The sequence below is a fragment of the Chanodichthys erythropterus genome, chromosome 13 (assembly GCF_024489055.1).
Source record: "Chanodichthys erythropterus isolate Z2021 chromosome 13, ASM2448905v1, whole genome shotgun sequence".
In the NCBI taxonomy this organism is placed as follows: Eukaryota; Metazoa; Chordata; class Actinopteri; order Cypriniformes; family Xenocyprididae; genus Chanodichthys; species Chanodichthys erythropterus.
The window spans coordinates 42140576-42201523 of NC_090233.1; the positions used below are offsets into that span (position 1 = coordinate 42140576).

The window sequence follows — 60948 nt, forward strand, 5'->3', positions numbered from 1 at the left end:
TATTAAGAAGTATATTCCTCGCTAAACGCTATATATATATATATATATATATATATATATATATATATATATATATATATATATATATATATATATATATATATATATATATATATACACACACCCAGTGCTCAGCATAAATGATTACACCCCCTTTGAAAAGTAACATTTTAAACAATATCTCAATGAACACAAAAACAATTTCCAAAATGTTGACAAGAATAAGTTTAATATAACATCTGTTTAACTTGAAAGTTATAACATGAAAGTAAGGTTAATAATATAACTTACTGTAGATTACACATTTTTCATTTTTGCTCAAATTAGGGTGATGCAAAAATGAGTACACCCCACAACAAAAATACTCCCATCTAGTACTTTGTATGGCCTCCATGATTTTTAAGGACAGCACCAAGTCTTCTAGGCATGTAATGAACAAGTTGGCAACATTTTGCAACATCTATCTTTTTCCATTCTTCAAGAATGACCGCTTTTAGAGACTGGATGCTGGATGGAAAGTGATGCTCAACTTGTCTCTTCAGATTTCCCCAAAGGTGTTCGATTGGGTTCAGATCAGGAGCCACTGATTCACTTTCACCCTGTTCTTCTTCAGAAATCCAACAGTGGCCTTAGGTGCGTTTAGGATCATTGTCATGTTGGAAAAGTGCATGACGACCAAGGGCACGGAGTGATGGTAGCATCTTCTCTTTCAGTATAGAGCAGTACATTTGTGAATTCATGATGCCATCAATGAAATGCAGCTCCCCGACACCAGCAGCACTCATGCAGCCCCACATAAGGACACTGCCACCACCATGTTTCACTGTAGGCACCATGCATTTTTCTTTGTATTTCTCACCTTTGCAACGCCATACAGTTTTGAAGCCATCAGTTCCAAAAACATTTATCTTGGTCTCATCACTCCGGAGTATAGAGTCCCAGGAGTCTTCATCAGCAAATTCCAGGCACGCTTTATTTTGTGCCTGGGCTTTAGGAGAGGCTTCTTTTGTGGATGGCACCCAGCAAGCAATTTTATGTCTGAAAGACATCTAATAGCCGTCAAAACACAGCCCTGACGTCTAGGCTAAAACAAGGCAAAATTTGGGCTGTCAGTGAAAATCTAAAAGAAGTTTAACCATAACCCAAGAGTAGACTAGTCATCAATTAGACCGCTATTGAACGACTACATATTTATGTCTAATAGACAGTGAATATGGGTCTAGGCTAAAACAAGGCTGAATTTAGGCTGTCAGTGAAAATTTAATAGATGTCTAACCATAATCCAAGAATAGACATCAAATATACAGCTAATCAATGACTACATATACATGTTATAGACAACAAAATAATGTCTAAAGGATTCTTTTCACTTAAATATAACAGGTTCTCATAATTTGACAATCCATTCAAACAAATTAAATATAAAGGTTTTATTTAGAAAAAGAACTCAAGATAATACTAAAATCCTTCAGGTGTTATTTAGCAAACTCCATGCAGGCTTTCATGTGTCTTGCATTGAGGAGAGGCTTCCGTCGGGCCACTCTGCCATAAAACCCCGACTAGTGGAGGGCTGCAGGTTGACTTTCTACAACTTTCTCCCATCTCCTGACTGCATCTCTGGAGCTCAGCCACAGTGATCTTTGGGTTCTTCTTTACCTCTCTCACCAAGGCTCTTCTCCCCCGATAGCTCAGTTTGGCCGGACGGCCAGCTCTAGGAAGGGTTCTGGTCGTCCTAAACGTCTTCCATTTAAGGATTATGGAGGCCACTGTGCTCTTTGGAACCTTAAGTGCAGCAGAATTTTTTTTGTAACCTTGGCCAGATCTGTACCTTGCCACAATTCTGTCTCTGAGCTCTTCAGGCAGTTCCTTTGACCTCATGATTCTCATTTGCTCTGACATGCACTGTGAGCTGTAAGGTCTTATATAGACAGGTGTGTGGCTTTCCTAATCAAGTCCAAATCAGTATAATCAAACACAGATGGACTCAAATGAAGGTGTAGAACCATCTCAAGGATGATCAGAAGAAATGGACAGCACCTGAGTTAAATATATGAGTGTCACAGCAAAGGGTCTGAATACTTAGGACCATGTGATATTTCAGTTTTTCTTTTTTATTACATCTGCAAAAATGTCAACAATTCTGTGTTTTTCTGTCAATATGGGGTGCTGTGTGTACATTAATGAGGAAAAAAATTAACTTAAATGATTTTAGCAAATGGCTGCAATATAACAAAGAGTGAAAAATTTAAGGGGGTCTGAAAACTTTCCATACCCACTGTATATAGACGAGACTGAGTCAAGACCGAGTCCAGAGAGGTTCAAGTCCAAGTCAAGACCAAGTCCAAATGAGACAGTCAAGACAGAGACAGAAAAAAACATGTTAATTTATGTGATGCGAGAGACCGCATACATATCTTCTATTCTAAGATAATCATTTTGCATTATTATTTGTAATGATCAAAAAGCATGTGCAGAGTAGCAACAATGTAGGATCAAATAAGGCCATTTTGTTTACTTTAGGTCTATCAATTTCACTAAAGTCACATAAAGCTGAAGTGCAACTTCACATTTTCAGTCTTTTTTATTATAGTGTAACAATCACATTTTGGGCTACCAATGTAAAATGTAAAAAAAAATAAATAAATAAATAAATAACAAGCAACACAGGTGTCACTAAAAAAAAAGACATGTTCCCATTCTTGAACTTATTACTTGTCCTAAAGAATCCACAGTAGGCCTACAAAGTAACTAAAACAATAAACCAGTGGAGTTTTTTGCAATGACGATGACTTGCAATAAATAAACAAAAAAATTAAGTGTGCATATTAGCTGCCTGCTTGTTTTTAAATTCACTTCAGCAGTGGTTCCCAAACATTTTAGAGTCGCGTACCCCCTGAGGCATTTAACATTCTTCTACCATACTTCTAAGTGCTCTTCCACTTAGACTGCTGCAGTCACACCTTTTCCATTAAAGGACAATATTTTCTCCCTTAAACTGATTGTGCATTAAAGTGCTTTTTTACCTTTATAAATACCTTTATAAAATAAATAATGTTTTAAATTAAAAATGTCCGAAAGAGAAATAAGCAATGATGTTAAAGGTGCAATATGTAAGAATTTTGCAGTAAAATATATAAAAACCACTATCCAGTGTTATATATTTTGTTCACTTGAGTACTTACAACATCTCAAATGTTTGCAACTATTTGTAAATTGTGAGAAAATTGCCATTTTAACCAAGGCTCCGGGACGTGTGAGGAGTCGCCTGTCAATTGCGTCATACACATTAACCCTCGGTTTCCGGTTTTATTTTGTAGAAACCATGGAAACACCAAAGATGCTTTAATATTTTACATGTTTTAATAGACAATGGAACAACTGTTTGATATATTTAGATACAGAAAACTAATTAATGTTGTATAGCTCTACATGTTTAGTCTTATTGTTTAAATAAAATTTTCTTGATTTTTTGCGAGTACCATGTTTTACCATGCCTCAGAGAAAAACACTATTTTCTTACATAGCATAATCAGATGCAGCTTTATTTTTAGTAACAGTAATACAGAATTTTCTCCATCATACAATACGTTTAAAATGAACTGCATGCCATTTATCAACATAAGCCATCCAGCATTTAATATGATATTCTAAAATCGATCTAACTTACTGCAATGTGTCTCAAACAAGTGTCTCACAGCAGCAGCCGAGCGAATGCATAAAGTAACGTTATAACATTTTCAATACACTCAAATGTATCTAATATGATAAACAAAGCTGTGTTACCTCATAGTTATGACCGGAAAAGCGGAAGCGATGCCGGCGACTGGGGCATAATAAAAGTTCTGCTGCTCACGGCGTGTGTTGCGCAATCGCTCCAGTGGCCTCGTTCTGCTCCCACAACACTCGGTCCTGCTCTGCTTCATACTACAGTAACGTTAAAGGTGCTCTAAGTGATGTCACGCGTTTTTAGGCCAAAAAATTTTTTGTCACATACAGCAAACATCTCCTCACTATCCGCTAGCTGCCTGTCCCCTGAACACACTGTAAAAAACGCGGTCTCTGTAGTCGCCACAAGCTCCAAAAATGGCAATAAAAACAAACTGGTGCAGCCTGGACCACGAATCATAATAAACATGCTCCAGCCAATAACCGACAAGAATGATTTTAAATGTGCGTTCATGACTGTTTCAGGAAGCTCGGAGGGGAGGAGGAGGTGGAGGAGGTGGGAGGGTCTAGCTAGCCTCAGTTTTGTTTGACAACACTTCGAACGTCAACAGGAAGTTACTCCACCCAGGATCGCTTAGAGAACCTTTAATTATCGCATCCATGAACATGATTTGTTCCCGGTCCTATCCCAGTTCCTTTCCACCGACCGTTGAGATGAAGACCACGATCCCACACTTAAACTTGGCATCATCAAGCTATGCCTTTGTTTTGAATAGGCCTCTAGCGACCTCTAGCGAACAGAAAATATAACATAATGCACCTTTAAAACGAGTGATACTTTTAAATATTAAACTAAAACCACCAGTTGGTGGCGGTAAGTCACTGCCTTAATGAATGAGTCATCGAGTCGTTCATTCAGTAATGATGCAAGTGGCGGTATTATTGAAAGGGTAATTGAATCATTGACTCTCATGGTTTTTGTCACAGCCACAGATTCGTTCACAAAACATTGATATGAGTCGCAGTTCTGCTGTGGCTTTCATTGGAACTAGAGACGCGCCGATTGCAATTTTCTTGGCTGATTCTGATTTCTGATTTTTTGATGGTGTGACCTGCCGATACCTATTTTGCCGATTCTAAGAACTATAATTGACAGCATATACAAACAAAAATACTTTTCTTCAATGCAAAGTTTTATTTTCATACAAAAAAAGAAGTAAAGCTCAGTAATAAAATAAGAAAAAAAAAATTGCAAACAACAGCACAAATAAATGCAATAGAATAGAGAGCTGTGAAACTAAGTTTTTCAGATTAGGTAGGTTTTTATTCAGATAAGAAATACTACAGAAATTAAAGTAATCAAATGTAAAATAACACATCCAGTGTAATTTTACATTGGTTACCTTAATTTCTATATTCTTTATTGTAAATATTAAATACAGATTTATTCTTACCATTAAATTTATAAAACGTATTCAGTCAAGAGCAAAAAGTGATTTTCTTTGTCTTTTGTTCTTTAAATAACATGACAGACAGCAGCAGGAATATTGGACTGCTGTCCCTTTAAGAGTTTATGAACGGACCAAATACTGTTACACAACATGCGTTCTCTTTCTTAGCTATTTAACAATCCAAAATTGACTGTGTTTATCTGAATAATCGCCAAGACGGGCATTTTGACATAATTTTGTATGTGACCTTTTAAGCACAGTAAGTCACTCATTTTGGTACTTGTGACTCTGTTTGACTTCTGTCTCTGTTTGAGACTGAGTGAGTGACTTGTTCGCTCCAATAATATACAGGTGCTGGTCATATCATTAGAATATCATCAAAAAGTTGATTTATTTCACTAATTCCATTCAAAAAGTGAAACTTGTATATTATATTCATTCATTACACAACAGACTGATATATTTCAAATGTTTATTTCTTTTAATTTTGATGATTATAACTGACAGGAAAATCCCAAATTCAGTATCTCAGAAAATTAGAATATTACTTAAGACTAATACAAACAAAGGATTTTTAGAAATCTTGGCTAACTGAAAAGTATGAACATGAAAAGTATGAGCATGTACAGCACTCAATTCTTAGTTGGGGCTCCTTTTGCCTGAATTACTGCAGCAATGCAGCATGGCATGGAGTCGATCAGTCTGTGACACTGCTCAGGTGTTATGAGAGCCCAGGTTGCTCTGATAGTGGCCTTCAGCTCTTCTGCATTGTTGGGTCTGGCATATCGCATCTTCCTCTTCACAATACCCCATAGATTTTCTATGGGGTTAAGGTCAGGTGAGTTTGCTGAACAGGGATACCGTGGTCCTTAAACCAGGTACTGGTAGCTTTGGCACTGTGTGCAGGTGCCAAGTCCTGTTGGAAAATGAAATCTGCATCTCCATAATGTTGGTCAGCAGCAGGAAGCATGAAGTGCTCTAAAACTTCCTGGTGTACGGCTGCGTTGACCTTGGACCTCAGAAAACACAGTGGAACAACACCAGCAGATGACATGGCACCCCAAACCATCACTGACTGTGGAAACTTTACACTGGACCTCAAGCAACGTGGATTGTGTGCCTCTGATCTCTTCCTCCAGACTCTGGGACCCTGATTTCCAAAGGAAATGCAAAATTTACTTTCATGCAGAGAACATAACTTTGGACCACTCAGCAGCAGTCCAGTCCTTTTTGTCTTTAGCCCAGGCGAGACGCTTCTGACGCTGCCTGTTGTCCAAGAGTGGCTTGACACAAGGAATGCGACAGCTGAAACCCATGTCTTGCATACGTCTGTGCGTAGTGGTTCTTGAAGCACTGACTCCAGCTGCAGTCCACTCTGTGTGAATCTCCCCCACATTTTTGAATGGGTTTTGTTTCACGAACCTCTCCAAGATGCGGTTATCCCTATTGCTTGAACACTTTTTTTCTACCACATCTTTTTCTTCCCTTCACCTCTATATTAATGTGTTTGGACACAGAGCTCTATGAACAGCCAGGCTCTTTTGCAATGACCTTTTGTGTCTTGCCCTCCTTGTGCAAGGTGTCAATGGTCGTCTTTTGGACAACTGTCAGCAGTCTTCCTCATGATTGTGTAGCCTATCATCAGGCCTTTGCAGGTGTTTTGAGTTAATTAGCTGATTAGAGTGTGGCAGCAGGTGTCTTCAATATTGAACCTTTTCACAATATTCTAATTTTCTGAGATACTGAATTTGGGATTTTCCTTAGTTGTCAGTTATAATCATCAAAATTAAAAGAAATAAACATTTGAAATATATCAGTCTGTGTGTAATGAATTAATATAATATACAAGTTTCACTTTTTGAATGGAATTAGTGAAATAAATCAACTTTTTGATGATATTCCGCGCGGGTGTGTTTCACTTCGTCAAAAATGCAAATCAAACTAGACAGTCAAGACAGAGACAGAAAAAAACACGTTAATTTATGTGATGCGAGAGACCGCATATCTTCTATTCTAAGATAATCATTTTGCATTATTATTTGTAATGATCAAAAAGCATGTGCAGAGTAGCAACAATGTAGGATCAAATAAGGCCATTTTGTTTACTTTAGGTATATCAATTTCACTAAAGTCACATAAAGCTGAAGTGCAACTTCACATTTTCAGTCTTTTTTATTATAGTGTAACAATCACATTTTGGGCTACCAATGTAAAATGTAAAAAAAATAAATAAATAACAAGCAACACAGGTGTCACTAAAAAAAAGACATGTTCCTATTCTTGGACTTATTACTTGTCCTAAAGAATCCATAGTAGGCCTACAAAGTAACTAAAACAATAAACCAGTGGAGTTTTTTGCAATGACGATGACTTGCAATAAATAAACAAAAAAATTAAGTGTGCATATTAGCTGCCTGCTTGTTTTTAAATTCACTTCAGCAGTGGTTCCCAAACATTTTAGAGTCGCGTACCCCCTGAGGCATTTAACATTCTTCTACCATACTTCTAAGTGCTCTTCCACTTAGACTGCTGCAGTCACACCTTTTCCATTAAAGGACAATATTTTCCCCCTTAAACTGATTGTGCATTAAAGTGCTTTTTTACCTTTATAAATACCTTTATAAAATAAATAATGTTTTAAATTAAAAATGTCCGAAAGAGAAATAAGCAATGATGTTAAAGGTGCAATATGTAAGAATTTTGCAGTAAAATATATAAAAACCACTATCCAGTGTTATATATTTTGTTCACTTGAGTACTTACAACATCTCAAATGTTTGCAACTATTTGTAAATTGTGAGAAAATTGCCATTTTAAACAAGGCTCCGGGACGTGTGAGGAGTCGCCTGTCAATTGCGTCATACCCACATTAACCCTCGGTTTCTGGTTTTATTTTGTAGAAACCATGGAAACACCAAAGATGCTTTAATATTTTACATGTTTTAATAGACAATGGAACAACTGTTTGATATATTTAGAGACAGAAAACTAATTAATGTTGTATAGCTCTACATGTTTAGTCTTATTGTTTAAATAAAATTTTATTGATTTTTTGCGAGTACCATGTTTTACCATGCCTCAGAGAAAAACACTATTTTCTTACATAGCATAATCAGATGCAGCTTTATTTTTAGTAACAAAAATTTGACGTCCATTTGACATCCACACACTGATATTCTTTCGACCACCAAAATAATGACACAAAAGCAATGCAATGAAAGAAAAATACAAAGTTCTGTCATGAAACTCTAAATGGGCAGGCTAATAGGTCCTTAACTCAACTGCTCGTAATCACATCATTATCTATAGGACACACATGATTGGTTCCTGCTGTATCAGTAGCCAGTGAGTTTGCATGCTCAGTCTTCAAATATATGAGTAGCATTTGCCTACACAGTGCAGCGTGCTTTCAGAAATCCTCCACCCCCAGCTCCACCTGTATAGATCTGCTACGGGTAGCAGAAAAACTACAGAACTACTACGGGTAATTGAAGACTTTTTTTGACATCACTGATCTCCAATTGATGTCGAAAAAAAATGTCAAAATGACGTCAAAATCTTGACATCCATTTGATGTCCACACACTGATGTCTAATCGATGTTGAAAAAAAAAATCAAATAGACATAAAAAATTTGACGTCTATTTGACATTCACATACTGATATTCTTTCGACCAACAAAATAACGACACAAAAGCAATACAATGAAAGAAAAATACAAAGTTCTGTCATGAAACTCTAAATGCAAAATAGTTTAAATAATGTATGCATTATATATGTTTGTATATAGGCCTATGTTAAAATTTAAGTAAATATAGTTTAGGTTTTAATTCGCATGCACTTTCACAATCTTTTGCCATTAAAATTATGAAAAAATTCAGTTGTACAATTAGATTACAATAAGATATTGTTATAATTGTTCTACTAAAATTAAATTCTTTCTGCTATTGCTCAGGGTTTTCACAGTAAGTCAAACTGTTATCCAGCTGGCCCTTGTGTTAAAACTCTCCTTCACAAAGTAGTTAACAAAAAAGTTGAGTCATCAAAAAGTTACTGCCTTCTTTCCCCAAGTCCCTCAAATGCCAAGACAGAATCAGATCAAAATCTCAGTCTCCAGAGGAGATTTACTAAAACAGCTGTAGTACGAGTTTTTTGGTTGTCATGCAAACACAGTCATGTTAATGATTTCAGTAACACTTTACAACAAGGATTCATTACAGTTAACATGAACTAACATTCAACAATACTTCTACAGTATTTATCAATCTCAGTTAATGTCAATCTCAGCATTTAAATTTTCAAGATTTAAAGTTGTATTTGTTAACATTAGTAATGCACTCTTAACTAACATGAAGATGAATATTTTGATTTACATTAACAAAGGTTACTGTAAAAATATATTGCTCATTCATAAGCATTATCTCATGTTAACAAATGAGACCTTATTATAAAGTGTCACTTTTTTTTTTTTTTTCCACGGGACATTGGCGGTTGCAGTGCTGCATTTTTTGAAGGAATGAACATCACAGGAAATAAGTCATCTCCATACACATGTACGCACTCACACACTGCAACATTTCCAGTAACACTTTGAAGGGGCAAAGCCAACACATATGCTTTAGCCCCAAAAGAGAGGGTGTCTGTGTAGACGGGTGGCTAACAGACCAGAAAGTCTCCTTGGTGTATGTTTTTGAGACACTGATTACAGCCCTGGTGCTTGTGTCATCAGATCTGTGACTGATGTGTTCGGTGGTGCCACAGTTTCATTCATGACAGCCAGAAACACTGAACACAATGTGGTAACATTCTCATGGCTGTAGTTGTGCAACTCCAAAAACTCTGTGTCATGGTTCCCCTTTAATAAAATTGAAGGTTTTTATACAAAATCAAAAACATTATTGTTATAATAAGCTCCATACCTGACCTTGCCATTGCATTCCTCTTCCATTAGATCATAGTCTTAAGCAGGGGTCTGAACATTTTCCCTTCATGCCATCAAGAAGTAAAATTTCACATAAAACTTATAAAACATTGGTAAATTCCTGAAAAGGTCAGTGGCATTGAAATGTGTTTTCATCTTTTGCGGTTAGCGCACATCTCACAATGTATGACGACCGCAGTATGTTCAGTTTTCTCTGTTAAACTTTCCTTTAAAGTCTTGATCTGTTTAATGTAATGTCTCAGAGGTAATGTGATCATAGATTGTTAACTGTTAACTGAGAAGAATACCTCATTGTTCTTAAGATTGTATTGTCCAGAATGAAATTCCTCAAAATTATTCTTTAATAAATGTGTTCAAGTTCAAAACCTGAAATCAGCAAAGCAAAGTCACAGACATTCCTGACAGGACCTTCATGTCTAAACTCTCTCATCTTATAACAAATGCCTCTACATTACTGGGTTGTGCCTACAAGGGATACAGGAAGTGAGGCAAAATTTCATAATAAAATAACAGTAAATTAATTTGCTACTTATCAGATTGTATTTTATTAACGACTACACCTACACCTACCCCCAACCCTAAACCTACCCTTACAATACTGCAAATACAGTTATTAAATTAAATAAATAAATATTCAAATGTCCAGTGGCCGTAGCTGTATCCCTTCCAGACTTTACCACGTCCTTAAGTCTAAATACAGGGTGAATGGCAATTGTTCTGAAAGCAAGAGAATCGAATTACTGGTATAATAGCTGGGTACACTTAGTCTTTCTTTGCGTGCAGTTATTCAGCTATATCTGTTACAGATAAATGAAGTATTTCTAGGAAGTCACTATAAATCAAACCAGTGAGACAATCAATTGTAATAAAGTTAAATAATAGCCTAGATGTATATACTCTGTGTACAAACTGTTGTCCGTTGAGCTACAGAGACTCTACAGACACTTTTTCCAGTTTTCGCAGTGTTTCACAGATGTTACATTGTGTTGCATGGAAAACTCTCGCAAAGGTCACAGTCTCTTATTGTCAAAATATGAACTAAACAATGTGCCTTTGTAATACGAGGAATTCTACAAATTTATTTCACTATTTGTCGCTTTCTGTGTTGGTAATGTCTTATGTAATAAAGTTTATGTTGGACTGCTTTTATTATTAGGTAATGACACAAGAGGTTATCTTGGCTTTGTTTATGTCCAATACAGATGTTCAACCTGACTGCACGTTAGCAGCTTGTGTCTGCGATCATATATGTACGTAAAATATGTTTTCTAAACTTACTCATCCACACAGACACCCCACCTGCTGTGAGCAATTTACATGTAACAACTAACTTCTCCTGTCAAAAAAGAAGGGGAAAAAAACATCCTGATTTGGCCTCAATTAGTGTGATGTATATAAATGGAAAATGTAATTAACACGCACAAGCATGCCAAATGTGGGAGTGCAGACTGTGACAACTAAAGCATGAGATCTTCATCTTCTGGTTTAATGAGTGCAGCACTAAATAATGGCTGTGTAAACAGCCTGGAACCCAGTGGAGGATGTTCCCTGAAGCCTCCTCACAAGAATGTGATAATATTGGAAAGAGTAGCAAGCATTGTTTGACTTCTTAATGTCCTTATGTCATGAGAAAGCAAACACATATTGCTTACAACACTGAAATCCAAACCTTTGAAGTAAACATGTTTTCCTCCCCCAACTGCAAATCTTTGCCTAAATACAGGGCCTAAAACTAACTTTTTTCCACACCAGCCAATGGCAGGCAGGTGACTTAAGAAAATGTACCAGCCATGAAACTGTTTTTGCAAAAACAGGCTGTAATGACACCACAATTTTAGATACCAGTGAAAATTCACACTTCTCTATTCCAATTTCAATCAGTAATAAAATAAGATACAATATATACAGATGCACAAATACAATATAACAAATATAAAAATGAAATAAACAGTGCCTTTTAGATTTTTCAGGTAGATCTGACTAGTTTTCAGCTACAGGAATTTTTATAAAGTAAATAAAATAACACTGCATATACTCTTCAATGTATAAATTAAACATCCTTATTAAAGTTACAAACATTATAGGATTTTTTTCTTTGTCCTTTGTTGTTTGATTAACATTAAAAACAGACAGCATAAGGAATAGTAGGCTGCTGTCACTTTAAGATGTAATGCACAGATCCAATATACTGATACTGTACACTTAAAAACTGTATACGTTCACTTAAGACATAACTGACTGTTTACTTGCAATTTTTTGACATAATTTTGTGTGAATTATGATGTAAAAAAGTTTTGTATTTTGTATTTACTTTCTGAAAGTATGCGTCGGATGTTTGTGCACTTTCCACACAGCGCATAAGTCTCAAAATAAGCTCCCTTTCACATATTCTATTGCTTGAATATTTAAATTGGCGAGGCTTAAACATTTGTGATGATGCAGTGCTGGCCCGTCAACTGTCACGAGCGTTATTCGTGCTTGTTCAAGTTCATGCATTGTTAGAATTCATAAAAAAGTTACTGGCCAACTAGCGAGCAACACCGTTTCATTTAATCGCCAACACCGATTTTTACTCGCATTTGGCACTTGGTGAGTAAATTACTTTATAGTTATTGAGCTAAAGATAGTCATAACTTACAGTGTGACATTGTGGTCAGTTTTAAAAATAGGTATGAAAATTGTAGGGATGAAGTAATGCACAGAAAGTCATTTCAGTGAAATCTGACAATGTACAGCTTCATATGATATGGGAAATATGCTGTATGTCTTGAACATAGGCAATATAAAAGGTAATGAATTCCCAGGAAGTCAGTCCTGATAATGCTAGCATTTAGTTAAGATAAAGCATTCAGGCAAGAAAACGCAGTATCAAAAGTCCAGGAAAGGTTGATGAAATGCTGAATGATTGAAAGGGATGGAGAAAAGCAAGGCTAACAGAAAACATATGATGAAAAAGAGTAATGACTATGAGAGGGCAGAGGTCAAGCTATAAGCCTGGACTCAAGGCATATATCTTTGGCGTGTTGAACTTTGACCTCTCTTTCAGGTCTAAACACATTGAAGCATGACTGTGTGTGTGCATTGCATGTGTTCAAGATGCATGTGTTCAAGCTGACAAAAATGGCAATTCTGTAATAGACAGGACTGGTGTTGAATGTCTGCGATGCATTTCACTTTTAATGAAACTTAAAAGACATTATACTGTAATAGAGCAGAGCAAGGTTTTCGATGTCAAGGTCCCCTTAAATATGATAATTTGCTGGCCAGGAACAAAAGTAGTTAAATAACAAAGAATTTTTTGGCATAAAAAAATAATTTTTCATAGACTGATTAAGGAAAATATTATGTGTATTATAACGACAGTATCTTTTTTTTACCCACTAATAAGGTGGGGTCACATTTACCATTGCTCTGTGAAATTTCACAGGTCGAAATCCAGACATTCTTGAGAGAATGTGATAATATTGGAAAGAAAAAAAACTTTTATTTCAGGTTTAAACATCTAAGAGTTGACCTACACTGGTTTCACACGTCATGCAGAAGTCACTTTCAAACCAAATTCACATGACCAGCTTGAAAATGACCAAGATTTGTGTGGGGAAATTTTGACCTTTTTTTTTTTGCATTTTTGACCTTTTTCTCCTGAACACACAGATCCCTATGACTTTTAAATGGAGAAAAAACAAAAAACAAAAAAAAACATTTTTTTTATTCATTATTTGTGATTCATTTTCATTAATTAAATTTTTTTCTAACAAAATTATATGCAGAGTTCTTTCTTTTAAAACAAAGGCTGTCAATAAAATGTTTATAAAGAGAAAAAAATGTGTGAAAATTCATTAAATATATTTAATTAATATCTCGGCTCAAAATGGTAATTTTGACATCCCTTTTTTCACTTTTTTTTTTAATATAGATATTCCCTTTCTTTCACTTCCAGTTTAAAAAAGAAATCCTAGGCCAAGATATAGAAAAAATATTTGTTGACTTGTAGATAACAGTTGGTGGCACAGTCAAAACACAGAGGAACCAAATGAGAGCTTCATCCTCCGTGTTGTGTACAGTCCAGTGCTAAGTGTATTCCTCTTAAACATTTAAGCACTTTATTATCTTAAACGATCTTTCATGTCACTCAAAGGAAATACCAAACATGCTGTCATGTCAAGCACAACAGCATAAGGGTTCAAATTTGGCAACATCGAAGGCAACGTGAGACTGGAAGCTACTGAGATCATGAAGGAATTCTGACATTTTGGCACACATTCCTTTTAGACCATGCGCCTCAGCTAGAATATTTTAAACTTACATGTGAAAGGGTTAAACACAGAGTTTTACACAGGCAGTGCGGGGGCCCTTCGCTAGCAGAGCTCTACAACATGAACTAATTAAACCATAAAGATAGATGATGTAATGTTTAAAGAGTCAGACGGAGGAAAATGTGGGTTCAGTTCACGTTCATGGCTCTGTGTGTGTGTGGGTGTGTAAGACAGAATGAGAATGGTATTCCTAAAGAGTAATACTGATCTGACATCAGCAAGGAGGAGAAGACTAAACTGTTCTTCTCATGTGGGTCATTGTCACAGTGAGGGTATTTTAACCTAGTTTTAAAAATTTGGAATCCTTTATCTCAGTGACACTAAAATAACACTAGTATGTAGAGAGAGAATGTAGTATCAAAGACTATAGAATAACACAAGACGTGTCACTCGTATTGTTTTGAATGGGAATAAGTAACGCGCAATATGGCGGAATAAGTCCCGCCTTCTAAAGCCAAGAGCCAATCGCCGACTGGTAAAGTCATCGCGTCACTTCAGCGGCCGTTAGAAACAGTCAGACGCGCGCCTCCGAAGAGAGGCGCATTTAGGTCTGCGCATGCGCATTAGTTTGATGTCATGATTCGAGCGTTTAGAAACTAAATTTATGAGTTGGTTGTTGTTAGATTTCATTGGTGATTTCAAATATCAAATTTAATCGTAAGGTTGACGAACAGTTTTGGAGAATCTGATGTTTCCCCATTCAAAGAGATAGCCTATGAGCTGCATGATGCCCAGGATGCTCGAGAGGCGTTTCAAAGATGGCCGCCGAGTGAAATGACTTGTCTTAAAGGGACTTTGATAGTATTAAACTGGGCATTGCAGCAAAAAAAGCCAAATTAAATGGATCCCACATCAAGTTCAGTTCCCATGAAATCAGCCCTGCTGGGGCAAGTGTCCCTCCAGAGATCAATGCACTGTAAACAGCTGGCTGCCAAGCGTCCCAAAGACTGCTCACAGGAAGCCTCTACAAAAAGAGACTGGCAGCTCAATAGCGTGTCAATGCAGGACCAGTGGACTTCCAACCAAACTCACACTCATTCATGGCCACGCTTCAAACATTAGGCACAAAATAGGAGGAAAGATCTAAAAATGTTATAGTCATATAGATTTTCTTTTTGTGCTCATGATTTCTCTGTCTTTGGGAATCCTAGAGAACAAAAACACAAATTAACTACTAAAACATTAAACTAACAGGGGTTTTCAAATTTAATTTTGCCAATCCTCAGCTGCATGGCCTTGGTAGAGGATCCATATAAAAATGTTGAGAAAAAAAATCAATGTTATTTGCAGTGTTTGCAGGGAGTAATGTATTACAAATAACTTGAGTTATGTAATCAGATTACTTTTTCAAGTAACTAATAGTAATGTATTACATTTTCAATTTACAACAAAATATCTAAGTTACTTTTTCAAATAAGTAACACAAGTTACTTTTTCACATTTATTGACTGACGGCTCTCTTGTTCCCAAGTTGAGAGAAATAAAGTGCAGAGGTGTTGTGTGCTCTGTGTGAACATGACGGTTGTTGTAGTTCTAGACTAAATGTGAACAGGCATTTACTCATCTCACTTGTACGAAAACATTTAGTATTCCTCAAAATGAATAAACACAGTCAAATTCAATCTCAGAATTTTACGCAAACCTGTAATAATTAACTATATTAAAATACACAAATATACTTTATGTATTTAATATCACTTTATTAGTGTCTTTGTGCTGGCCTTCAACGATCCAATTCAGCCATACAAACAAACAAAAAATACTTTAGATTAGATTTCAAAATAGAAGTAGAAGTGTTGAACTTCCTTCTCCTGTATCCAATTCCTTAATCCAGAATGGCCGGACAGCTGAAATGTTTGAGCTGCGCCCTCTACTGTACAAACCTTTAGCCTGAGGCTTATTTATTTCACTTTTGGTGTGAAAGGGCCTTTACATTTGCCAAAAATAGAACTTCTTTGTTGTTATTAAAAACAAAGAATCAAGCCCAGCCCAGGTGAGAAAAAGTAACGCAAAAGTAATCTAATGCATTACTTTTCATAAAAAGTAACTAACACAATTTTTTACCTTTTTAGGGAGTAACGCAACATTGCTTTAAAAGTAACTCTCCCCAGCTCTGTTTTTTGTTAATATTGGTATTATTTAAGTTGACAGCGTAGGCTACTGCCAGAGTACACTTACGATACACTTTGCAGTCAGACTGGTTTAATTTCTTACTGTTATTATGGCTGTCAGTAAATTAAAAAAGCAGAATGTAACAGTAATAATATCAAATACAGTAAATGTGATGATGAGAAAATAAGAAACATTTAAAAATAATTTTCAGATAATATTTAAATAAATTGTTTTGGTTCAGTATAGGACAGTGAACAACATGTCTCTAACATAGCCTAATACTTTCTAACAATATAAATTTGACTGTAAAAAAACAAAAGGATCATATTTGAGGTCACTGGCCTCAAAAAGTTCGAAAACCTCTGAAAAAATATGATTCATTAAAATCCAAGCATAAAACTTGCAAAGGCATCTGGACATCTCATGACCTAACTCAACAAGAATGTCCATAATCCCATTTCAAATTCGTCCTCGTGTTTAAACAGTCTACAATATGAAAACTGGATTAAATCATGCTATCTTCAAATTATTTTAATGTGACTGTGCATACCACGGCGCGTAGGCCTGATTCATGTTAGCAACAACCAAGATAAACTGAAATTGAGCAACAGCTTTGGTGTTTTTTCCTCTCGGAGCAGGAGGTGGAGCTTTTGGAGAGATTCCTCTTCATGAAGTTTTCCAGCAGGACTGATGCAGCAGCACATCAGCAGTGTTCGCCTGCACCTCAAACAGCTCTTCATTTGCAGAAGTTACAAATCGCCTGCAAAACTCACGTTACTGAATGCAACTTCGGAGAAGGGAACTGCTTGTTTACTAGGGACATAGAGCAAGTGTTGAAGTGCACTGGTTTTGTGGAGTACATAGCATCAGGATGAGAGCGATTAACTTGGACACTTACAGCCTGTCTCTGCTGACCGCTAAAGAAGACATCCTCAACCCGCGAGCATCCACCAACTGGTACAGTAAACTTTACTTATTAGTTGTGCCTCAAATCGTAGCGAGCTGCCTGTCTAGACTGCATTTTTGGGCGTCATAAACGCGTGCAGCATTTTTATACATCATATAAGCAACAAATCTGAATGTTGTCTAGGTAGGCGGCTCATTTGGTTTTGAGGCACAACCGAAGACGTGCGCTGATGCTTTGGAATTAATATTGCGCAGTTGCTTTTTAATGTTTTCAGAATAAGCCTACTTTATAATAATGTACATTTGAATGCTCTTAAGTTTTTCACTGTGCTAAGAAAGTTAAAACATGTTCAGCACTGGAAAAAAAAAAAAAAGAAAAAAAAAAAGATTGGAAGTAGGCTAACGTTACTTGTTTACAGAGTACTTTTTGTGACAAGTAAAATAGGCTATACTAGTAGGCCACTTCCCTCAAGCCCCATTGCTGAAGATTTGGGTCACTGAAGGTGTTTTTTTACACGAATTTGAACGGAAAGTTATGAGCAAATACGCTGATTTTGTTCCTCTGGAAGTGCTTGGTGTGATACTTCTCACTGCAATTTCTCCCTCAGTGTTTACCTGTGACAATAAATACAATCAGCACAGTTGCGAAATATAGGCTACAGGCTATAGGCTATAGCTGCAAGTACAAATTATTAAGGTAGAAACACAATACCCTTTCAACAATAAGCTTACAAATTTTAACATTTGTATTTGACCTACATATTAAGACCAACGAATACACAATTTACATCAATTGTATGTAATGAAACTGCACTCGTTTTCATGTTTTTCCACTGTTATAGCGCCACCTTCTGTCCAAAACGGCTGAAAGCTTGCATTCTTTTAAAATAGTATTGAAATACGTATGTAATATGTATGTATGTAATAATGACAGTCACACCCAATGGTGTATGTTGGTCAAAGCAAAGGCATATAAAACTTCAAGTTGACATCAACATATCATAGTTTGTAATTTTTATAGCACCACCAACTGTCCAAGCCCGACCAAGTTTCTACATGCGCATACTAAAGTTCAATGAAGATACTTACAGGTATTTGGTTCAGGAAGAGTGCTGCAGCAATGACTTATTTTTGTAGGCCAACCCAGAAGTTACAAAACCGCAATAGGATTTCCGTTGAATTTTGATTTATTGCAGAAAAAAGCTCAGTGACTAATACATTTTTTTACATGTTTTGTTCATCATGATAATCTACACAAATTTTATAAATTCTGAAGTCTGAATACAATCGGCAGAAATAAAAAGCTAAATGTAATTGAACTACACTGTGGTCACGTGACTAATGTCACCATAAGTAAGCAGCATCCGACAACGGTTTCAGTATTTATTAAAAAAAAAAAAAACATTTTCCCTGAAAGTTATAATCAGTATGATTATTAACACAGTGAGGTTGTGAAAGCAGACTAGTGTGTAGATGAGTTTACCTGTTCAGCTGATGATGTTTAATGTTCCCGTTAACCTCTCTAGTCCCATTAAGCCACTCGTTAGCAACCACCTTTTTTTAAGACAAGTAAAAGCTTTAAAAAAATCATGAGAGGGTACTGATGCATTTTACGTAATAGAACTTGAAAATATCTTGAGCATGTGTTCGCCACAAACATTATTTCAGGCATTTAACCAAAAACCCATTCAAAAATCCTATTGACTTAAGGACAATGGAACCGGAAGTGCTAAAATGCTAACTCATTTCCAGGTTTTGGCCTACAAAAATAAGTCATCCTTGCTGCACTCTATCATGGCTGTTTTAATAAAATAGGCCATGCCCTAAATTCTTGATTATGTATAATTCAAAGTTTAACATATTTTGATGATTATATTGACATTGGCACTCAAGAATACTAAATGCAAAATTTGGTTCAGACAAATTACAGGTAAAGACTGTCAACAAAAAAAAGCTAGTTTGCAAAAGTAATTTTCTTTTGAATGTGGTGGAAAAATGTACTTGGCAGAAATAAATGGGTATTTTTTTTAATGTTTGCTCTCATGTTTATACTATTTATGGGTTATTCTGTATATTTATTTTTAAGCCAGAAAAAGTATAATAGTAATCCTAATGAAAACAGTAGGGTTCCCAGCAGTTTGTTTTTGGATTTCTAATAAAAAAATCAGCTAGCTGTGGTATTCTAGAAAATGGAGCCATTAATTGGCCTATAAAATTATTCAAAGATTTTTCCTCGTTTTGTGCATGCATGTGCGTGCATTTTGGGTTGAATGATGTAAGAACCAAACCAGCCCCTTTCATTTGTGACTTTCTACCATGATGTCATAAAGTTATATTCTGCCTCAGCTTCAGGCCTCTGGGTAGAGTAGTAGTTTGCAGGGTGGTTTGAACTTAAGTGGACACCCACACGATTAGAGTCACCTTTTTTGAAATTGAATACACATGCGCTCATTCATTTAGAGAAGAAGTTAATAGCCTGTTCCCACTCGCCGCTCACTCGACTAGGATGGCATCATTTGTTGGCTTCTGATGCACTGAACACATTGAAAAATTGACAGTAATTACAGGTATTTCAATATAATCTGCATGTATCAGCTTGGATATACATTTGTTTAAGCTTTATCAATGTCTGATCTGACAGTTCAAAAGTCCTGCAGTGTCTTTCCTCTGTGTCAGATCTTGGCAACGCTTGTTATATCAGCAATGTCATTGTCTCTCCTATATTTCAGCAAGCTCAGGCTAATTCCTGCAAATGCCCTGGCAGTGGCTGCCTAAATGATCCAGGCAGCACCCATTCTGTTTTCCACCTGCTTAATCACCGTGGAAACGTGCTCAGAAACAGTCGCTGACTCTTTAGGCTTTACAAGCCTATCAGGCCCATTCATGTACTGCCTGGTTCTGTCTGCTGACAGATGGTTTGTCGAATTTGTATTTCACACTGTCACTTTGACATGTCAAATCGCTCAAGTAAGAATAAAATGGCCCATGCAGATGCTGAACATTAGCAGTGAAACGAGATCAGTGAATTGTTATCAAAATGGGAAACTCACAATTCTGCACCACAGTTATCTCTTAACTCTGTACTTTTGTGCTCTGAACAATTGGTATTATTGACTTATTGAGCTGTTCAGATGCACTTTGAGCACACTAGAATGAGAAATAGCTTCTGCTATCAGCAGATTTTGCTTGATATGGGGTTTTGCTTATTTACAAAACTTTGCCTATTGAAATAAAAAATGAAGTAATTCCCAATGAAATCAAAATTGGAGTTTGGGGGTTTGGTAATTGTTAGTTCATATATGTTACTTTCAAAGTAAATTGATCAAAAGTGACAGTAAAAACATATATAATGCTACAAAAGGTTTTGATTTCAAATAAATGCTGTTCTATTCATAAAATAATTCTGAAAATATATCACCGTTTCTGCAAACATACTTAACAAAACAACAGTTTTCAACATTAATAATAATTAGAAATGTTTCTTGAGCACCAAATCAGCATGAATGATTTCTGAAGGATCATGTGACACTGAAAACTGATTTATGATGCTGAAAATTCAGTTTTGCATCACAGGAATAAATTACATTTTAAACTATATTAAAACAGAAAACGGTTACTTTAAATTGTAATAATATTTCACAATTTTACCATTTTTTTTACTGTATTTTTAATCAAGTAAAATTGGTGAGCATGAGACTTTTTTTAAAAGACATTTAAAATGTAACTGACTCCAAACTTTTGAATGGTATATCCTGACTTCCTGTTTCAAAAGGAACAATTGCATAACAAGAAAGAAAGTGGGGTCCAGTGTTCTTTTGGACCCCACTGAATTTCATTGTATGAGTCAAAACCGTTCTGCAGGATATCTTCTTTTGTGTTCTGCAGATGTAAATGAGGACAAAATATTGCATAAAGCTGTTTATTGGAAAAATCAAAATCTACTGATTCTTTTCTAGTCATAAAATGCAGCCAAGCTAACTTGGTCTGGTGGAAGGTTCCACTTGGAAAATTGCAATGCTCAGAAATATCCCCTAGTATAGAAGTACTAACCATGACTGATTCTTCGTTTTTAATTCATCAGTCTTATGGGTCTTATGATTAGAGTTAGACCTGACAGTCTTTTCACATGTAGTTTTTCAGAAATAAATGTCTGCAAATGGTCCTTTATTTCCTTGTAGCATTTAGCAGCTCTAGTGTTTGCTCTGAATGGGTGTGTAGAGATTCCCAACATCTTACGGTACATGAGTCATATTCGGTCATTGTATTCATAACTAATGCAGTAAGAACTGATTCTGTGAAACATGTCTGTATTGTTCTCATAATTTGTAGAGTGCCCTGCAGTACAAGAAAGGATATGAGATAAAAGACAATGTGATTATCTGCTTTTGTAAGAAGCATACATTTCATAACTTATTGCTTTGGTTGTAAGCCATAACATATTATATTGGCAGGGTTGAATTGCGCTCATTGGGAAATTATCATCCTAAGCCTTATGCAGGCAAAGACAACTCCTGAGGGATGTGACTGAAACTGTGAAGGCGTGGCAGAATTCTTTCCAATGAACATTGTAGGAGTTTATGATAAAAAGCCACAGTTGTGACATTTGAATCTTGAAGGTGGTTTCACCCCCCTTCAGACAAAGAGAGATTCAGTCACTGTCCTTTAACATTTTCACAGAGCAAAGATGCAACTGTTAATGTGTTATTATAAGTTGCGTGGTTTGAACGATGCACACACGTCTTTTGATGGTGGTAAATTTAATCCATGATGTTTTTAAGGAACTCGCCTGCTTGTAAAGAAGGAACAGAGCTCAGGTGCTTACATCTCCATGCTGTTGGAGCACAGGTTTATGCATGATTTAAAGGCCTCAAGGTGCAGTGTTCTCATGTTACCACTAATAAATCAACTGCTGAGCATGGTGAGTTATCACCTCAAGAACATTATTCAGTACTAATAATGTAGAATTGACCTCTGCTAGTAGTTTTGATAAAGGAGCATAAGAATTAGGGGTGGGTGATATAACTAAAATCTTATATCACAACATAAGTAATTTTATAACGATATATATCGCAATATAGCTATTTTTGCTTTAAATAAGGTTTTTAAGATATCAACATTTTTGATGGCATTGAAATTTTTATAATTTTTGTCACCATTTTCAATAGTATTAAAAGTATTAAAAAAACTCTCAAGGTTACTGAAGACAAATAAACAGTAATTAAAAAAGATCAAAGAAAATAACTACAAGCATATAGGAAAACAAACTACAATAGAAAAAAGACACAAATGAAATAGACCTGAAAAAGCACTAGAAATAAGAAATAAGGCCTACTACTAAATTGTAGGCTATAAAGTAATTAAATGTAAATTAAATATAAAAAACACTGCATACTCTTCACTGTGTAAATTAGGCTACGTCCACACGAAGCCGGAGCTTACCCTAAACCGATCTTTTTTTTTCCTCGTCTCAAAAAAATATCTGCATCCACATGAAACCACTGAAATGACTCAAAATGATGTAATATACATGCCAGACCATTGTGTGGGGCTATGATTCTGCCACAGAGATGCACTTAAAGCGGCGAACAAGACTTGGAGCATGCGCAAGGATGCGCAAAGATGGCATTTTTAGATTTATCCACTCTGGGACCCGGTTTCAAAAAATAGCGGTTTCACCTTTCGAAAACGCCGGATCTGTGTAGACGAAACGCCTCTCTGATACAAAATTTGTGTGAATTCACAAAAACGCGTCTCCATGTGGACGGGGCCTTAAACATACATTTATTCTTATCAAAGTGATTCAGTCAAGAGCAGTGAGAGATTTTGTTTCTCATTTGTTTGATTAACATTAATGACTTACGGCAGCAGGTTTAATTGGCTGCTGTCACTTTAAGACCGAATGCATGGATCCAATATACTTGTGCATTTTCTTTCTCAACTGTTTATGTTTACTTAAGATATAAATGACTGTTTACGAGGATATTTGTGAAGATGGACATTTTAACGTGGTATGTATGTGCATTTAACCATTTAAGCCCAATTAGGCGGCAAAAAGAAAAGACTTAAAGGTCCCGTTTTTCGTGGTTTTTTGAAGCTTTGATTGTGTTTATAGTGTGCAATATAACATGTGTTCATGTTTTGCGTGTAAAAAAACACAGTATTTTTCACATAATTTACTTATCTGTATACCGCTGTTTCCACTGTCATAAAAACGGGCTGATGACTTCCTTGTTCTATGAAGTCCCTCCTTCAGAAATACGTAACGAGTTCTGATTGTGCCAGCGGTTCCTGTGTTGTGATTCGACAGCAGCTTAGCGCACCCAGAGCCGGAAAGGTCACGCCTTTTATCATAACGTGTGCTGCACATAGTTTTACATGTGGATTATTGTGGTGTTGTGCCGAATGAACACAAAAGACAATAATTCCCGAGAGACTGAACTCTTTAATCTCCACAAGCAGCGACAGAAAATGTACAACATTAGCACTCACTCAGAAGAGTACCTCATACGGAAAACAGCCATTTACATAAACATAGTCCCCTCTTGTGGCCATTATGTGCACTGCAGTCCAACATTAACTATTGCAGTAAGGATACCACAATTATAATTTTCGGGAATCGAGTTAAACATAAATTGTAACCATTGATCTCTAAGTACAGCGTCCCTGGGAAGGCCAAACAAAGGTGATTGGACTGCGGGATGAAAATAACAGCGTTTCGACAACATGGCGACAAACACACTCTACAAACGCAACTCTTGCTCTTCTCCGTGGGAGCGCAACAAGACCACGCCCCCTTTTTTGTGTATTCCTGTGGGCGGAGGTTAGTCAAAAAACTGTTTTAGTGACGTCATTAAAGAAGGAAGTAGAGGGATGTAGTCCAAACTGGCCGTTCGATGTAGGCGACTTCTGTTAAATAAAATATCTCGCTTGGCATTGAACTTTGAGCTTTAAAATTTTACAGATTTTATTTATACTCTAACAACAACATTACACACTAACTAAAGTTTGAAACATGGGATCACAAAGAACGGGACCTTTAAGTACTGGTGCTCTATGAGCAGCAACTTCATGCAATGCTTAAAAATGCATGCAATTGATCAGCTTTCATGACCGTGCAGCACAGCAACGTCACTTGAGCGTAAGTCCAAAATCTCTACCAGTACATATAATGTTTAGATAAGATTTTTTCTTTCCCCCCAACTTGATTCAAAACAAAAGGTAAAGCATATATATTTTTAATTTTTACTTTTATTTTAATTCATGTATTTTTTTTTTTTTTTTTTAATGTTTTATCTGTTTACATTGTTAATAATCCGTCCCTCGCACAAAGTCACTTGCTCTGACTCAATGTTGAATGCCAATTGTTAAATTAATGGATTGAATTTCAACTGTTCTACCGGTTGACAAATTTCTTCAGTAGACACTATTCGGTTAATAGTGTCTACCGGTATACTGCCCACCCCAAATAAGAATAATTGACAATTGTGCACAAAACAATTGTTTTATCTTATGGCATTAATAAGATTTTCAAGATTTCCCTGTCAAACACATTTTTGAAAGTCATATCAAAATAGTTTTCTGCAGGACAATAAAAAATATTTGTAAATAAAACAACAACAAGAAAATACAATTTCAGTCTTTCTACTTCAAAATGTCAAGTTTTATTATTTTTGTATGGGTCTTTTCTCGAACAAATAACAGAAATAAAATATCCTGGATATGACTTTTATTTTTCTAGAGAACCTAACTCCTTGCCTGGCAAGTGTTATTACTGTACTTTCGCAGGACCTTCCTTTTTTCTGTGCACTTGAAATGTTTATAGTACTGTGAAAGAAAGAAATACAATTTTGAGAATAAGCACTGCAGTTGGAGTAGTTTGAGAGATGTATCTCCGCAGCAATGCCTTATGTTTACAAAAGGAATTGGTAAATTAATAAAGTAACAATTATGTTCGACAGCTTTGTTATTAAAAGAGTAGAAAAGAATAGTTTCCTGTGTAGTTTTATATGTATCTAATACCATCTACATACTTTGATGTGACTTGATCTGCATCATTTATTTCAATTTCACACCATATCATTGTGCAGCTAGGCCAATCTGACATAATTGGAGTCAGATATTATGCTGCTTGTATAGCTTTATCCACTGGTAACAAAGGTTTAATGTACCAGCAACTATATGTTCCTGTTTCAGCAAAGTTAATTTTATCACAAGGGTGTCCAAATAGTTTGTTATTCAAAAATTACAATATATAAGGCATAACAGACAGATCAAGATATTTTCATATAATCTCAATCATCCTGAAACACAGAAGGAAGATCAATGTGACTTCTTTATCTAAGTACTCTTATAGCATCACCTTAGTGGGGTTATTTAGTTTTATGGTGGTTGGGTTACCACAGGAATGTTTTATAGTGGCAACTTAGTATTTAAGCTATTGAGCAGTAAATGAAGAGATATTTTAGTGTTGACTTTGTCCCAAGTAAGTGCTTCATTGATTTTTTCTTTTAAAGACCCAGGGTACTTTCCCAAGTATTCTGAGGAAGAAGGCTGATCTTGGAAGCTCCAGGTTGTTGGACATGCTGATGTTCCTCATATCATTCATCAGTTTTGCAGTAGTGCCGATATGTTTTGTAAATTGTTCCTAATCCTTAAACTACCACCTTTAATGTACAAATTGTTGTTTACATTACACTCCTGTAATGCAGAGATGTTGAATGAGTGTCTTTGGAAATAGCCTGAATGGATGTTTATGTCTTGAAATTGAACATATGGCATATTACTTTGTGTTCTTCACTCTCATGGCACTGTAGACTCCGTATGTCTCTGTCAGCAACACAAGTCAGCTCAAACTGTGACTTAGGATCCAGTCATTCTACTACACATTTTGAAGGTACCACCTTACACTTCAGTACTGTTTATATGAAAAAAAAAATGGATTTCAGATGTAGATGTTTCACGCTCAATTCAGTCACATCATGGATCATTAACTAAACCTCACATCATGTTGACAATCTATGTTGTTTCTTGGGAAATGCCTGGACCTTGTGTAGGTGGCCACTCTCTCTGGCTCCTCCACTGTTGAACTCAATGGGAAAATGTTAATGGAGTTCCTCTAAAGCTGCAAGGCTGGGTCAAAAGCCTCAAACAAGGCTGTTTGTTGTATGTTGAGTTCTAGTCCCACACAGATGGCTTGTGGTTGCTAGAGGAGCTGTGAGCCATTAACTTGTCCAGTAAAATTAACATTTGTTGCAGTTGGATATCTGGATACTCTCAGAAGTCTCCAAATATCTGCTTTCTTTCGAAGACGTTGAAATGACTTCCAGTTGAGATTTTTTTGGTTCTTTCTTGAACCTTGAAGATCAATAATAGAATCATGTGCAAGCCTTTCCATACTCAACTTTCAAGTTTTGTGCTTGCCAAAAGTTTTGGCAAATGAGCATGGCACACATGCCTCTTTTCATTGTGCTTTCATGTAGCTTTTTTGGCCAATCTTGTCTAGTTGAAAGATTTTTCCATTTCTTTTTCTAAATGATGTTAAATGCATTTGCTTTGACCATAGAGCCGAGGCTCTGAGCAAGTCTTAGAGCACTATATCATTTCAAACATTTATGATGTTCTCATATTTCATTCCTATCTTTGTCCAATACAGGAAGTATATAAAAAAAAATAGAGAGACACTACTGTTCAAAATTTTTATGTTTTTGAAAGAAGTCTCTTATGCTCAGCAAGACTGCATTTATTTGATAACAAGCATCATTACTTCAGTTTTCAGTGTCACATGATCCTTCAGAAATCATTCTAATATGCTGATCTAGTGCTTAAGAAACATTTCTTGTGATCAATGTTGAAAACAGATGTGCTGCTGGTGCTTCTTATTCATTCTTTAATGAATAGAATGGTACTTTTGAATGGTAGTTCAAAGATCTGAGCACTGTTCTATTGTGGAAACATTTGCATTCTTCAATAATGCCACCTTTAGTGTGTGTGCCAAATTCTACAGACGCTCCTCCAAGGTGGTGAATGACATGGTGCAGATTGAGGTGTGCATTTACAAGGAGGTCATTAACACGCCCCATAATGACTCACAGTAGCCTCTTACCTAAGGAGGTCATGTTGTTTGCAGCTCAAACTAGCATGTGTGCTTTTAACAACTGAGCCTGTTATATCCATGCTCAACGTATTGTAAGTAGACCTCACGCTGTTTGCAGGTTTCCTCTCTGCTGCTTTGAAGTTCTGGCTTTGACTGGCTCAAAACAAATGGAGACAAGAAGTCAGTTGCAGCTAAGACATACCTAATACCAGTTGAGACACATTTGAGCCTTTTTATGTGGCTTTAGACTATAATAAATTATATTTCTTCTTCTTTTTTTTTATAATATTTGTGTTGACAAAATTAAGACCTTCATTTTATCTTGAGATTGATAGAGAATAAAAATTCCTCTTGTGCTGGTGGCGTAATATGAGGTGAAAATAGGAAAGTTTGTGGTGTTTTGGGTTTACACAACACAAAATTGGCTTTGCCTGAGGCCTTTAATCACCTCAGATTGGAAACTTACACAGGGCAGAATAAATCAACAAACAGCCTGCATACCTAAAGACTCCCACAGAGTAATGAGAACAGCTCTATAACACAGCCATAGATTCAGCTTAATCTGATGTTACCTCATCCTTCACCTCACATAACCTGAAAGAGCATGAGGTTTTGCCAGTCTAAGTGTATTATTGGAGATTATACTAAGACGAAATACAAAAGACAGGGCTTAATCTACAAGCATTACAACATTGTCAGTGGTTGTTTTTGAGCTAAGACACAGGTGACTGGGTATCCTGGCACATCTCCATTGCAGGTAGCTACAATTCCAATAAAGCTGTTGTTTTTATTCAAGTCTTTGCAGTTAACAGGTGTCTGTTAGCTCAAATCACCAGAATGTGTATCAAATTTCACTGTGGATTCTAATTTCAAATGTAGAATGTTTTTAAAATGGTTTCAACAGCTGCTCAATACAGCAAGTCAATCAACCCAGGTCTTGTTTTGCATTGTTTACTGCGTTTTGAACTGTCAACTGCCTGCAATGAAACTTTTCCTTTATCTATTTGGGAAGAAGGTATCATGGTCCTATTTACAATAATTATGATGTCATGAGAGTTTCCCTGAAAATCTCCCTGCATGTTTTTCATGACATGTGATTAACTAATGAATCAGGAAAATTGTATTGGAAAGTAATGGTGGGAAAGGTGTGAAAGAACTCAGAGAAGAGTAGGAGGGGGTGGAGATTAAATGATAAACTTCTAGAGAAAGAGATACAGTTTTGAAAAAAGGTAGATCTTAGATAAGATGAAAATTTATGGAAAGTTGGTGAATTAAGAATCATATGTTGCACTGAAAATATGTACAGTATATGTTATGTCACTGTTATCACTCATGTGCAAAAGATAACCTCCTCATGTGCCAATAGACTAAAGTTGCTGACACCTCTCTTACAAGAACTATAGGGAGTTAGATTGAGGAAAAAAAACAAACAAACAAACAAAAAACAAAGCAAAATGAAGAATGTGTATGCGTTGTTGATTGTGTGAAGGATACCAGACTGTGTGTACATGAGCGAGGGTCTGTGTTCCAGTAGCTGTGTGGGACAGACGCAGGAAATGCCAGAGTTGTCCCAGAGGAGTGTTTTGTTGTAGAGGCCAGTGGCTAAACTCACCCTCTCCGGATAGTGACTTCAGAACTGAAGGTTGCAGACTTGTCAGAAAAGTTTTGAAGAAAGCTACATAGTTGTAATGAGTTCACTTTGGCTTTAAATTTTCAAAACAGTGCAGACACCTTGCAGAAAATATGTTCACAAGTCTACCCTCTTGCACTACAATTCAAATACTGTTAAGTTCTAAACAGTGAACAAACCCTTTTAGCAATAACTAACAGAAGTCAATAACGAGCATGTACTATATGACAATAAATCCTGCTACTTCTGTTGTATTCCTGTAGTTTAAGCAGTAGAAAATGGTGTTAGCATGAACACAAATCCCAGGGAATGCATGAAGTAAACTGTACCTTGCTTTGGTTGCTTTGGATGCTTTGGATAAAAGAGTCTGCCAAATGCATAAATGTAAATGTTTGTGATGATGTCATAGAGCTGGTGGCCTTGTGCCCATAGTTCTCATTACTTACTGAGAAGGGGAAGGAAAAAAAATGGGAGGATTTTAATGGTTCCAATGTAATTGTCTGAGAAAAGCATTTGAAATAATGAAACATTATATATAATTATATAATTATAGTAGCTTCTCCCAGCTCAGCTTCAGCAGTCATTACATAAATGATTATGGTCATCAAATTATGACCAATGAATTGGGCTTAAAGCCGCTCTACAATAAATAACAACAGCTTGGAAAGGTTACAGGGCTTTAGACTTTGGAGGTCAGCAGTAGATTTCCTTTAAAGGGTAATAGCAGCATTGTTGATGGAAAACAGGGAGTCAGTTCCTGTGATTCTGATAAGAGTCGTAGTAACCTTTTTGGCCATCGATGCCTTGATGAAAAGATCCATCATCTCAAATGGACTTCCTGCACAGATGAAGGTTGTGTAGAAATAATAGAACCCATTTAAGAGAAGAATAGAATGAAACTTCCAGTCTTACTTAAACAGACTGGATGTAGGAGTCAGGATTGTCCAGCTTGCTTTCAGTAGATAGCTATTTATATCGCATCTAGCCTATAAGGTTACCTATGAATGGCTGCTACAGTTCCTATTCGTAGATTGGGGTTACATAGTAGGGTTCTTATTACACAGTATAGTTACTTGAGTAAATGAAGCTTTAATCAAGGCTGAAACACTAGACGTATTGTTCCTGTTTCTGTGTTTGTCAGGCTTTATCATTCTAGTTGGAAGCACAGACCTGGACACACCTGTTGACTCACAACTGTGAATATTGTACATAATCAAGTTTTTGCTGACCAGTTTTGCTTGTTAGTCACAGTCTTTTTGCTTAATTGCAAAACAGTCAGATTTTCCATAATCCTGACTGCATCAGCTAGTGTGAAAAATCGTTGGACCTATGGTGGATAGTTACTTTCCACCTCACAGGTTGTTGAAATATTTCATATTGCCACATTTCATAAGTACACGTATTAGTGTACAGCCCAACAATAAGTGTATTTACATGCACAAACTTATACAGAGTTTGCTTAATCAGACATGTAAAGTCATGTATAAACCCAATTCCAAAAACGTTGGGACATTGTACAAATTGTGAATAAAAAAGGAATGCAATAATTTACATCTCATAAACATATATTTTATTCACAATATAATATAGATAACATATCAAATGTTGAAAGTGAGACATTTTGAAATGTCATGCCAAATATTGGCTCATTTTGGATTTCATAAGAGCTACACATTCCAAAAAAAGTTGGGACAGGTAGCAATAAGAGGCCGGAAAAGTTAAATGTACATATAAGGAACAGCTGGAGGACCAATTTGCAACTTATTAGGTCAACTGGCAACATGATTGGGTATAAAAAGGGCCTCTCAGAGTGGCAGTGTCTCCCAGAAGTCAAGATGGGCAGAGGATCACCAATTCCCCCAATGCTGCAGCGAAAAATAGTGGAGCAATATCAGAAAGGAGTTTCTCAGAGAAAAATTTCAAAGAGTTTGAAGTTATCATCATCTACAGTGCATAATATCATCCAAAGATTCAGAGAATCTGGAACAATCTCTGTGCGTAAGTGTCAAGGCCGGAAAACCATACTGGATGCCCGTGATCTTCAGGCCCTTAGACGGCACTGCATCATATACAGGAATGCTACTGTAATGGAAATCACAACATGGGCTTAGGAATACTTCCAGAAAACAGTGTCGGTGAACACAATCCACCGTGCCATTCGCCGGCTAAAACTCTGTAGGTAAAAAAAGAAGCCATATCTAAACATGATCCAGAAGCGCAGGTGTTTTCTCTGGGTCAAGGCTCATTTAAAATGGACTGTGGCAAAGTGGAAAACTGTTCTGTGGTCAGACGAATAAAAATTTGAAGTTCTTTTTGGAAAACTGGGATGCCATGTCATCCAAACTAAAGAGGACAAGGACAACCCAAGTTGTTATCAGCGCTCAGTTCAGAAGCCTGCATCTCTGATGGTATGGGGTTGCATGAGTGCGTGTGGCATGGGCAGCTTACACATCTGGAAAGGCACCATCAATGCTGAAAGGTATATCCAAGTTCTAGAACAACATATGCTCCCATCCAGACGTCGTCTCTTTCAGGGAAGACCTTGCATTTTCCAACATGACAATGCCAGACCACATACTGCATCAATTACAGCATCATGGCTGCGTAGAAGAAGGATCCGGGTAATGAAATGGCCAGCCTGCAGTCCAGATCTTTCACCCATAGAAAACATTTGTCGCATCATAAAGAGGAAGATGTGACAAATAAGACCTAAGACAGTTGAGCAACTAGAAGCCTGTATTAGACAAGAATGGGACAACATTCCTATTCCTAAACTTGAGCAACTTGTCTCCTCATTCCCCAGACGTTTGCAGACTGTTATAAAAAGAAGAGGGTATGCTACACAGTGGTAAACATGGCCTTGTCCCAACTTTTTTGAGATGTTGATGCCATGAAATTTAAGATCAACTTATTTTTCCCTTAAAATGATACATTTTCTCAGTTTAAACTTTTGATATGTCATCTATGTTGTATTCTGAATAAAATATTGAAATTTGAAACTTCCACATCATTGAATTTTGTTTTTATTCACATTTTGTACAGTGTCCCAACTTTTTTGGAATCGGGTTTGTAAATGCTTTAAACAGTCTACTATTACTGGCAAAGGTAGAAATTTGTAAAGTTGATCCATGATCCGTACCGACCAGAACCCACGATTTGAAACGCATGTGATTTGCAGAGTAATTAGAGGTAAAGTTTATCATTTGCACATGATTTAAGTCCTGACAGTTTAAACATTCAAGCAATTTTAAACACTTCAAGTTCCAATATCGTGCAGCCCTAATTTGGTTGTGCATGTAAATGCAGTTCTTTTGTTTCAGTGTGTCATTTGTTTAGCTGTTTGGCAGAACTGAAACTCCCTGACTTTCTTTCATACCCTCTTTCTCATACTTCCACAACACTTAATTTTGCAACCATATATCACATTTGCATGCCAACCTCCTCGGTCTGTTTTCTTTTCCCATCCCCCATCCTCTTAAATTCAGTCCCCCGTACTTCTTTTCATTTTCCCATCCTCCCTCCTCTCTCCTCCGCTATTTATTGTCAACTCTTCCACTCCATCCTTTTGTAGTCTGCCAGTGTCTCTCTCTCAGGAAATCCAGACGTGTTCATTCCTACTTTACTCTCGAAATAGTTGTCATTAGCGCAAAATTGGCACCCAGGGGACTGATCCTCTGTACAAGGAGAAGCAGCATTAGTTACACTCTCACTTGGATGCGTTATAAAGCTTAGACAACTCCATACAAAGCAGTAAATTTAATTTAATAGCTGCTATTATTATTATACATCTTCATTAGACTCGTGTCCCTGAGTTTAGGTCTACATTTCAGGTCTCTTGGCTGTTGAACTCATTTTAGTATGCCGAGCTATTTGCCTGTGCCTGTTCCAGACCAAAAAACACTCAAATAAATAGCACTTGGAACACTGTATTCAGTATGACAAGGTTGCTGTGCCAGATGGCAATGTGCTCAAGTTGTTTAGTACTTTCTGCAAAGTTTGTTAGAGAGCCCACCATCCAGACTGGTATAGTTCTGCCAGGCCTCTGTCTGATCCTTCAGTGACCGTAATGATCCTGAGCCATTTTCTCAGAAGCAGGGCTTTTCTTTTGCTGTGTTTCCATTCCTCCTACTTGTTATTGACTTTTACATGCCGTATTTGGTACAAAATATCCATTTTCATCAGATTCGGATATATTAAACTATAATCTGTGGTTCAGCACACAAGCAAATACACATTGTGTTGTTGCACAATGAACGCCTCAGGCCAACTATCTGCAAGCTTGGGCAAACCTTTTCTCCATATTGCTGTTATGAGTGGGGTTGTTTTTTCTGATTGGATTTCTTTAGCCAGTTTTTAGGACACCTGGACTGAGTAAAAATCTGGTCCTATCAGCTCATAATGAGCAGTGAAGATTTTTTACATATGTAAATAATACCAGCTGCCATTTCTACCAGTGATTTCAGTGTAGTGACGTTTGGACCCGTTGGTTTTACGTGTGTGCTTTGGATTTATGATAGTTTTTAAACAGGCCCAAGAATATTAGTGGGCCAAATAGTACAGCCAAAAAGGCAGATTTGTAGACACTAAAGCTGAACTGGCTAGGAACTATTAGTCATTTAGTAAGTTCAGACTAAGGTGTCTAAGGGGTTTTCTGGAACTGTAAAATATGCCACAGACGACACTTGACACTTTTCATACCGTGTTCAGGAGAAAACGGTTTCCTCTGTGCCAGTTGGTTTCACAACCAGGTAGGTAAAACTCCTCTGGCCACTCTTCTCTCTTGAGCCATTGATTTTGCTGAATGCTCCTCTGCACAGCTGTTTTCCAGCTTTACGCACTGCAGATGGAATGTGGCCATCTTAGGCAAGGTGGACATCCAAGTAGATTTGGTGTGAGTTTATTGCAAGTTTATCAACATTGCTTTCAGGGAACAGATGTAGTCAGGATGTTAGAGACAACATTTTGCTTAACACTTGGATATTGTTTAAAAAGAATGCAAAGATGCTGTTCTTGCCTAATTTGAAGTGGTGATAAGTAGCATTCAGTTCATATTTCTGAGCTCTTGGAAAGTTTTGAATGCCAAATGCTGGAGTGATGGAATGACTTCATTTCATGTGGTTGTTCATGTTCTAGTGAGATGTCACAAACCACTCCTGTCTTTGCAGGAACTATATAAATACCAGTGGTCATGTCTGTGCATGTACACTCATAGGCGATTAAGTAATCAATAAAGAGTAATATCTTTAACGGCCATCCCATCACTCTTTATGCAGAATCAGAGCACATAAATGTTGTTGACCGCTTAAGATCGAAAACTAACAGGAATCTCAGACATATCTTGACTTGATATAGGATGTATACAACAATTAAACATCACTGGATACATTTTTTTTTTTTACATTTTTTTTTTCTCTAATGCTCATTAAGGCTGCATTTATTTCATCAATCATACAGTAAAAACAGTAATATTGTGAAATATTGGTGCAGTATTGTTATTACAAAAATATTCTATTATAATATATTTTCAGTTGTAAAAAATGATTATTTTTTCATGATTACTTGATTATTAGAAAGTTCATAAGAATAGGATTTATTTGAAGTAAAATATTTTGTAACATTATAAATGTCTTTACTGTCACTTTTGGCCAGTTTAATGAATCTCTGAATAAAAGTATTAATTACCTTAGAAAAAATCTTACTGACCCCAAAATTTTGAACAGGAGTGTACATTTACATTTATTAAACAACATTGTTTTTTTTATATAATTTCCCCTACAGATGTGCCATTGCAAAGTTTTTTTTATAATTGTGACACAACCATCTACAGCCTTAAAATGGCCTTCCCATGTTTCCTCTCTCTTTCCTTTCTCTTTTGTGCTGCCTGTCCAAACTTCGTCCACCCTCATTTGTTCATGGCCTCTCTTTCTCCCTCCATTCCTCATTCTCTGTTCTTGAGCTCATAGCTGGCTGGACTGCAGAACAGGGCTGCTTGTGTTTTTCTCATCAGACTCTTGACACAGGAAGTGTGTATGTGTGAGGTGAGGACGGTCCAGACGACTTCCAGTCCAGACAACACCTCTCTCCACTAACTACAGACGGCAGGAAATGTCTAGTGAAGCATTAGATTTGATTTCAAGAAATGTATTAAGGGACGTGGTGAAGTGTTTTTTTAAGCATTAGTTAGTTTCCTTATATACAGTCATGTCACACTATTTATGCATTATTCTTGCAGACATTTCTTGCTCTCATTTGCATGTTGTTCCCCTTGGATTTCTCAGCTTTGTTTTTAGCATTTTATGGACAAGATCTTTTAAATAAATTCCAGACCAACTCAGTCTAGTCCAGAAGGATTTTGGAAGAACAATTTGGGCTCCCCAAAGAACCTTTCTGTGAACAGTTCTTAAAATAACCATTTTTTTCTTGATGTGAAGACTATGGGCCAGATTTAGTAAAGGGGGAAATTAGCATGATAGTGCTATTCTACAAATGTGCCAATGGGAGTGGCAAGTTTTGTGCGTGATCTACTGCTGACATATAAATTAGCAGAGCCAATGCTTTCATCAGATGGGGGTCGACACAGGTGCAATGTAAACTGTTTCATGTAATCTGACAATTTTGGGGTGTTAAATACCAGTAAATTTACTAGCGCAAACATTAGTAAATCACATTGCGTGATTCATTTAAATACTCTCCTCCCATAAATTTTTAAAAACTGGATTGCTGATGGTTAGTGAAAAAGATGCAAGCTTTTGCCCTGAAATACTTCCTACAAAAAGTGGCTTAGTTTAGTGAATTCTCCCCATTGTCAACCGATGATTACTGTTTCATGTAAGTACGTGGGATTTTTGAGACGATTCATTTGAAAAGTGAAAGACTGAGAGTAAATGACGAGAACAAAAGCCATCCTTTCAGTTCATGCAAAACAACTGTAGCTGCATGTGTACTTTAGCTCACCAGGGTACGTCATAGATGCCATGGAGATGCAATGCATGCCTGAAAGACAATGAGTGTAGTGCTGACTGTTTGTGCTCCTTTACTATGTCAATGAGAACGTGTGTGTGGTCCTTACTACATAGATAAAAACAGTACTTTCATCGGAGCTGCATGTTTAAAACACATTGATCAGCATGATGTGATTTGACCCTTGGATGAACCAATTAGCCATAAGCCAACATGCGTTGAAAGTGACCAGATACACAAAGGACTTGTACGTGTATCGTAATGCACTGAAGCATAATTTTGTAGCATTGTTTGATCTTAGTACCAGCTGTCATTATGAGTGAACTATTTATTATTAATATTATTTTTGCTTAATTGGGATTGATACTAGCTGGATTCATTGAACAGGCTTTATTAGCCTAAAAATATCCCCTCATGTTAAGTCTTTGGCAAGGCCACACCCACTCAGGACAAAAATGTCTGTCAACTCCAGGACATAGCAGAAGGAGGAAAACCTTTTATTAGCATCTGTGTTGGCAAGCTCCCCTCCACGATATACTTGTGTCATGTTACCCTAACAGACAGCTGTTACAAGCACACCACTGATCCCCAATTACTCTCACTCACTCGGCCTTTATATTCCCATGCTGGAGGAAGGATCCGGAACAATGGTGTCACAACATGCTAATTACAGACTGATTGGTAGGTTGGTTTGGTTGAACACAGACTCTGATGAGGGGAAACAGGCTGTTGTTGTAGCTTATGTCTGAGCTCTGAGTCAAAAGCCCAGAGGTCACAATCTGGGAGGCTTCCAGAGATCAGAAGCTTTGAGGACAATAGGGACATGATGACGACAGGCTGGTGTAGATTATCCTCATTCAGTGTAAATTCCAGGGTACAGAGTGAGGGGATTCTCAATAAGAGGTGTTGAAATGAACTACACACACAAAAAAAAAAAAAATAATAGTAACACACTGAATTAAATGTGACATTTTGATGAAATAGTGTATTTTCTGAAATAGTATTTTTATCCAATAATCCTTGTTTAATTTAAAACTTGGAAAAGACACATTACACAGTGTATGCCCAGATCAACTTCATTCAACCTGAATTTTGGCACAAGATTATAGTTGAGCACAATGGTTATCGTTCATGCAACTCAATGGATTCGTGATGAGTCAAGTGTGAATATGCAGTTTGCTGCATGTTGCTGTTCATAAAGAAGCACATTTTTGTGTATTTGCTTAACTTCTGATAAAGATACTCATGTATTCCCATCTATTTATTCACAAACATTTATCTTGTAATGTTATTTTAATATCTAATTTTAATTTAGAATCAGTATTAAATAATGCATTATTTAATAATCTTTCAGTTACTTTTTAAGTTTTACTTCAAAGTTTAACATTGAATATTTAATCGAGAATTGAGTACTCAATGGCTAAACATCATTGTTTTATTGTTGTATTCATACCATTTATAAAACGGTTAGTTCCTGTCCTTGATTCCGATTGGTCAATAGCTGTGTTTTCTTCACAAAAACAAAAAAACATGACTATGACCACTTAACCCAACGGTTCTGTGTATCACTACACAACACCCTTAGCAACCACTCTTGGCAACATAAACTGTTTGTTCTCAATTAATTTTGTTCATTGAAGCTTATTGTATTATATAGAAGAATATTGTGAGAAAGAGATCAACTGAACAAATTTATTACCTGGATTCAGATTTAGCATTCTCCTTCAGATCAGTCCTATGTTCATAATAAAAAATCTGTTTAAATGTCAGATGTATTATCTTGTCCTTTTAACAGTTAAGGGGTTTTCCCTTGACTGACATCGCTAGTCAAAGCATTTGTCAGTTGTGTCTTGTTCCGTGTTCACAACAGTTCAGTCTTTTCAATGTAAAAGTCTTCGCTACTGACTGACACACTCATAAAGACAGTCTTTGCCGCCATCTAATGGACTAATAATGTAACTTCTGTTGCGGTTCACGGTCAGGGACTATTTTATCTGGTGGAAGGAAGGCTTTTAGTGACAGTTTACTTCATGGAAGTTGCATTGATACATAATTTTGACTTTAATATTTGTATTGTGTGGTAACCGTTTTTAATTAAAGCAATAAGGTTCTCGAGGCTAGTGCTGTATCGTGAATAAGTCATGGCTGAAGGGGTTGCAGGCACTCCACTTTGCCTAACAACACCCTTCAGCCTTGACTTATTCATGATACAGCACAGCCTCTCGTACCTTAAGTGAGTAAATAATTTCCCCATATGAGGCATCCAAGAAAGTTGAACTTCAGACCCTGACATACAGTAATAAGTGTATTATGAAAGTAAGGGAGGCATGAGAAACAAACAAGCCCAGCTCTTACTGGACCAGTTTGATCCATGAACCAGGCTGTTATTATATACAATTATAGGATTTACTTGACATTTTACATTTGACTAACTCCTAGAAATGGTCAAAAGTTTTCCCAGAGATTAAGCAGTTAATGATGTCACACATCTGTGATGTACCTGCCACAGCAAGTTTGACAGAATATCAACTGATAAATTTACAGACTCAAGCCCATGCATTTCACCTGACGTCTAAAGAAACAAGTACAAAACAGTAAACCAGGGCGTTTTAGTTTTGTGATTTTGAAACTGTATATTCTTGGGAGCTCATGTTGAGAGAAAATGGCTTATCTGACACTTGGCTTATTTTTTTCCTTCGGGGAGAGGCTAAAACGATGGAAATGTGTTCATAATAGAAGTAATGAAGTTTTGCTAACAGAATATGCCCAAAGTTATTTATTATGTTTTGAATGGGATTTGAACACCATATAGATGTGTCTTCGACTGGCAGTTTTATCAGCTACCATTTCAAACAAGAAGTCTCACAACAGCTCACTTTGAGGGTCCCACTAATATGACTGTGTCAGAAGGGAACCCTTCCAAAAGCATTACAGGCTATGATCCCCATTCCCCAAGCCCCAAGTTTCACTAATAGTTACCCTTAAGCAGGGAAACTGGGTATGGACCATCCCAACAAATGCAGTGTTGCACTTCAATTGCACTGAACCTCAAATCTTATTAATCTCACAAACCGAGTGCCCCACCTCACTGTTTGCTTTGGTGTGGCCCTGATACAAAATCCATTATTTTCTCTCAGCCTCAGTTCCAAGTAATAGTCCCAGTGCAGCCTATGAATGATACTTAACCACAGACAGCTGTGACCCGAGTTCAAATGCTGTTTTGCGATTTCATTCTTACACTGCAATTACACTTGTTATTAGAGCTAGTAACCCCAAAGGACATTGGGTTACAAGTCCTGACTTGTGCCTGTCAAAATTAGAGCTTCACTAGTAATGTGAAAAATCATAGGCAACGACAGCGGGCATCTTCTCTGATTGAAATAGATCCTGAGGTACTTTTGCTGCAAATCAGAAAAACTAAACAGCAAGAACAGTAGTAAAGGAAGAGGGATAGAGATGACTCATGTCGCTCTTCTGTGAGAACATTTGGTATGTGCATTACTTCACAGGGCCTGGTAGGGTTACCGGGGTCAGTGCTGGGTATGCACGATACATGTCCAATATGTGGAGCATTCTGGGATGGTGTGAACGTGTAGGATAAACACATGGACAATGCACACATGGTCCTCATGCCTAAGCCCACTTACTGCATTTTAAGATGACGTAAGTGAGGATGTGGTGTTGATTATGTTTGGCCGAGGAATGCAAGGAGGGCCCATGATCTGTTTCAGACTGTGAAAGGTCGGGGGTCTCTACTATTGATATATTGACTTTTCACTCGCCTCATCTTGAATTGCTATCAGCACGACCTTGATATGGTCTGTTTCAGGACATTGTTAAAATCTGGTTTCAACAAATCTTGTAACTTGAGTCTATCACCAGTTTCTGAAATGTGGTCTGCTGTTTTATTTCCAGTGTAATATACTGATGTATTTCTCTCTCTCTGTTTTTTTTTTTTTCAGGGCTTTATTTACATATGAGGGAGTGACCAACAATCTTAAACTCACAGATTCAGGAGGTAAGACTTCTAACCATAACGCTTCTTTCTTGTTATGTTTTTGCATTTTTCTCAGTAAGGCAGTGTGGTTATTTAAAAAAAAACAAACAAAAAAAAAACCTGTTTTAGTTGCAGATTTTTCCATAAAGAACTACATTACATAATTCTAAATAGAATTTCACTAATTGAAGAGAGTTCCATGGAAACAGGAACAACAGAAAAAGTGTGAATGACATAATCAAGTCGAGTGCAGTGGTGTGGTCAAAGGTGTCCGTCTAGCGCATAGAAAATAATGGAAAAGGAGCACGGAAAATGCATTATGTGTGAACGGCTTGGTTGCAGTTTTGACTAAACCAAGATCTTCTCTGCATTCTCTGCGCCACATCTAGTGGGTTAAACTGGATAGGCTAATAAAATAATTAAAACACGTCTTACGCCATAATCTTGTGTGTCCCTTATAGGTCTGCCTGACATGCACCTAAAATTTTTTCATTCGAATATGGATTTTTATTTTAAATTCCACAAATATTACAATTTTTTAATTTTAATTTGACAGCCCTTTACAAATTTTTTTCTAGTAATTACAAATAAACAAGAAAAGTCATTAGTCAAAAGGTGTGGATTGTATTATGTCTGGGATAAAAAAATGCACAGTTCATTCATAAAACAGATTAAACATGCTTGGACATTTGTCTTTTTTCCTATATAATTTTTGGGATTATTTGCCTTTATTTATAGGACAGGAGTGTGGACAGGGACGTAGAGGTGAGAGAATAGGAGTGGGATTTATACCCTGGACCCCATGGGCTAACTGCTCCTAAATAATGTCCTAAGCATGTGCACTGCCCACTGAGTTTTTGAAATTAATATGGAGAAAATGAATGGAAAAAATATTTCCAGAAAACGTGGGTAGTCACTGTTGCACTCTATTTGCACTCTAAAAGCTCAGTCTGAGGGCAATCATGCAACATTTGTGTGTGAAATGCTTCTAAATCAGAGGATTACTAATTAAGGCTGAGACTGCCAACACTGTTTCTCTTAATATCAGATGAAGCAGAAAAATCTCACTTGAGTGCAGGAAAATAGATCGGCTCTGGTTATTACAGTACATCAGACCAATCCTGTTCTTTGTAGATTTTCATGGTAATCTGGTAAAAGAATGCAAGTGTTTCATGGTGGCTGAGACGTTTCCTTTCACGTGGTCAATATTTCATGAAGACACTTTGGACCTCTTTAATTTTGTCTTTCCCTTCCCCCTTTATTTCTCTCTCTCTCATCTGCCAGCTGGAGGTTTGACAGAATTGGTTGGGAAATTTCACAACAGCAGGCCCATGTATGGCCTCTGCAGGGTGGGACTGACAGAAACAGGACAACCACAGATTGTCATGGTCTGCTGGGTAAGTTCACATGCAGAATCTGTATGTTTATGTCAGTTTATATCAGCCATAATAAATATATACACTGAAATGTAGTGTCTGAGTTCTCTCATCTCTTTACATAAACTGCAAATTGACAATATCCTAAATTTTAGATGGAAAATCTGCCTTTCCCCTACTATTAGGGTGCTTCATACGTTTTTAGCTCTTATAACAAATACTTCTGGATGAGGTCATTTTGCCTTGATCTGATTGGATGTTAGAACTTTATACCTAGCTCCTATTGGATGTTGCCATGGGGTGTGAGCCTGAAGTTGTTCCTCATTGGCTGGAGCTGCCACATCTTTAAACAGCCCGTATTTAAGCGATGGATGTGAGGCTCCTGTTGATGAGATGTGTCAATGGCTTCACTTAACAAAAGGGCTTTGACCTTCAGACTTGTAACTGAAGGAGCTCAAACACAGACGTAAAGAAGCATTCAGGGAACCTTTCTAATATCCACTGTGATCTAGTTGCTAAGGTGAGAAGTGGGAATGTTGTGGTTGGGGTCAGAGGTGCCATCTGTAGCCAGTCAGGCATTGTATAGAGGAGGGGGGAGTGGTCTCTGTGACCTGTTAACTGCAGAAGAGACATTCTTTTTGAAAGAAATGGTTTTATTCAGCAAAGATGCATTGAGTTGATCAAAGGTGACAGTAAAGACCTGTTAAGATTAATATCACACAACATTTCGATTTCAAATTAATGCTTTTCTTTTGAATGTTCTATTTATCAATAATAAAAAATGTATCCTGGTTTCCACAAAAATATTAAGCAGCACAGCTGTTTTCATAACTGTTTATAATAATATTTGAATGATTTCTGAAGGATCATGTGACACTGAAGACCTGGAAATTCAGCTTTGCCATCACATGAAGAAATTAAATATTAAATATATTAAAATAGAAAACAGTTATTTTAAATTGTTTCACATTATTACTGTTTTACTGTATTTTGATCAAATAAATGCAGCATTGATGAGCATAGGACTTCTCTCAAAAACATTAAAAAATCGTACAGACGGCAAACTTTGAACGGGAGTGTATAATATATAGGATATTTAAAGGTGTCTACATTATATGGCTCACACTATGTGGGTTTATATTTTCATTATTTGAAAGCTTAAGTCTGTTAAATATCATGGTACTGCCACTTGTAGGTATCTTGTAAATCACAGTCTCTTCTGTCTACATCAAACAGGTTGGTGATAGTGTGGATGAGCACCGCAGAACTGAATGTGCCAGCCATCTGCCTGCCATCAAGGCCTTCTTCAAGGTAAACAAAAAAAAAAAAAAGTGGCCCACACAACTAGGCGTGCATGTCTCCTCTGTTTTACATAAAAGTTCATATAATCACAGCACTATATTCAGCTGGTTACTTTACTTGTTTCTGACATCCTTCATTGATCAAACTCTTTAAACTAAACTTGAGTTTCATAACTGCATTTTATTGCAGATTACAAGGTATTTCAATAGTGTGCTGGTTTAAACCTTCATTAATCATGTAGTATATACGCACTGTCGCAGCTACATTTGGAAGCATTCAGATATGGAGTGTGTAAAAAAAATATTCTTTCTCCATACGTACATTTGTCTCATTCTTATATACATCCTGTGTTTGTATGGCAGTACAATGTTCTGCATCCTTTTTGTAGGGCGTCTGCTCTATCTCTTCATCTCTCTGTGAAGGAACTTCACTTAAACCTGTATAGAAAACATATAGATAATGAATGTTATTGGAATTGATCATAAACATATGCATACATTTTACAGCAATTATAGTTTCTCATCTTTAGGCATTTAAGATTGAGAAACATGCATAAGGAATTACATATTAAGATTGCTAGACTTGTCTAGTCATAGCCTCTGATCAGATATCACAGTTCTCCTCTTTCCGCTTTAAATGGTTTATATGATTTTATCTTTCTTACCTTACATTGCTGCTTTGCTTGAACAAACGGATTTAGCTTAACCCTCCTTCCCCCCAAAATAATATTTGCATGTTGTAATTTTTTTACAGACCCAATTTTTTTGTTATTTAGATTTATTGATTCCACATTTCATATTTTCATTATGCTTGAGTGATCAGTCAGGTTGAGTAGAGTGCAGTGTTTTTATTAACTCAACAGGATTTTCTTCACTCAACATGCTCTACCGAATGGTGAGAGGCCTTTAAAGGGTTAAGACAAACTCTTGTTTTGTGCCTATATTTGAATTAATGGGTGGAAGATGTAAAAAAGGCTCTCACGCACAATTTGGAACGTCAAACTCTGTGTACAAACGCACTCCTCTGTTTTATTCTGAGATTTCCCTCTTGTAAATGGTTTCCTTCCTTTGCTAGTATCTGTGAAGTGATGGCTAGCAGCTTGATGCCAGCTCTTATTGTAGTAAACTCTTCCTCTGGTGTCATGCCCTATTGTTCTCCTGAACAGCCGAGCAGTGCCACTGACAGGCACCACACAGACTGACCAATAAGAGTGGAAATTTAACAGAGAGAGAGAAATTCCTAAGGAAAGGAAAATGTTAAAAATGTTTGTTATGTAAAACGGGCTTTTATTTTCAGCAGTGGTGTTAGCTTTTAGGATGTTTTATGTGTGGATTTATTTACTCCACTACCCAGGCGATGTTTCTTTAACATTTCCATATTTTTGGGATGGTTGTATGAGATCGTCAAACATACTTAATGTCTGGGACGTTTTTAATGCCTTATAAAGACATTGCCCAGTCAGCTCCACAGGCATGCCAAGAATGCCGTTTATTCAAATCGCAGTGTTTCTCCCTCTCTTTTGAGATCGGCAACCTTTATGACCTTGTATTGTGTTGTTCATCCACAGTGTGTGTTTGTGTGTGATAAATGTCAGCGTGAGTGGGTTACAAAAGTGTCTTTTATTATATTTCCATTCGGATTTAGATCTTGTTGGGTTATTTCTGTATTGATTGATGCTTGTTCAAGCAGATGAACTTTGTTAGGTTATGTAAGGTCAGCAATTAAGTTTTATGGCGTGGGAGAGACTGAGCCCCCAAACTAACTAGAGTACATACTGTATGGGATAAAATCAGACAGCCGGAGACAAGCTGTCAGAGGCATTTACAGTGTTCTGTCTCGGCTTTTTCTAAATTAATGATAACGCTTTCTAAATTCGGATTGAGGGTTCTGCAAAGTCTCCAGTTAGACACAGTGTGTGACAAAGCCATAGTCGACGACGAATGTGAATACCTTTGTGTTTCACAGACACTCCACAGGTGTTTGTCCTCATGTTTCTTTCAATTATGCTGTCAGATATTTTTAATAAATACTTAAAGGGATAGTTCACACAAAAATGAAAGTTCTGTCATCATTTGCTCACCTTCATGTCTTTCCAAACCTGTATGACTTTCTCATTGAATGGACAAAAACATTGAAAATCTGAAATATGAAGAATTCTTCTGTTTCACAGAAGAACATGCAGGTTTGGAATGATGATTAAATGATGACAGAGTTTACATTTTTGGGTGGACTGTCCCTTTAAGATCAACAACATTTTTCCCCTGGCCTCTAGTCAAGGCCTAGTCTCCAAAGACATGCAGTCATGGGGAACTGAACTAAATGTAAAATCCAAACTCATTTATCATAGTGTACGTGTTGGATTTTGAGATGTGCCTTTAGAGTATCAGTAATAAGATGAGCCACACTAAAGTCTAAATCCCTCTAGTTACTCCTCCCTGCTTTCTCCATTTATCACTCACACTTTTTATTGTCTCTTCATGACGAGTCTGTGCTAGTAAGAGCTGTCATGTGTATAGAATGACTAGTCAGCTCTTTAGTGCTTCAAAAAAACAACAATAACCTACAATTGCTTTTTGTAAAATATTGTAAATTGAGCCATCTAGGTGGATGTATAATATACAGTTCACGAGTTTGTGTGCCCATATAATCTTAGTGTAATTGGTAAACAGATTTGGCTTGCTGTCTGCTATAGAGGGGCTCAGAGAGGATATTCTACTCGAACTACGACTGCCCCCCTATTACACAGGCAAAAAATATAGAAAAAGGAGGAGAAGGGCAGGAGGATGCTGAAAACTAACAATGGGAAGTGGTAAGAGAGGCTGAAGATTTTTACCTTGGTGTTAATTAAAAGATTAGATGGGTGTATTTCTCCCAAAATTACGTTAATAACTTCACTAGTCATCAATGATGACCATTAATCAAAAATGTTTCACAGCAGTTTATGAATAGCACACATCAAGAATATAAGACATGTTACTAGCAATTCCCAACCAGGAATTCATTGTAAACAGATTATTATATTGCTTTGATTAAATAAATTCTATAATCCGATCAAAATTTTGGTTTCTGATTTTTTTTTTTTTTTTTTTTTAAGAAGTCACTTGTGCTAACTAAGGCTGGATTCATTTGATCAAAAATACAGTAAAAACAGTTATACTGTGAGGTGAAATATTCATGTGATGCAAGCTGATTTTTTAGCATCATTACTCTAGGCTTCAGTGTCACATGATCCTTTAGAAATCATTCTAATATGCTGATTTAAAGCAGAACTAAGTAACTTTTTTTCCTTACAATGGTTAATTGACTTGTAGTGGTGTATCTGAGGTGAGCACCCCCTCTGGCACGTCTACGCCAGAAAACAGCACTTGCAAGTTGAGCTGCACCGACCCCACACAATCTCGCCTCATGTTCACATTCACACGAGAGTGACAAAATGCTTTACGGTAATTCAAATACAATGTATATATTATGACTTTATAAGACAATTTCGAAAATTATCCACCTCCATTGAGATTTCTTGTACTGTATTTTCAAAACTACTGCGTTGGTGAGCGTTGTAGTCGCTGTAGTCCAGAGCTGCGCTTGGAGTATTTACGACAGTGTGATTCACTGAAGGAACCAGTAGGGGGAGCTTCGCAAATCTTACTGAGTCCCGCTTTAATGCTGAAAAAACATTTCTTATCATAATCAACATTGAAAACAGTTGTGCTGCTATTTTTCTGAAATTGTTTTTCAGGATTTCTCCAATGGAGTTCAAAAGAACAGCATTTACCTGGCATATAAATCTTTTGTAACATTATAAATGTCACTTTTGATCAATTTAATGCATCCTTGCAGAAAAAAAAAAATTGGCCTTTGAACTATAGTGTGTGATTTATTTTATTTTTTTTTGGTTTATTGAGTGTGATCTGAGACCAGATATTAAAGAACAGAAGTGCTGGTATAGTTTTGCTGTCAGCTGCAGGCATGAGGTGTGTATGAGAGCATACTGTCATTACCGCTAAAGCCCTGGGGCTAACTGCATGTCAAGGGGCTCATCTAAAGCAAGTAATAACAGAGAATTAAGTCATTTAACTCCTCCCAAGCAGAAAAATAAGAGATAAAAGAAGGGAGCAGAGAATTTGCAAAAGTTCAACCTAACGTTCTGTAGATAAAGTCATTTCAGTCACAGAAAAAGTGATGAGTAAACAAATTGGTCCTGACACGTTCAAGTTCTTGTGCGTTTCAGAGAAATTTGGAAAGAGGGTTGAATGTATCAGTGTGGTAATCCATTGTAAAGCTGTGGGTTTTGTTGGGTTGGAGCCAAATCCGGCACTCACGGGGCCCTCCGGCACAATGTCTGTTTCATTGTTTTTTTACTCCCTTCCTTCTCTCCCACGAACCAGATCACTCTTTTTTACACTAGATTCACTTAGTGATCTGAGGTGTTTTGTTGAGCAGTGATTAACCATGGTGTTCTGTCATATAAATCCTCAATGGATCTTCATCTCAGTGACCTCAGAGCTGTAGATTGATGCTGATGACAGGAAAATGCCTTATAAGGGAAACTTTAGTATACAGATGTTAGTGTTGGGCCTATTCATTCTTACATCCTGCCTCTGATAACTGAAAATAATTTAGACCAATAGTCTGTTTTCTTATATGCCATTACATGTCCTTCACTGAAATTTAGTTCTCACTATTTCTTTTTATTTGCATCTACTTTTACTGTAAAAACGTGTGTAAAACTGTTTTGCAACAGGCCAGAAAAAGATTAGTAATAAATAATGTGTAAAATCACACATTAAATTTTTCTTAGAAAAAAAGGCTCAATAGGTTCTATAGAACCCTAGGGTTTTTGACTCAATTTTAAAGAACCCTTTATGCCAAAAAGGTTCTATAGAAGGAGAAATGTTTTAAATAATATGCATAATACTTTCACGTTTAATGGGTTATTTCATTTTTTCTTGTGATAAAGTATGTTTATGAGCTGTTTAATTCATAAAATATATCTTAAAATACAAACTGTTTTGTATAGCAACAAGACTTAAACATTACACATTAATATGAGAATAATGTGAATCGCTTTCTATCCTTGTTTGTTAACTTTTACAAACAGCATAAAAGTTGATGAGCCCTGTATGTAGTACATATGTTGGGCATGAGAAAACATATTCTGTAGCTCTGTATTTGTTGTCTACATAGACACCAAGAAAATTCAAGTTGTTTTGCAGAATATTATCAGAATAATAGTCAGTTCTTATTCTAAGTGCAATAAAACAGCGGGTACATTGAGAAGCAAACTTATCTAACATAGCTAAATGTGTTCATTTGGAGCAGCTTCAGCAATGTGGTCAATATTTGTTTGTGTCGTCACAGGAGGCTCAAGTATTTATTACAGCCTCACAGCAAGATGAGGTGACAGAGGAGCAGATTATGGCTGCTATTGCAAAGATTCGACCACCAATGGAGAAACTGAGGAGACCTTCAAGGGCAATGGATAAGGAGGAGACTGTGGTAAGTTACCACAAAAGTCAAGAAAAAGAAGAAAAAAAAGAGACTTGGCTTTGTACAAGGGCTTTCTTCATTAAAAAAGATGAAGTCTGTTTCTCAGTATAATTTATTGATACACTTAGGGGACGTGGTCTAATTATCTCTCATTGATGTTTTGGGTCTTTTGTTGCATTTCTGTGCCACACCCACAGGGTACAAACTACAAGAAAACAAATGCTGCCATGGAGATGAGACGGATTAATAGAGACTCCTTCTGGGCACGTGCAGAGGTACAGCTGGACTTTCCCTTAATATCCTGTGTTTTACAGAAAATGCTGCAAATTTTGCCAGTATTTAACAAAAGACAAGGTATAATTAAAATGTATCAAGCAACAGGGATGCCTGCAGGATTTTATCTAAGGGTATGCACAGAACTAGCCCGTTTTTTTACGTTATCTCTGAGCGGCTTTGTTGCGAAATGTGCATTGTTTTTAGAAAAACATATGATTAACGAAAAACTAAGCCTCACTTTATTTCCAGTCACGTGAATGCTTCACTTTGCTTGTTGGAATGTTTGAACCCAGACCACTACTCTACGGGTATATGGAAGTTCAGTTCAAGTCCATTTACTAACATTTTAAATATATAAGCCTGTAGACTATATTACATTATCATATGTTCTGTCATATAAATAGTATTAAAACAATAAAATAACAGCACAGTTTACTTGCCTCAACTCAGTAGGTATTATTATTATAATTATTTGTTGTTACATTTAATTTATTGCCACACTTTAATATGTTAATTATATTATCATAAAACTATGGCACGTGCTGCTGTGGTATGTGCAGAGCCCCTCTGCATGCTGATGACAGGCACAGTGAGTACGTGCAATGTATGGGGAAGTCCCATGCAGAAGCCGCACTAACTGAAATGACCTGCTCTCACTGCGAGAGTGTGAGTTTGGCCCCTTTGCGCTCGCGGATCGCTTTCTTTTCAGAGAGTGACTCTGCCCCTCGCGCCCTCCCGTTTTCTTTCTCCCAGGGACCTGTAAAGGAAAAAAACAGCGGGGCAGAGGATCCCAGCGCCCGTACCTCACTCTCTCCACAAAGAGAGGTTTCACCCATCCGTTTCTCCCACTGACAAGCGCCCCTCTGCCATTGCAAGCGACCTGGTCTCGTTTAGGGGATCTGATGAAGAGCCACTGGATGACAGCATGTCCATAGCAGCTCGGATGCAGAGGAGTGGTCAGGTTTGTTTCATGACCCCGCCGCCTTGCCGTCTTTGGAGCCAATCGATGCCAGGACGTCCATTGACTCTGAACTCACCCAACTGCTGTCAAAGGCCGTCGAGCAGCTCGGTCTGGAGTGGTCTGCGCTTCACGAACCAACACACAGCCCCTTAGATGAGTGGTTCCTGCCTGGACGCCATCACATGCCCCCCTCAGCGGGCAGTGCCCTTTTTCCCTGAGGTCCACGATGAACTCACGAAGTCATGGCACGCCCCATACTCAGCCGGCCTACATCCTCCTGCCTCTCACACTTTCACTTCCGTTTATGGTGCCGAACAGAAAGGTTATGAGAAGCTGCCTCCTTTGGACGAAGCTGTGGCTGCACACCTGTGCCCGCCCACTGCTATTGGATGGGAAATGAAGGTCGCCCACCCATCCAAGCCCTGCCCCACTACGTCGTCGGGCGTACTCATCGGCTGGACAGGCAGCTTCTGCACTCCACACCTGCACCTCAGAAGTCAGCCTGATGCCCGAGAAAGGAAGAGGAGAACATTAAGTCCTGCTGCAGGCGGACCACCTTCCAAAATGCCTCGCTCTATTTTCCTGTCACCCCGATCAGTTCCGGGTTCTCGAGAGAAAATGTGTTTGTTGCCAGCACAGAGCCTGTTCAAATACCTTGGGAGTGCACCGGTATTATAGCGAAAGTAATAAAAAACAAACATACACCCCATATGTGCACCACAGTCCCTCACAGCGACTTAGTGCCAGAACTTATCCAGCCCCTTGCCACGCAGGCTGAAGCCTGGCAAGCCAATCCCAGAGTGTCAACTTGGATTCTAAACATAATAAAATGAGGTTATGTACTCCAATTCACTCAACGGGCCCCATTATTCAATGGCATGGCCCAGACCTCTGTGCGTTCCGAGGTGAACACCATGCTGGCAAAAGAAGCCATAGAAGTGGTTCCCCCAGCACTGAGCGAGTCAGGCTTCTACAGCAGGTACTTCCTAGTTACCAAAAAGGATGGTGGTCTCAGACCCATCCTCGATCTCGGACATCTGAACAGGGCCCTGATAAAGCGCTCATTCAGAATGATCACTTTGAAGCAGATCTTCCCGTAAATCTGGCCGGGAGGTCTTTACCCTGCTTCTGAAAGATGCTTATTTTCACATCCAGATAGCCCCCCATTACAGGCAACTCTTGAGATTCACCTTCGAAGGGCTGGCATATCAATACATGGTCCTTCCGTTCGGGCTGTTGCTAGCTCCCCGCACCTTTACAAAGTGCATGGATGTGGCTCTCTCCCCTCTGAGACATGGGTGTGCATATACTGAACTACCTCGATGGCTCATTCTCTCCCAGTTGAAGGCGGAGCTTATATCTCACAGATCCATCATCCTCAACCACTTAGAGTGCTTGGGGCTCATGGTCAATTTTCCCAAGAGCATATTATCTCCCAGCCAATGTGTCTCGTTCCTGGGGATAATTTTAGACTTGACCCGTATGAGGGCCTTGGTCTTACTAGAACGATCTCTGGCCATTCAGCAGCACGTGGAAAACTTTACGCCCGGGGCTTCTCGGCCGCTCAGAGCATTTCAGAAGATGCTAAGTCTAATGAGCTCAGCATCCCCAGCTCTACAGCAGGGCCTGCTTCACATGTGCCAACTGCAGTTCTGGCTGAAGCTACTAGTCCCGTCCCAAGTCTGGCATGGTCACTGCTTGCTCAAGGTGAACCAGGCGTGCATCGCGACCCTGGCCCCTCGGAAAACCCCCTGCTGGTTCAAGCAGGGTGTGGCAATCGGGACGGAAGGAACAGGAGGAAGGTCGTCTTCACAGATGTCTTCAAGATAGGTTGGGGAGCTCTGTGTGACAACTGTCTGGCCTTCGGCACTTGGAACGGCCCGGAAAGCAAGCTTCATATCAACCATCTGGAAATGATGGCGGTATATCAAGCTCTCCAAGCCTTCCTTCCTCTCCTGGTGGGACACCACGTCTTGGTCAGATCACACAACATGACGGTGGTCTCCTTCATAAACCACCAGGGTTCAAAGCCCCTCTTCACTCTAGCGAAAAAATCATCCTAGAGTGGGCCCAACGTAACCTGCTCTCACTGAGAGCAGTGCATGTACAGGGCATACTGAACACAAGGGCGGACATGCTGTCCCTGAACAACCTTCCCTCAGAGGCATGGTCGCTCCACCCCCACACAGTTCAGAAAATTTGTGATGTCTTCTGGAGGGCAGAGGTTGACCTCTTTGCCTCAGAAGATAATCATCATTGCCCAATATATTTCTCAAAAACCAGGGAAGTGCTGGCCCACGACTGGCCCATCCTCCTCCTGTATGCCTTTCCCCCGATCACTCTGATTCCCCTGGTTGTCAAACGAATCAGAGAGGGTGCTCACAAGGTCCTCCTGGTGGCTTCTCTGTGGAGGACCCAACCATGGTTCTCTCAGTTATTGCCCAAAAAACCATGGCCGATTCCTTTGAGGCAAGACCTCCTCTCTCAAGCGAGAGGAATAACATGGCACCCCAGACCCGAACTGTGGGATCTTCACTTGTGGTTTCTCAATGGGAGCCTGCAATCCTCCCCGTGAATGTCTTAAACACTATCTCACAAGCTAGAGCTCTGTCAACAAGATGTCTCTACTCCCTGAAATGGTCCATCTTTGCCGCCGGGTGCATGGCCCATGGCGTGGATCCATTTACTTATAGTATTACAGATATTGTCCTTTCTTCAAAACTTAATGGATAGAGGCTGTACTCCCTCTACCCTTAAGGTCTATGTTGCAGCTATTGCAGCCTCTCATGCTCCTATAGCAGGGTAGTTGATAGGGAGAAACGACTTGGTTGTTCACTTCCTTAAGGTATCCAGGAGATTGAACCATCCCCGTCCCCTCACGGTTCCTACCTGGGACCTATCCGTGGTTCTTAGAGGTCTTAAAAGCCCTCCCTTTGAGCCAATCCAGACTGCCAACTTTACTGCTAGCTTTAGCATCCTCCTGCCTTGAATTCGGGCCTAGCGACTCCAAGGTCATCCTGAAACCAAGACATTGATATGTCCCGAAGCTCCTATCCAACCCGCTTTAAGGTGCAGTTGGTTATTCTATTGGCTCTTCCTTCTTCTCAGGATGATCAGGAATCGAACCTACTCTGTCCTGTCAGGGCCCTGAGGGCCTATATTGACCGTTCCGCCTCTTTTCGCCAGGCGGAACAGCTTATCGTCTGCTTCGGTGGTAGTATGAAAGGTCTTCCGGTCACGAAGCCCAGACTTTCCAGATGGATTGTCGATGCCATAGCGCTCGCTTACTCCTCTTTAGGCCTTCAATGCAATTTAGGCATAAGATCGCATTCCACAAAAGGCATGGTCCTCTGGCCGATATCGCCGATATCTGTGCACCGGCTGGCTGGGCCTCGCTGTCCACATTTGTCAGGTTTTATAACCTGGATGTTCCTGCGCTTCAGACACAGGTCCTTTCTGCGTAAGCCTCACCGCTGTGACTAGCTTATGTTTTTTCTGTTATGACCGGGTATAACAACATTTTATTCCCACAATATGCATCCTAGGCCCCGCTGGCGCCTTGGCTATATGAGATTGGGAGGATGACTACAGTATTTCAGTCCCTGTTGTCCGGGCCGTCCTGTCTTATAGGTATCTGGCACAAGCCCTTTTAAGTGCTCTGCCCAGATGCTCTGTCATCCCCCTGCGTAGCACGGTGTGATTGAACTGTCCCATATGCGTCTCATCTTATGTATAATAAGACATTTGATTACTTTGCCATGCTACTCGTGGGACGCCTCATGCCATCGCTTCAGTCAAATTTAATTGATTTGCCATGGTGAGATGGCCGCTTATATAGCCTGGGCTCGAGTGGGCTTGCTCACCATTGGCTCGCACTAGTTCGTTTACTTTAACTTCATGAACCAATGGCTGTGCAGTTTCACTGCATGATTGAAAAAGGCTTCAGAAATTGGAGAAAAAAGGAGTTTTCCCCATATGCATCTCGTCTTATGTATAATAAGACATTCAACGCAGTACTCGTTCCGTATCTAAAGGGAACCGAGGTTACGTCAGTAACTGAGTACGTTTTCGACACTCTTTTTTTAATTATACTTATTATTATTTTATTTCTCCATCCTTACTCTATAGTTTTAGGCCTTTTTTGCAAATGTTTCGATCAAATTTAGCTGTTTTAGAGACAGCTTACTCATGTTGAGCCTGTTTTATAACATTAATTATCTGTAATGTCATTTTGTCAGGTCATGTGATGAAAATAAACTAGCCAATCAGATTTCTTTTCACCCATATCCCCACGCCCAACTATGCACGCCCATACACATATTTGACTTTACAACACACAAATGCACACCTTTATTTTTTTTCATTCTTTCTTGCTTTTTAATATGTCTTGAGTGTACTCAGATTTTAATAATCAATTTAAAAATTATGTAAAAAATTAAAACAACATTATTTAGCGCCCTCTCATGATACGCACAGTGCGTACAGCTGTATGGTTGCAGGTGCCACTGTCAAGCAATATTCCTCAAAAAAAAATTAAAATAATACTATTAAAAGAAACGTCCTAGGCATGTCAGGAAGGAATAGTGTACAGTCAAATTATGTAATTTAGTGTTTAATATTTGTAATTGACCAGAATCAAGAGAGCTGTGTAATAATTATATTATAATCAATAAGAATCAAATCAAATAACCACGTAAAAATCAGTTCAGACTCCTATTGTTAAAAGTCCTATTCAGATATAATGTATCATAAATCTGTGTTTTAGCGTGAGGAGGAGGAGAGAAAGGAGGAAGAACGTCGGAGGGCTATTGAAGACAGACGGCGCTGGGAGAGAGAACGAGTTCTAAAGGAAAAAAAAGAGGCTGAAGAGAGAGACAGAAAGATGAACGAAAAGCTACAGATGATTGAGGAACAAAGGTTTGTGATGTCCACCTTATCAAAACCCACTTCTGTCTGAAGAATTATTTCCTTTATCCTTTAACAGCTTTACCTTCCTGTTTTTTTTTTCTTTTCTTTTTTCTCAGAAGGATCCAGGCTCAGCTTGAGGAAGAGGCTAGAAAGAAGGAAAAAGTGAGATGGGTGAGTGCGTTAATGAGGGGATTCTTTTACTGAGTGGTTTCTTTTACTGAGAGTGTAAAAATTTGCAATCTTTTAAACATGTGTTGAATTTGCGTATGGGTAAATTATCATATGTAGTCATGTCCTGTAATAACGCTGACTTCTTCATGTAATTGGTAGGAGCAGCAGCAGAGAGAGCATGAGGAGGACATGAGGGCCCGACTCAGACGCAGCGAGTCCATTGAGAAAGCAGCAGTGAGTTTTTCCCCTTTTTTGTGAATCATCCAGATTCAGAATGTACAACCTGAAGTAAGTGTATTGTAGTTCATACACTTAACTACAGTAAAATTAAACTTTATTATAACAATCAATTAGATCACAAGTTCCAAACATTGTTTTGTTGGCTTTGCTTTTGTTTGTTTTTTTGTTTATTCCTGCAATAATGTAATGGAAAGCAGTTGTTTTTAGAGGAATAAGAATATTAAATGCAAAAAATAACTGTATGATTCATCATATAATTGTGTATCATTGTCATAAAAAATGAATAGAAAACTAATTAACTTCCTAGTTCAATCAAAGTCCAATCAAACTTGGTATTTTGTGCAAGATAAAAGAAGTGTAAAACAAAAGTATTTCACAGGCTACAATGCAATGCAACTTCAACAAGAACAAACATGGTTTACACCAAACACAAAGTGTTTTGTGTGGTAAAACTGCGTTTGATCATAAGAACATTTTTGTTTACTTTTGTATCCTAAAGAATTTTGGTCGGGTCACCACTTTGTCTATTGCAAAATGTCCTTAAGCAGAACCAGTTGAGAACCTTTGTTTTAAAGGGTTAGTTCACCCTAAAATGAAATTTCTGTCATTAATTACTCACCCTCATGGCGTTCCAAACCCGCAAAACCTTCATTCATCTTTGGAACACAAATTAAGATATTTCTGGTGAAATCCAAGAGGTTTATTGTTTTTTGTGCACAAAAAGGTTGAATCACTGTAGTCATGTTGACTATTTTAAAAATGTCTTTACTACTTCTCTGGACCTTGAATGTGTACATTTTGTTGCTTTCTATGAGAGATAAAAAAACCTCTCGGATTTCATAAAAAATATCTTAATTTGTTTTCTGAAGATGAACGAAGGTTGTGGGTTTGGAACGACATGAGGCTGAGTAAATAATGACAGAAATTTCTTTTTTGGGTGAACTAACCCTTTATGGTCCATTCATATCTATGTTGGTTCAATGTTGGATTGAACAGTGCTTTTTATTCTGTCCTGTAGGAGGCAGCAGCACTTGTTTCCCAGCGCACCATCAATCCCAGAGAGTTTTTTAGGCAGTTATCCGCATCCTCACAAAATTCTTTAAGCCCTGGATCACCACGATCAGGTAAACAAGGCCTTTATAAACCCAAAATGAATCAACTTTTTTCAACTTAGTTTTCATTGTATTCATTTGAGGTTTGTTTGACTTATGTTTATTGTTCTGGTCCTCAGGCAAATCTCCATTCCGTCGCTACCAACGCAGTTTGACAGACACAGCCTTCATCTTTGAGAGGTCCAACTCTAATTCTGGTCCCACATCCCCTCTCAGTCCCTCTGCAAGGTCTCCATTCTCACGCACCCCATCCTCATCCTTCAAACGTCCAACGTCCCCACTTAGTCCACCCTCACCACAGCGCCCTGAGACATCTCCTCCCACATCACCTTCCCCTCGCTCTGTCCCACCGTTGTCGCCTCCACCCGGTCTGCCTGTCACCAGACCCCCCCCACCCCAGTCATCACCTCCTCAAGCCCCAGTACATGATTCATCTTCCCCTCCATCTCCAAAGCCAGAGTCTTGCACCTATGACATTAGCAGGGAGGAACTTGCTGTCACAACAGAACGTCTTCCAGCTTCACTCTCTGATAACCCACTGCACACTACGGGTAAGTTAACTTAGGTCTAAAGGGTTTTAAAAAAAGTCTTGTAAATTGCCTTATCTTGACATTATCTTTTATTATCAGAGCTTGTAACTGGCTCTCAAATGCTGAGTGAACCAGAAGTGGACTTCACTGCCAAGGCTGTGCTGGTCGAAGAAGATGAAGAAGAGGTAGAGGAACCAGAAAGTACTTCAGCCATGTCAGCTCCACCTTTACATACTATGATCACCACAAACTATGAAGAAGCAGTGAAAGCAGTAGAGGAACGATTCAAGCCTGAGGATGAGAAGAGTGTCATCAGCCCCCTGGTGGAGGTTGAGGAGCAAGAGCAGGAACCAGAGTCAGAGTCTGAGGATGAAGCAGACTCTGAGGAGCAGCCTGCTGCAGAATCGGAGGAATTCCACCCTAATGTCAACCAGGTGCCCAGAAATGTGGTACCGATCTCAGATGATGAAGATGAGGAAGACCTACCAAATAACCAAGGTGATGGGAACACAAATGTAAGGTGAAGAAATGCAGAATGTTTTTAAGGTTGGGATGCCATTGACATGCTTCTTGTACTGTGTGTTCAGAGTCATGTGTGAACGCATCAGAGAATGATCGGATGATTGAAGAAGATGGATCTGAATGTGGCAGACCACTGAATGGTACAGGTCATGAGCTAATTGGAGGTACCAGACTTTCAAGTTGTTCCAAAGGTGTTCTAAAATCGACTCAAAATATCAAACATGTTTGCTCTGACTGGACGGAATCAGAATCTGAAAAAATTTTTGTGCTCAGCATATGCTATGCAATATTCTGTGCAATATGCAATAATAGTCAACTCTGACTTCCCAAATTCTGCAGACTGGAGCTGACTTTCAGGAAGTAAGTTTGTCTCCTCCAGACTGCAGATCAGGGCAAAAGTTGTGTAGTGTATTCCAGACATAAAGGGATAGTTCACCCAAAAATTAAAATGATCCCAGGATTTACTCACCCTCAAGCCATCCTAGGTGTATATGACAATCGTCTTTCAGACAAACACAATCGGAGATATATTAAAAAATATCCTTTGTCCTCCAAGGTTTATAATGGTTGTGAATAGCTGCCCAGATTTTGAAAAAAATGCATCCATCCATAAAAAATTGAATCCATACGACTCCAGGGGGTTAATAAAAGCCTCCTAAAGCGAAGCGATGTGTTTGTGTAAGACAAATGTCCTTATTTAAAACTTTATATAGTAAAATAACGAGCTTCCGCAACGTAGTACACAATGACATGACGTATTACGCATTATAGCATAGGACATAGCGTAGTACGTCATGGCATAGTGTAGAACGTCATGTCATTGTGTTTTAAATAATGATATTTAAATATATCTCTGATTGTGTTGAAAAGAAGATAGTCATATACACCTAGGATGGGTTGAGGGTGAGTAAATCATGGAATAATTTTCATTTTTGTCTGAACTATCCCTTTAAGCTATCTAGTTTTGTTGTCTCTTGTGTGATGAATATATACATGAATGATGTGTTTTACACCTTGTTTTGTTTTTAAGTAGAGGATGTTGATGTATCGGAGCACAGCACACCTGAGCGGTTCTGTTACAAGGTTAATCGTGAGGAGGAAGATGACGATGAAATCCAAACAGAGTTGGTGACTGAGAATGGCGAAGTACGTACTACACCATACATCATGACTCGTAATGAATCTTAATGTGATAAAAGAATTCAGCAGTACTAAAACACATTCTTCCTTCTTACTCTAGACATCACCAGAAAGGCTTCTGCGTGTGAGAGCATTATATGACTACCAAGCAGGTTAGTGTTGCTTCCTTCTGCAGCAGCGTCGTGCGATTTGTCATTTGAAAGATGTCCTTTGAAACTTCTCTGATCTTCACAGAGGATGACACTGAGCTCTCTTTTGAACCTGGTGATATCATCAGTGATGTGGAAACAATCGACAAAGCGTGGTGGAGGGGCTCCAGCAAAGATGGACGCCAGGGGCTCTTTCCTGCCAATTTTGTGGAAACCATCTAAAGACTTGTCCTTCAAAGACGGGTCCTCTTCCCCCTTTTCTTTCACCAATTCTCAGGGACTAAACCGCAAAACCCAATCAATGAGGATGTACGATGTACTCTGAGATTAAGAGTCACAGGAAAAGGGTTTGGAAGTGGAGCGTTCACAGGCACAACTCGGCCAACGATTCCTTGAGTTCCAAAACAAGCAGCTAAAGTTGAAAATTGAGGTTTTAATGATCATCAGCTGCAAGACTGAGGAGGATTCTTACATGATGCGAGATGAGATAATGATCAGTACAATTTCTGTTACAATTGTACGCAAATTATCATCATTTTATTATTTACACGTTACATCATTTATTATTTTACATACTGTTGTTACTGTTATCATTACTAAATGATACCAAAGATGGTGGAGGTGTCAACTGGAGAACAGATTTCAGTTTTTTTCTTTTGGCCTTTACACTTAAGTCCAGCTTACAGTCACATAACAGTTGTCTCTGAGTATAGAAACTTTCTTCAGAACTAGTACTATGTCATAGTACCAGTATGAGACATGTTGATAATGTAGGTTATATAGTTGTAACATGCCATGTTTTTTTTTTTTTTTAAGCAGAGATGTGTTTACAGCATTCTGAATAGTGTCATACCTGCAGAGGTGTGCGGACAATATAGAAGTTGTCATTGCCAAGATCAAATGATTGAATCATAGGAGACACCTGAGAAATTGGTGTTCAAAGATACAAACTAGCCTAACAGAGAGAATGAACCACAACTGGTGAGTCTCCCAACCCACCATAACCCTGCTCTCCCAACATTTTGACATCTGAAATAAATGCAGTTGTTTTAGCATGTTTTAAATCCCTTGCTATTATGAAAGCCAATGCAAATTAAATGTTTTTTTTTTTTTTTTTATCAAATCTTAAGTGTTATCTCATAAGCAGAGACTGATACAACTTGGCAGTCATTGCATGTTTTTAAATGCTCTGAATCTTCTGTCAAAATTTAATTCTTCCACACACATTACAGTTGAAAGGTTTGAGGTCGGTAAGATTTTCTTTTTTTTTTATGTTTTTGAAAGTCTTATGTTCACCAAGGCTATATTTATTTGATCAAAAATACAGTAAAAACTGTAATATGAAATATTATTAAAATTAAATCACTATATTCTAATTAAATATATTTTAAAATGTAATTTATTCCAATGATGGCAAGTCTGCAGTGACTAATATGTAGATTTGGAGCTCAAGAAACTTTTCTTATTGTAATACTAATCAATGTTAAAAACAGTTGTGCCGCTTAATATTTTTGTGGAAACGGCGATATTTATTACCTCCAGGATTCTTTAATGAATAGAAAGTTTAAAAGAACAGCATTTATTTGAAATAGAAATAGTTTATAACATTATAAATGGTTTTACTGTCACTTTGGATCAATTTAATGCATCCTTGCTGAATGAAAGTATTAATATCCTTAAAATTTTACTGACCCTAAACCTTTGAACAGTAGTGTAAGACTGTGCTCACTGTGTAAATACTATCAAATACACATTGTTTTTCTATGTAATTTATTTATCTCTGATCATGAACATAGATATATTTCCTCCCAGAGAGGGTCTGTCTAATCCATTTAACTTTTGTAACCACATTTCAGTAATAGGTACATTTTCAACTAACAAAGTTCTTCTGTATTAATGCGAAAGATCAAACAATGCCAGAATTTCACCAACACATTTAATTTACTCTATGCTTTCTGTTAGTCATTTCTTTGTAATAAATGATTGGGGTTTTTTTCACATTCTACAATAATGCTTTCATGTTTTTGATTTATTGCAAAACCCGTACAATGCATTCATATTGTTTTGAATATCATAATCATCACGAAAACCATATTCAACACATGTAATGCACAAGATCAAATTAAAGGGATTCACTTTACTTGGTAATGAGTTTACTCTCTTGAATATTTTGTCTAGTAAAATCATTTGAATAAAGCACTGCAAGAATTAAAGATAATTACACAGACACATAGAACTGCTGTTTACTTTTAATTTAGGTAATTTTTTTTTACAATAAATGGTTGTACATGAATCTATTAGTGATTTGTCCAAAGACATGCAGACAACCTACTGAAATGAAACTTACCTCCAAGTTAACAATCAGTGTTCTCTACAAGGATAGTTAGAGCTTTACTCGTCTGATAGAATGTCAATATAATTTTATTTATAACAAAAATTAATATGGTAAAATACAACTTTAATAAAAGCACAAAATGAAAATTACAAAACTTTACAATAACAAATAGCGTTTGAATGAATTTACAGTTTTTAAATACATGTCAGTGGCCCTTTGACGGATTGAGAACTGTTAGTTTTGTAGCGTCATAGTTACTAGGACAAAACTTTTCTCTACTACTTCTGAATTTAAGAGGAAAAGTTTGTTATTCCTACAACTTTCTGATATTTTGTTACACAGTATACATGTAATCGGTATAAAGAAA

At 37.7% G+C, this 60948-nt stretch overlaps 1 protein-coding gene across 4 annotated transcripts; it reads left to right on the forward strand.

The window, feature by feature from the left end:
• The first annotated feature begins 17174 nt into the window (after positions 1-17174).
• On the forward strand, positions 17175-60420 carry si:dkey-40c11.2 (drebrin-like protein A). Of its 4 annotated transcripts, none has more exons than XM_067406111.1 (16): positions 17175-17443; positions 40038-40093; positions 41357-41469; positions 42685-42759; positions 48109-48246; positions 48435-48512; positions 54240-54391; positions 54502-54553; positions 54713-54787; positions 55812-55917; positions 56025-56456; positions 56535-56933; positions 57023-57148; positions 57988-58103; positions 58198-58249; positions 58332-60420. In XM_067406111.1, the coding sequence occupies exons 1-16, from the start codon at positions 17358-17360 to the stop codon at positions 58466-58468; spliced, it is 2193 nt and encodes a 730-aa protein (XP_067262212.1). In that variant the 5' UTR covers positions 17175-17357; the 3' UTR covers positions 58469-60420. The 4 variants fall into 4 exon arrangements, with proteins under 4 accessions (XP_067262212.1, XP_067262211.1, XP_067262214.1 ...); XM_067406110.1 differs by having other exon boundaries at positions 54499-54553; positions 58332-60415; XM_067406113.1 differs by having other exon boundaries at positions 54499-54553; positions 57023-57121; positions 58332-60411.
• The last annotated feature ends 528 nt before the right edge of the window (positions 60421-60948 follow it).

Excerpts from the sequence above, each read along its gene's own strand:
- si:dkey-40c11.2 (XM_067406110.1), top strand. The coding sequence starts at position 17,358 with ATGAGAGCGATTAACTTGGACACTTACAGCCTGTCTCTGCTGACCGCT. Across the intron at positions 56,457-56,534 it reads TAACCCACTGCACACTACGG|AGCTTGTAACTGGCTCTCAA; the intron begins GTAAGTTAACTT and ends TTTTATTATCAG. Across the intron at positions 58,250-58,331 it reads ATTATATGACTACCAAGCAG|AGGATGACACTGAGCTCTCT; the intron begins GTTAGTGTTGCT and ends TGATCTTCACAG.